Source organism: Nicotiana sylvestris, chromosome 4 (genome assembly GCF_000393655.2).
Source record: "Nicotiana sylvestris chromosome 4, ASM39365v2, whole genome shotgun sequence".
NCBI lineage: Eukaryota > Viridiplantae > Streptophyta > Magnoliopsida > Solanales > Solanaceae > Nicotiana > Nicotiana sylvestris.
The window spans coordinates 26302681-26374769 of NC_091060.1; the positions used below are offsets into that span (position 1 = coordinate 26302681).

A 72089-nucleotide genomic window follows, 5' to 3' on the forward strand; every position below is an offset into this window, starting at 1 on the left:
TTTTTAAAGATTATTTCCACGGCTCGAATCCGTGAACTAACAGGCCTAAAAACACTAAGGTAAAAAAGTGGATGATGACGCTGACGATTCTGACTCATAATTATGTAGAAATCAATGATTCATAGTTTTAAGAACTTCTGCCATATTATTCATCAAACGTTCATGTTGGTGTACACACTATAGATTGAATGAACCTAAAGAAGTATTTTTAGTTATAGTAACCCTAGATGATTCAGCAAGAGAATTCACGATTAGAAGCAGGTATTTTGCTCGCACACAGAAAGAGGGAAGGAAGAGAAATAGAAAGAAGAGAATTTTTACTGAGATTTTGAGAGAGAATCGGGTGTTAACCGATAAAAAGATAGAGACAAAACATAACTAGCGAAGTTCACACCTCAATGGTAGTGTATACCACAAATACCTATTTTGCTCCAAAATATAAAAGGTAGATAAAGAAAATAATATTTTAGAATGGTTTTGGTTTGTAATAAATATAGTATATACCTTTGCTATAGGAGGTAAAATTTACCTAAGAATTCGAGCCTATTTGGGCGTGGATCGCGCTAACTAATGGGCTAATTAATTTGATCACTTTCGATTATCAAAAGGAATTCTTATATAAATAGCCGATTGAATTTACTATTTATTTTTTTAGCTGATATATATAGATTATACACGGTTATACGCGTATTATATACAAGTTGGCTTTGCAAATTTGAAGAATTAATCTGAAAGCCCAATTACTTAAACTTAAAATAGTCAGTGGATATATAATACATGTATAATTCATGTACAATATGTGTATAAACGTATATAATCTATATATACCTGCTAAAAAGTAAATAGTGAATCCAACTGGCTATCTATGTAAGGATCCCTTTTTTATAAAGTGATTTTTCCTTCCTATACAATATTTGAAGATTATTTACCAAAATTGTCCTAGTTTTATATATTACCCACCCTAAATAAGGATTACTTACAAATTATATAAAATCCATTATTAGTGCCTTAAAACTAGGGGATTTAGTTACATCATTTTCCTTTTTTCTCTCGTCTCCTCTTTCCTTACTGCCGCCTCTCTCTTTCTTTCGTCGTCACTCTCTCTCTCTCTCGCCGTCTTTCTCTCTCAATAAGGTAAGCCTAAAAGTTATCTTCTGTCAATCCACCTATTGAAGTAACCTCCAGGTCATATGAATTGAAGATTCGAACACTAATCTATCATAAAGCTTTGAATTCGAATTTGAGTTTTCAAAAACTATTATTTATTTGGATTGGGTGTTGTTGCAAACAATTGGGAATATTGTTTGGAGTTTATATCTCAACTTTGAGGGTGTTTGGTGAAGATTAGACTTGGTTTTAACTGAATTTCAGATTAAAACTCGAAGAAAAAGAAGAAAAAGAACACATGATATACAATATACATACGAAATTGTAGTAAAGTTGTAGTATAATTGCATGTAAATTGTATTCTGTTGTAGTTATATATATTTTTATTTGAATATTGTATGAAATTTGAAAAATCGTTATATAATGTATGAATCGTCGTATAGAATTTGTATTTAAGTTATCAATACTATTTTTTTACATAAAGTTGTTGATATGTATCAAAATTTGTCTAGAGATTTTACAAGGTTAATAACTATCGTGCGGGGCCAGTAAAGTATTATGCTTTACTTGATTGATTAACTTACCCAATGCACTAATCTATCACAAATTAACGAAACCTATTTAAATCAGCACTAAAATGGATACATTGTACTTATAATTAATATTATACAAATTTGATGGTACAACAACATACAAATTTAAAAATAAATTTTGTACAAATTTAATACAAATTGATATATCTACAACAACATACTTACTAAAAATAAATTTCATATAACTAATTATATAGTATACATTTATTTACAACATTCATGCATTATTTTTATCCAGTTAAAATACATCTACAACATCATACAACTTAAATACAATTTTCATACAAATTTTATACAATATGTCTTTTGTATATTTTGTATCTGACTTGTACATATTTTGTATGCGGTGTGTGTTTCTTCCTCTCTAAAATACCAATCAAAACTTTCTCTCTTAATACAATTTTGATACATATCAATAATTTTATGTAAAAAGATAGTATTGATAAATTAAATACAAATTCATACAACGATTCATACATTATACAACCATTTTTAACTTTCATACAACATTCAAATAAAAAATATATATAACTACAACAGAATACAATTTACATACAATTATACTACAACTTTACTATAATTTCGTAAGTATATTGTATGACATGTACAACTTTACTACAATTTCTTCTTCTTCTTCTTCTTCTTCTTCTTCTTCTTCTTCTTCTTCTTCTTCTTCTTCTTCTTCGAGTTTCAATATGAAATTCAGCCAAAATCAAGTTTAATCTTCACCAAATACCCTCAAAATTGAGATATCAACTCCAAATAATATTCCCAATTGTTTGTAACAACATCCAACCTAAACAAATAGTAATAATTTTTGAAAACCCAAATTTGAATTCAAAGCTTCAAAGTTTTTTAATGGATGTTAATGATGGAAAGTCAAACACCTTCAAAATTTATTGATTGACAATTTCTATTTGAACACCAATTGTGCAACATGAAAGAAAATTGCTAAATTAAAACTCTATAGTAAAACGATTGAAACCCATTGATGAATTTCATTAAAAATATATTTACAACATGAAAGGATAAAAAATAGAGAACATTAGAGGAAGAAAAATTGGAGAAAGAACAAAGAATGAGAGACAAAGAGAGCGCTAGAGAGAGAGAGAGAGAGAGAGAGAGAGAGAGAGAGAGAGAGAGAGAGCATGAGGGGGAGAGAATAAGGATGAGAAATAATTATCTCCTTATTCAATTCCTAATACAAAGGGATACTCATTTAATTTCTAAAATGTAGAGAGGATAATAAAGTTTCAAATGATGTATAGGAAGGTAAAATCCCTTTTATAAAATGAGTTTTTACCTAGCTATACTATAATAGAAACCTATTTACCACATTTATTTAGGTTCCTTATTAATTATTTTGTATATCTATATTTACTAGTTATATACAAAATCATAAAAAGAAAAAATTCAAGATCCCTTAAATCTAGCCTATCAATTACATGACACCCAACCCCCATTTCCAATAATTTCCCATACATTTAAGATTCTTTCCTTTTCCAAAAGATTACAAAAACATCTTCTCTCTTTCTTAACAATTATCCAAAATTAATCTTACCCACAGTAAGAAATTCTGTTTACCTATTGTTATCCAAAATCTTGCTTACCCATTTTTATCCTCCCCCCCAAAAAAAATAAAGATTTTTTTGCTCTTCCAAAGCTTTTGAAATTCAATTTCTCTCTTTCTTACTAATCATCCAAAATCTCTATTTTTAATGATGTAATACAGGCGAAATTCAAAAATATTGCTCTAGAATCAAGTTGTGGGTAAGCATTGAATCTTGTTTTCTTTCTTTCTAAAGTCTTTATTATATGTGACTTGTATATAATATATCAATACCCAAATAATACTTGATACAACACTAATACAATTATAATACGATTATATTAAATTTTTAATGTATAGTTGTGATTGAAACTTGAAGAATATAAAGATTATAATTTTTTTAGGAATGTATCGCGATTGTATTATAATTTTATATCTATCATAATTGTTGCAAGAATTGTATTACAAATGTATGATAGTTTTATATTCATTATATATTATTACGAGCAGTTGTGCCTTCGTGACGAATTTTACAGTTTGTAGCACAAGTATAATAATTTTATATTAATTTATTAGTATTGTATCATGTATTATTTTGGGTATTAATATACCAGATACAAGTTAAATACAATTGTGATACATTTATGTTTTAGGCATTGATCAATTCAAATATAATTATGATACAATTATCATACAAATTTCAAAATATTTTTTAATAATATAAATCTATCGATGATGGTGGAAAGAGAGAAGATGGAGATTCTAATATTAGATTAATGAATTTTGATGTAAAAGAAAAGGAGAGAGAAAGAGGAGAGTGGAAAAAAAAAAGTGGAAAGGATATAATTGAATCCCTTAATTGAAAGCACTAATAATGGGGTAGGATTCTTTTAAGAAGCAATGTATATAATTTGTAAGAAAAAACTAGATATTTATTAAAAGAGAAATTTTCATAAAGCACTATCTTTTAGTGGTAATTAGCTATATGTAGATACCATTTGCTATATTACGGATTGTAGATACGTTTTCTATTGTTATAAGATGTATTCGATGTATTTAAGCTACTGTATTCATGAATACAGTAGCATTTCTAGGTGTGAAACAGGAGATTACAGCTAGAGAGATTTTTGTATTCGAGTGTATTCGACTGTATTCATGGCGTGAAACATGGGACTACAGCTGGACAAATTATTGTATTTGACTGTATTCACGGCGTGAAACAGGAGATTACACTGTTTTTATATGGCAAGTGAATCAATTAACATAATCGACTCCTAATATAACTCAACAAACTCAATTACAACACACAAATTTTGTATTTTCAGTTATAAAAAAGATTCTCAACCGAAAAATACCCCAAAAACATAGCAATCTTTAGAGAAATTATATAATACATCTGAATACATAAATTATATTAATTAAAAAAATATATGAATACATTCATGGCATATAGCGAGACAGTGAATACAATGAAATACATAGAATACAGCGGGATACATTAAAATACAATGAAAAAAAAGACAGTGATATAATGAAATACATGGAATACAGCGAGATACATTGATTACAATGAAAAAATAGACAATGAATACAATGAAATACAACGTTATACATTGAAAATACATTAACAGAAAACCAAGTTGCTCAACCCCAAATTGAATTCCTGGACATGCTCGATAACCTTCCCAGTTTTATCATCAACAAATTGAATCCTCGTATATTGCGGCAGCTTTCCTTGAAGATCAAGTTCAACCTTAACCCTAGCAGTGCTAGGTCTAGACCTTTCTTGCCGCCTGTTAAATGAAGACAATTGTTGAAGAAATAGGTTCAATTGTGATCCCTAGGTTCAATTGTGATCCCAAAACCAAATATAAATGCAAAAATCCGATGAAAAGGGCGTAATCTAATATCTTGTAATATCTATAACTTTGTTGAGTACTACCGCTTCGGGGTTCACAATATCTTTCAAAATTGAACAAGAATTTACCACAGAAACTTCCTACCAAATGCCAGGAAATTAGGCTAACAAGCAGAAGAAGGAATACGATGGTATTAACGTGATAAGCCAGAGTTTAGAGTTTGTTTATGTTTGTATAAGCTGAATCCATGAAACCGGGGGAAAAAGAGATGAAAGAGGAAAGAGAAAGGAGGAGAGAGGGAAGAGAGACGGGGAGAGAAAAATAATACATAACGTATTTAATGGCTTAAAGGTAGGAAGTTGTCATAAATAGATATTTTGCTATAAAAATTAAAAGGTAACTATAGGAGATAATTTTTTAAAAGGGTATCTATTTATCTATACTATATTAAAAGCACAAAGACCCTTAGCGAAATGTCGTTCGTCTTTTTTACCCTTTTAAAATATAGTTCACATTGGACAAAATAGTCATTAGATCATTCTCCTAATATTTAGAAATAATTATTTAATTATTTTTCTAATATATAGGAGCATTTACTTAATTAGGAGTATTCATTTAATTATTTTCCTTATATTTAGAATTTACTTTTTTTAATTCTAGAATTCCTGTACTTTTCGATCCAAACTAGGAAAGTTTCATCCACTTTGGAAAGTTTTGTTTTATTAATAAAGTTTTTAAAATTTCAACTCCACTCAGATTAGGAGTACTATATTAAAGAGAAAAAAATATTTTAAAAAAGGATTGAAAGGAAACAGGTGAAAGATCTCATGCATGTCAACAACGGATTTTGTTCTTATTTCCAGCTTTTGTTTCATTCACTTAATTATTGTAGTGTTTGTACAATTCATATAGCTTAATTATTGTAGTGTCTGTGTAATTCGTATAGCATTAGAAAACATCCAATTAAGAATTTAAATAATATTTTAATTTATTGACTTCAAATATTAGACATCAATAATAATAAAATAAGGATTGAAATAACTCTTAAAATAGTATTTGTATATATGACACAAGAATAAATGTTATTTTTACTAAAAGTGATAATAGTAATAATGTATTAATAAATACATATAGAATATATAAATAATGTATTTGGTATTTTGTATTATTTTATAGAATATATAATGTATAATTAGGTGAATGACAGATAAAATAAATAAATTACAAATATTATAATTCTGTGATTCCACAAAGGTGTTTGTTGAACAAGTTTTATTCCAAAAACATCTAATACTATACTATAAATTAAAATAATTATTTAATTTTTAATATTTAAAACTTTAAAATTATCTAAAATTTTATTAAAATTTTCTATTTGAATTAAGTAGGACTCCTAATATTAGAAATTTAAAAATTCAGGACAGATAAATTTAATATTTATATAATTTTTAAGAATTTTATATTCATGGATATGGATACACGCGCAACGCGCGTACCCTATGACTAGTAATAAATAATGTATCAACCTTGCTATAGGAGGTAAAATTTTCTTATTAAAAATTTCAAAACATAGAAAACATATATAAATAAATTTTTAATATAATATAATTAGGTAAAAATTCCTTTATAAAATCGAAGGTGATCAAAGAAATTAGCCCATTAGTTAGCGCGATCCAAGCCCACATAGGAGATCGGACATGAAGAACAATTACAAGCCCGTGATTATGCTCTATCTCTATATATGGCCAAAAAATCTCCCTTTTAAGAGACAAAAATATCTACATAGTTCCAGCTGGATCTACAATTGCATAAATCCATTTTAATTAAATTTACATTTTTCCTTATTTTTCTAATTAATTTTTTCCTTACTTTTTTACAACGTTCGGTAATTCCTTCCTTTCATATTTGCAACTCCAAAAAATATTCTGAAAAGATTTCGAGAATCTCGAAATCCACTTAAATGATTTCGCCTTTGTTATTCATGGCATCACAATTTCAAATTATATAATATGTTTAGTCCTTTTGAAGTCATTATTAGACGTAATACAGTAAATGAATACAATTTTTTTTTTATTGCAATATGATTTTATTTCAACTTGTTTATTTTTGGCTAAGCTAATAGTTTCGAATTTTTATTCATATATTTCATAATAATAGTATGATAAATCATAGTTAAAACTAAAACATACTAATTTATCTTTAATCATTTTGTGATGAAAGTTAAAGATAATATTTGACAAATAGTACTATGTGCGGTTTTTAGGCCAAGTAGAGTCCAATAAACCACAAAATGACCATATGCTACCTAGTTAAGCATGTGTTGTTCCTCAAATAACTTTTAAAAATATAGTGATTATTTCAATATAACAATCAAAAAATTAACTAGTACAATCATAAAACCATTTAGTTACGAATTTTAACTGCAACGCTCCGTATGAGTTTATCCCTACATTGTTAATGAAATGCTTGAGGTTTTACTTTTGGGAATTAACAAACTCTTAAACCTTATTAATAAAACGTGTTTCTACATTCTATTCGATGTAAATTTGAATTAGCCAGATTAGTAGGCTTCGAAAATCGAATAATTATACAAAATCTATAAATTTGATGTACAAAACTTGAGGCATGTACTTATGTGATGTAGTAAGCTATTATAGTAACTAATTTCTTTTTATCTGTCAGAGTCTCGGTAAATAGTATTATTCGATACATAATTAGCCCGAACAACTATAGAAAAGATCATATAAGTACACAAAAGAGCAGTCAGTGCACTAAGCTCTTGTAATGCGCGAGGTTCAGGAAGAGTCAGACCATAAAGGTGTGGTGCACGTAGCATTACCCTGCTTTTCTGTAATTTTTACTGCTCGAATCCGTGACCTAACTGGCCCAAAAAACACTAAGGTAAAAAGTAATTTTTACTGCTCGAACTAATTGGCCCAAAAAAAATTAAGGTAAAAAGTAATTTTTACTGCTCGAACCCGTGACCTAATTGGCCCAAAAAACACTAAGGTAAAAAAAGGAAAAAAAAGACCTTTTAGATTAAGGAGTACTAAATAGATGAGGAGAAAGCAAAGTAGCCATCGTCACGTCTCCTTAATTAATTAAACAAAGGAAACTCAAGAGCAAACTTTTCATTTTTAACGCATTGGACTTGGAGAAGAAGGAAGAAGAAAAACAATCTACAATAGTACACGAAAACTAAACGGAACCCCGCTACGTAATTCTCCCCTTCTTTCTCCACGCAACCCAAACTCTCTTCCACCCTATATCGGCGGCGACCGGCGGCGGCCGTCCTTCTTCTTCTTCTTCTTCTTCATCATCCACCACCGCCTGTTAAGTATCTAATCCTTTTGCCCCACCTTTTTTGAGGTTGTTTCGGAAATTTATACTAGTTTTTATTTCACTTTATTGTAGGAGAAAAACCTAAATAATTTGGGGTTTAAAATCCCCTATAACCCTCAGTGTAAGCCCATATATTTTAGCCTTAGTTACGCGCAAGCTGGTCCATACACTGATATAAAAAAATCACTTTCCCAATTGTGATTTTTTAATTGTTTAGAATCCCTTTATTTGGGAACATAGTGGGCAAGCTGTTTACTTTCTGGAATTGCTTAGAATTGCTTCACCAAGTTGTTTTACTTTATGGTGTATTGAGGATTTCAGCTGGGTATTGGTGGAGACAGTGAATCTAGTTGTAGGTAAATTGCTTTGTTCTCTTGTCTTATCTATCTTGTATAGTGAATTTTTGTTTTGTTAGGATTCAGTGTATGAAGTAACATGGTCAATGAGGATTCATATTGCCAACCCCAACTTGTTTGGAACTGAGGCTTTGTTATTGTAGGATTCAGGACAATGCATGTGTAGTGTCATATAGTTTGCAATTCTATGGCTAAGTTTTCTACTATGAATATGATATGTGACTCATGAAATTGGATTAGTGGGTATTTTGTAGTATGTCATGATTGACAATGTATGCTATATGAATACGAGATAATCCGAGCTTGTAGTTAGAAAGTTGTTGCCTTTGGAATATTGTTAACCATTGAGATATCAATAAATGGACGACGGCCTTAATTGGAAATTAGTTGGGGTTGATTATATGAATCATCAATTTTCTTTTTAGACCAGTTGACTACTACATTGGCTATTTTACTTGATTGGCTACATTATCTATTTTGTAAAACCTTGTTCAACTATGGCAGTAGATGATCATGTTAGTTACACAATAAAATTAACCGAAAAGAAAGGAATAATTGATGCTCCGCATCGCACTCCATTAAAACCGGCTTCCACCCTTGCGTTTCAGTGTATAATTGTTGACAAAATTGTACTCCTCCTTCATGGATTTCCTTCTGCCCCTTAAGTTCGAGACTGTCAATATTCTCCGGTAGAGTTTATCTCCATGAACATTTGCCATTCTGGAGATAAATTTTAGTATTGCCTTTCTCTTCCTTTACCACGTCGTCCTCGAATTTGTCTCCAGCTAACCTTCTGTACAATTAGGATCTCCAACTTGTCCTTTTGATTACTCTCTGTGTAGCTTCTCCTCCTCCAACAATGTCCCTGCTAGCTTGTTTTTCTCCGAGTCATGTAAGCTTTTTTTTTTTCTTTTCTTTTTGATAAGTGACTCCAATTCATGTAAGTTATCAAGCATCTTTGCGGGTTTTTTCCCCACTCTTATGAAACTTCTTAATTCAACTCCTCAAATCCTCCTTTAGTTGCTTTTGTTAGGGTCTCACATCGGTTTCAGATGGGGTCTTTTGTCTCATTATATGAGGTCTTGGGCTATCCTCCCCTCACGAGCTAGCTTTTGGGATTGAGTTAGATCTAAAGTTCATTTTTTTACATGGTATCAGTGCCAGATGCATCTCAGTTCTTGGTTTGCTTGACGTTGAGCCCCCATTTTATATCATCCACGTTCTAGATGTGAGCGGTGGGGGTAGGGTGTGTGGTAGAGTACTGCATCGATTTTAGATGGGGTCTTTGGTCTCCTTATATGGCTTTTGGGGTTGAGTTAGGCACAAAGTTCATTTCTATACCATTTCAATTTGTTTGGCCATTTGTAATTGGTCTTTCAGAGCAGGATAATTGTCCCACTATGCTTTCTTCGTCATGTGTAGTTATGTAATCAAATTTAAAATATATTGACCTCCACATGCTTCCTTGCAATCGAGCATTATCAGCTCATGATCAGATACCTGCCAAAGCATGTTTGTTGTAATATATCAGCCTCAGTTTCTATTCAGCATATATTTGCAAATTGTGAATGTGGGAAGCACACATTCTATTGGTTCATGTAAACGTTGCTCCTGATACTAGTAAATTAATTAGCCAATTAATGAAATTTGAAAAAGTCTGTCCTCCTTACTAGTCATGTTTCTTCAACCCGCCCTCCTGCTCCTTTTCCTAGTATTTGTGTCCTGTCCTGCAGTTTTAATGCTTCCTCCTTGGTTCACTCCCTTTTAATCATCAAAAAATTCAATGCCTCCCCTTCAAACCCCAAACGCACGATTAGCATGTCAAACACCATTGGTTTTCCCCTTGAAATACTAGGAGGAAAGGAACTGTAAGACCTACTCCTGTCCTAATATTGAGTGGAGACATGCAACTCAACATGTAAAGGATCATAGACCCATGAACAGCTCCAATCTGCAGAAAACTTTTTAAAATGTGCCAAAATTACTAAAATGTGCTTGAGTACTGGTAAGTGTAAAACGTCCAGCGGCTTACAACTGGAAGTGTGACAAGCAAGTGAATTTTCTTAACTAACTTTTTGCAGAACTTTGAATCTGCTGATCTTATGAGTTCTGACCTTTGTTTTCATGTCTTCTTTGGTACATGCTTTGAGTTTGTCTGGTAACTGAGTCTTGCAGAACTAAGACCAAAAGACATTCTACTCGAGGCTTAAGTAGTCATTTTGCTTCGGTACTTGACAGCAGAACTGGAGCTCTGCTGGACTCTCACGTATTAACTAATATATAGAAAAGGAAAAACTTTAGATAAAACAATCATTGATGATTTTATGCTTCCGAGATTGATTTTATCATTTATGGGATGCTAAAGCATGATTCTACATGTTCATTATCCTTCAAAACTATTTAACAACCAATGAAGAACCCCATTGAGGTAGGAGCATACTTGTTCATACTTTGAAGACCACCTGAAGAATGACTTTTTCTTTTTTCTTTTTCTTTCCTTTTCAGTGCAATATTTTAATTACTTGGTGCATGGGGAATGGTCAGGCTGTGTTTGCATATAGTCAGCGTACATGAATGATGTTCAGTGGACAAAAAGGCGCTAGTGGCCTTAACATATTCAAATGGAAATGGCATGGCGAATCATCGTTGAGAACAGGGTTGCTTGATGATGTGCCTCCTGAAATCGAACTGTCAGACTATCGCAGAGCACCAAGTCCTGGTAGTGAGAGCCCATCTGGGCTTCTTAATGGTGAGAGCTTGAATGTTGAGCCAATTGCTGATCTGGACCTGTTCTTCGAGAGGCTCTACAACTATTATTGCGAGAAAGGATTATGGTGCATTATTATAAAGTGGATATTTGAGCTTCTAAGCCTAGCTTTCACCATATGCTTTTCTGGGTTTTTTCTGTTGTATGTTGATTGGAATGGACTCCGCAACGCAAAATGTGGAATGGATGCTGTGGAATCTGGAATCAAGCCTTGTGATCTGGCCAACGAAGCTCTTCATCTGCACCCATTGAAGCCTCTTACGCTCTTTAAAGCCATTGTTTTAGGTTACCTGGGGATATTTTCTGTCTACTGGATATTTTGCTTCTTGAGGTTTTTCGCACAGCTAAAAGAAACCCTGGCAATCCGTCAGTTCTATTACAGAAGGTGCGCTGAAACATCTTAAAAGATTTTCTGGAAGTCAAATTTTGTGACATGTCATTCATTTCTTTTTCTTGCTTTAGTTATAATTAATGGAAACTCAAGATGTTGACTGATTGTTTTTTTTTCTTATATTGCATGTTATCATTGATTGCCAATACTTCTTCATCACTATGAGAGTGTTGGAGTCTTTCATTCCTCTAGCTAATCACAATGGTGTTATGTTTTTGTGCAGTCTTCATGTGACAGACAATGAGATACAAACCATTCCATGGGCATCTATTCTTGAAAGGGTTGTTCAGTTACAAGAATTGCAACAACTCTGTGTAGTCAAGAATCTTTCTATTCATGATGTGGTTATGCGATTAATGCGGAAGGAAAATTATTTGATAGGAATGCTTAACAAAGGGCTCCTCGCTTTTCCTATTTCTCACTGGGTACCTGGCGCTGGTCCAACTATCAAATGTGGCCCCAATGGAGTGCGTAGTCGTTTAATACTGACAAAAACCCTTGAATGGACCTTAAATTGGTGCATACTGCAGAGCATGTTTGACAGGTATCTGACAGTATGCCCTACCTTGCGGTCAAATTGCCATGTAGTGCTTTCTAATTTAAGTAAATGAAGTTTGTTTTCTTCCATATGTCTTTACTAATTTGTTCTCCACTCCTACAATCTAACTGGTGTTTTTTTTTTTCTGCAGAAACTTTTGTATAAGGAGGGAATTCATTTCTGATCCTAAAACATTAAAGAAAAGGCTTATGATTGTTGGAGTTTTAATGCTTCTCCTATCTCCGTTCCTCGTCATATTCATGCTGGTATATCTCTTCTTGAGGCATGCTGAACAGTTTTACAACCATCCAAGTACGGCATCGTCTCGGAGATGGTCAAATCTTGCCAAGTGGATGTTTAGGGAATTCAACGAGGTATCATTTCTCTGGTATGAGCTTGATAGGTTGAGAAACATGGAACTTGTCATTTTGGATCTGCCTTTTGATCCCACTTCTTTGGTTATTACTCCATTTTATGTGATGGTGTTTGACCGGGCACAGAGTTTTGAGAAAGAAAGAAAGACTTTTGAAACTTGTGGCCTAAAACAAGTTTCTGTGTGGCTGTAAATTATTTCATTAAGGGTAAACTAGGAAGTTTAAAGTGAAGTTGTTTCTAAATATAGAAAAGGATCATTCTTTTTGGGACAATGTAAAAAGGAAAATGTGCAACATAAATGGGATAGAGGAGTATTTGGAGGTGAGGGGTGGGAATGGGGACTTGGGAAGGGCAAATGATGGGACAAAGTAAAAAGGAAAATTTACCACATATACAGAGGAGTATTATTTCTTTTTGGAGGTGAGGGGTGGGAATGGGGACTTGGGAAGGGCAAATGATGGGACAAAGTAAAAAGGAAAATTTACCACATATACAGAGGAGTATTATTTCTTTTTGGAGGTGAGGGGTGGGAATGGGGACTTGGGAAGGGCAAAGGTGTTTAGCATACTGCGTTTTCTCGCCTGCTTTCAGGTTACTTGTATGGGTATAGGGTAATGTCACTATAACTCGTCAAGCTTATCGCCTTTTAGCTGTATATTGCTTCTATATTTTCCGTAGTCCCTCTATTGCACGATAGACTTTCTGTAACATATTTATGTAACAGATAGACTGTGAGCCAAATAAAATGGGTTAAGTGGAATGACTACAACAGATTCATGCATCCAACCCCAACTAGTTTGGGTTTGAGGTGGAATTGGTTGGTTTTGTGCATGTGTATATATTGTGAGCTAAAATTCTAGTGAGAATGTGAGCTGTGGTTTTATTAGCTCTTTTGCTCCACAAATTATTTGGTACTTTCCATCCACATACTTGAATTCTGTTATGGCTTTTACTTTTATATTTATGCGCGTCTTTTTTGTTTTCAGGTTGACCATTTGTTTAAGCATCGCATCACCAGCAGTGTGATACATGCTTCTGATTATCTAAAGCAATTCCCATCGCCTATTATATCTATCGTCGCAAAGTTCATTTCTTTTGTTTCCGGTGGATTTGCCGCTGTTCTTATTATCATTGCATTTCTAGAAGAATCTCTGCTGGAAGGCCATGTAAAAACTTAAACTTCCACAACCAACAAATATTTATTTGCAGAGTTGCTCATTTATGCTATTCGCACTATCTGATACTGCATTTTCTTTTGCTTCAAATGTTGCAGATATTTGGTCGCAACTTATTCTGGTATGCTGCTGTATTTGGAACTATAACAGCTATAAGCAGGGCTGCAATAACAGATGAGCTTCTTGTCCTTGACCCACAGGGAGCGATGTCACTTGTTGTCCAACATACACACTATATGCCAAAGAGATGGCGAGGGAAAGAAAATACTGAGGCTGTACGAACTGAGTTTGAAACTTTATTTCAGGTGCTTTTTGCCCTACGGATACTTATAAGCAGATAAATGTGAGAAGGGGCACTTCATTGTAGTAACTCAATGTCTAGATTTAATGATTTCATTAAGAGCATATTATTAGTTTTCTCAAGAAAATCATTTATTTTTTATGAAATAAAGCAAATTCGTTACCACAATAAGGTGTTGACTCATTAAACAATCCATTTTAGAGTTAATAACTAAATATTGCTTCAATAGAGCTTAATCATACACTGTAAATTCAGACTAGACAGATCATTATCATGATCTTTCTTAATTTCACTTTTTGGCGATTTAACCCTTCTACTTCTTTTCAGTTCCAGGCTTGAGGGTTGGTTGGTTTATATATATTAGATTCGAAGTTTGACTCTTCTGTGTAGCCTTCCATATTTACCTTTTTAAATTATTGTAATTTATCAACAAAATAAATAAATTAAGTAGCTCCAGTGGTAGGCTTTTGATCCCTTTATTTGGAGTCATATTCTTCTCCAGAGAATTTCATTGATGTATAACCAGGGGCAAGAGTTTGACTGTCGACAGATAGATCGTGTAGTACTTTTTACTGTGTGAGATTGTTATTGACTTCTTATTAACTCACTGCGCAGTATACTGGAATGATGTTACTTGAGGAGATGGCCTCAATTTTTCTTACACCATGTCTATTGCTATTTGTTGTGCCAAAGGTGATCTTGTTTTTAAGGATAATTTCCTTACCTTACCTATCTTGAGAATCCTTGAGATGATGGTCCGTAATAGTTGAATATTTTTTGTCACAGAGGGTAGATGCCATTTTGCATTTCATTGTGGACTTCACTGTTCATGTCGAGGGTGTTGGTCATGTGTGCAGGTTAGTAATTATACCAGCTTACTTGCTTATGCGTTCATATTTTGGTGGCTCCCACTGTTGGAGCATGCACATTTCAATCATTAAGCACTGATATAGTGTCTTTTTCTTCGCAGCTTCAGCGTGTTTGATTTTCAGAATCATGGCAATAGCAAATATGGAGCGCCATATAATTCCGCCCGCTTGCAGAGAAGTTCTCAAGGGAAAATGGAGAAATCATTTCTGAGGTTGGTCTAATGACTACTTGCAGCCTGTTTTAGGATTATTTTTGGATTTAAGACGCTTTTGAATAACATTACATGTCAAACAATTGCAGCTTTCTAAATAGCTACCCTTCCTGGGAACCTGATGATCAAGGAAGACAGTTCCTATCAACGCTCAAAACGTTCAGAGAGCAAAAGCTGCAGGTGCAAGATATAGGACCTGCATATCGACCTTCAGAGTTACAGCACTGGAATCCCAACTTTAGAGGTTCAAGTGACAGAAATAACTTGTTCTCCAGGGAAGTGCCTCTCAACAACTTGGGAGCTGGATTTGGCTCAATGTGGTTGATAGATGGTGGACAGAGGTACATTATTGATTGGTATTATACCTCGCATCCTCACAATACGAGTAGTGATTCAAGAGGCATTGAATCCAGGCCACCTCATAATGATAATGAACGCCTTAAAGATCCTTGGATGCCATCTCATTTTGTGCAAATCAAGGATACAGTTGATGACAACTGGGGGCACCTATTTGAGGACCGAGCTCAAAGTCATCTCGAAGCTACCGCATCCGCTCCTGTTTTAAGGGAGAGCATCCTACATCACGATGATTCAAGTAGCATGGCGCAATCTATCAGGAGCCAGTGGTGGGATAGAACTCGACTACAAGTTGCAGATCCCCAGACAAGTTTTCTTGAACCTCCAAATTTCAATAGCAATCCTCATGATTATTATGATAATTTCTCTGACAGAAGTCAAGATGAGCACGAGCACCTTGACTTTAAGAATTCTAATAGGTTGGCCAATACCTTCTTCATGGACGATTCGGTTGGAGACTTCAACCTTCCTTTTGATGGTATTTATAGAAGGCCCTCAGAAAACCCCACAAGAAAGTTAGATCCTTCAGATCTTGTTTAATTTCATCTCTAAAGACACTAGGAATGTTATGAATTTCTGGGTCTCAAAAGTTGTCTTTTTTAAAGAAAGTTGTTCATATTTACATTCTTTATTGTGCATAGTTGATTGTGAGGTTAGATTTCTGGAAAGGGCCTCAGGTTCGTTTGGAAAGTGATTGGATGTGAATGTCATCGTTGCTCCTCCTAAAAATGTGAAGACATTCTCTGTACATAATTCAATTTAGCAAGTATTTCTTTTCATGTTCCTTTTACCCTTTGGTTATTACTATTAGCAGTTGTTATTCCTTAAATCACTGAAATTATTGTCACCTCATAATTCTAAAGTTCAGACTCCTCACACATGGTGTTTGTGTTATATATAATATACCAAACAAATGAATGCATGAAATTTGTGTTTTATATACATTTTTTTCACTTAACTATATTTATTCGATATTTGTACGCATTGTACATGAATAGAGCTCTTTCATCTTGATCTTTGTGAAGACGGAACTAGTGACCGGTGGCCAAAAAAAAAAAGAGAGGGGAGAGACAGGCTCGTAATAATCCAACTAGTTAACTAATTACACAAACAGGCAAAAAAAATAATATAAAGGAAAACAAAATGTGCATTACCTTTTTACATGAATAGTTTTAACAATAACCAAAAAGGTGGCCAAGGAAAATCTGTTAATTAATATTAAAAATATGTTAAGAAACTAAGCTCAAATTAACAATATAAAACAAGAAGATAAGTAATAGAATAAGAGAAGAAGATATAACTTTCTTATCTCATCAAGTGTTCAAGTATGTCCCATATCACAATTCATGCCTATTTATACTATTACATAGAAGGTTACAAAAGGATGGTCTTAAACATGACATAAACAATAGATATCATGGGGGAAGATCACGGGGAGAGATTATGGAGATGTGGGAGTTACAATCATAAGAGTGAGGAGTAGTTGGAGGTTATTTACATCATGGATAAAAGTAGTGGGAATATTGGACATCCACATCTACTAATAGTATTACAACACTTCCCCTTAGATGTCCAAAGATAGATAATATGTCTCGTTAAAGCCTTACTAAGAAATCTTAGTGAAGGAAAAAGAGTACACATATATGTAATACGCTTTAGTTGATGCCTCGTTAAAAACCTTATCAGGAAAATTCAGTGGGACAAAACCTAGGCTAAGGGAAAAAGAATACATCGCATATCTTACTCCTCCACATGAATACATCACTTTATTTCTCGAAGTCGGTGCATTCCAATCTTCTATCTCAACTTCTCAAATATTGAGGTTGATAATGCCTTAGTGAATATATCATCCAAATTTTCTCATGAACGAATATGTTGAACGTTAATTTTACCATTTTGTTGAAAATTATGTATGAAAAAAAACTTTGGTGAAATGTGCTTTGTTCTGTCTCCGACTCTCATTTAATGTATCCTCCTTTCAATTGAGCAATGCAAGTAGCATTGTCTTCGTATAATGTATTTGGATTATCCCTTTTCATAGGAAAACCACACATTTTTTGAATATGTTGAGTCATTGATCTCAACCAAATACATTCCCGACTAGCTTCATGAATGGCTATTATCTCAGCATGATTGAAGATATGGCAACTATTATTTGTTTCATTGAACGCCATGATATAGTTGTACCTCCATATATAAATAAATAGCATGTCTGAGATCGGGCTTATGTGGATCAGACAAATAACTTGCATCTGCATAGCCGATCATTTCTGACTTGAATTCATTAGAATAAAACAACCCCATATCTATAGTTCGCTGACGATATCAAAATGTATGCTTTATACCATTCCAATGTCTTCTTGTTGGGGAGGAGCTGAATTTTTCTATTAAGCTTACTGCAAAAGCAATATCTTGTCGGGTATTGTTGGTCAGATACATCATTGCCCAAATTGCACTAAGATATGGAGTTTCATCACCAACGAGCTCTTTATCATTTTCTTGAGGTCGAAATGGATCTTTATTTAGGTCAAGTGATCTCACAACCATCGGGTACTCAATGGATGTGCATTATCCATATAAAATTGCTTTAAAATCTTTTCAGTATTTGTTGATTGATGGACAAAATTTCCATTTGTTACATGCTCAATTTGTAGACCAAGATAAAATTTTGTCTTACCAAGATCTTTCATTTCAAATTCTTTATTCAAACACTCTACAGCCTTTGGAAGCTCTTTAGAAGTGCCAATGATATTCAAATCATCAACATACACAACTATGATGGCAAATTCAAATCCAGGCCTCTTAATAAAGATATAAGGACAAATAGGGTCATTTTTTGAACTGTTCCTTTAGCAAATACTCGCTAAGGCGATTGTACCACATCCGCCTTAATTGTGTGTAAGGATTTCTGAAGCTTTATTGAACAAGTTTTCCTTGAACTTTTATGTGCTTCAGGAATTTTAAATCCTTCAGGAATTTTCATAAAAATTTCATTGTCCAATTAGCCATATAAGTAGGTCGTCACAACATCCATCAACCGCATGTCAAGCTTCATGAACTGCCAGATTTTGTTAAATACCTGAAGGTAAATGTATCTACCACAGGAGAATATGTCTCCATTAATCAATGCCAGGCCTTTGCAAAAACCTTTGTGCCACAAATCGTGTTTTATATCTTACGACTTCACTTTTCTAATTTCGTTTTCGCAAAAACACTCATTTGTATCCCACTAACTTGACACCTTCAAGCGTTCGCACTATTGGTCCAAAATTTTTATGTTTTCCAAGTGAAGCCAATTCTGCTTGAATCACATTTTTTTATTTTGGCCAATCATTTCTCTATGTACATTCTTCGACAAATTTTGGCTCAAGATCCTCATCTTATTGCATTACTTCAACTGCAACATTATATGCAAAACTATTGTCAATAACAACATTATTTCGGTTCCACCTTTTTCCCGTAGCGACATAACTTATTGACATATCTTCATTTTCATTATTTTCATGTACATGAACCTCACATGAGGTCTTATCAATTGTTATGTTTTTATGCTCTTTTTGAGCATTTGCCTCCACGTTATGATCAATTTGATCATTTGCTCCTTTCTTTTTTAGAGGATTTTTATCCTTGAAATCGATTGGTCTACCACGTTTAAGGCATGGCCTAAACTCATTTATATTATCATACTATCCAACTGAGACATGAACTCAGATTGGAGCATTTGCAGCTGGAATATGTGATTTAGTAACCCGTGGAAGGTTAGTAAATGCATCCGGTAGTTGATTTGCAACATCTTGCATATAAATGATTTTTTGAAATTCTTATTCACATTGATTTGTACGAGGATCTAAATGAGATAGAGATAATACATTTCAATCTATCTCTTTTTTCAGTTGTTTATTTTCTCCCGCTAATGTTGGGAATACTGGTTCATCAAAATGACAATCAGCAAATTTGGCTGTAAACAAATCTCCTGTTATAAGCTCTAGATATTTAATAATAGAAGAAAATTCATAACCAACTTATACTCCCAACCTTTATTGGGGAACTATTTTTGTGTGTTGTGGTGGAGCAATTGGAACATATACCACACATTCAAAAATTCTTAGATGGGAAATATTTGGCTCCTGACCAAAAGTTAACTGTAATGGAGAGACTTCATGATAACTGGTTGGCCTTATACACACAAGTGTTACTGCATGCAAAATAACATGTTCCTACACTAAAAGGAAAAGTTTTGTCCTCATTAGCAATGATCTAGCTATTAATTGGAGGAGTTTAATCAATGATTCTGCTAGACCATTTTGAGTATGAACATGAGCAACCGGATGCTCAACTTTTATTCCAATGGCCATACAATAATCAGTAAAATACTTGAACGGTCCACATGGAGGGTGTATAAGCCCATATATATCATCACGTATATGTTCCAGAAATGCAGGGGATTCAATCCAAACTTTAGCTACTGATGGTTTAATAATCAATTTTTCTTGAGAACAAGTAGCACACGTGAATTCCTTAAATTGAAGAATATTCTTGTTCTTCAATATGTGCCCATTTAAATTCTTTATTATTCTGCGCATCATGTTAGAAGCGGGATAGCCCAACCGGTCATGTCAAATAATAAAATCGTTAGAAGCAATAAATCTTTTGTTTACTAAAGCATGTGATTCAACCACACCAATATTTGTGTGGTACAACCCAGAAGAAAATGCGGGTAATTTTTCATGCACTCATTTTTTTCCCGCTTTTATTGTAGTAATATAAAGGTATTCAACCTTTCCTTCGTTAGATGTCTCAACATGATATCCATTTTGGCGAATAGTTTTGACACTCAACAAGTTTTCTTGAGACTTACTATAATACAATGCATTATTAATAGTCAATATCATTCCTCCACGTAGTAATAAGGACGCTCTTTCAGAGCCCTCAATTAATTTTGTACTACCAGATATTGTATTAACATAAGCCTTTTTCATAACCAAATAAGATTTTTTCTTCTTCTTAATATCGTGTGAGTTGTAGCACTATCCAAAAAGCGTAAGTCTTCATTAAACTCATTTTGGATTCAATTGAAGACTGAGAAATTTTATTTTTTCATAAAAAAATACACCATAAGAAATACAGAAATACTAACAACACTACCAACAACATAAGACAACTTAAGTACCACTTGAAAATAAAAAATAACTTTAGAACGAGAAAAAAACACAAAAAATAAAAACAACAACATCATTGCATTCCCCAGTAAAATCATCAAACTTTAGTTTTTTTTTAATTCCCAAAGAAGTCTTCAACTTCCAAATGAGTAAGATCATCGAGACCTTCAAAATCATCATCCTTCAAAGCAAGATTTGCCTCGACATTATCATCATATTTGTTTGAAGGTCTGTCTCAAAATTATTTTTGAAGGTCAAGTGAGTCTCCACTGGGCATTAACAGAAGATGCTCCAACATTATTTGCTTTTTTATGGAGTTTTAATAAAGCCTGACAAAATGCTTAGGTGCACGACATTCAATTTTTTACTGACCTTTCATGCCACAGCGGTGGAGGTTATAGCTGTTGCCTCTTGAAGGATTGTTTTGAGAACCCATATTGTTCTCTCGTTTGCCATGACTATCACAATAACGATTATTATATTGTCTCTTGCCATTGCCATGACCACATACATTCATATGACCATGATAATTATTTTGTCTTTTTCCAGACTTATCACGTCTCGTTACCATATTCGCCTCAAGAAATGGAGTTGATCTCGTGGGACGGGCTTCATAAGTTTTCATCAAAAAGGTATTATATATGTTGCTCAGCCACCAGAAGGCATTGGACCAATTCATAATACTTTTTAAAATCCTTTTACAGTATTACTGCTGTTATACCATATTTCAGACATGAAAAATCGTAAGTCTTTTCCAACAAATCCTTATCATTCATAACATCCCCACATAATTTTAATAGGGAAGTTATTCTAAATACATCAAAGTTATACTCACTTATAGTCTTAAAATCTTGCAACCGTAAGTGCATCCACTCATATCGAGTCTTTGGCAATACCGTAGCCTTAAGGTGATCATACATTTCCTTCAGGCCAGTCCACAATTCAAGTGGATCTTTCACTGTCAAATATTCAACCTTCAAACCTTCATCCAGGTGATGACGAAGGAAATTCATGGTCTTCGCTTTGTCCTGGCTCGATGTCTCATTACCCTAAGTAATGGTGTCACCACAACATTTAGCGTCTAAGTGAATTTCAGCATCAAGAACACATGATAGGTAATTCTTTTCAGAAACGTCAAGTATCATAAATTCAAGCTTTGACAAATTCTATATAGTAAAGGGTATTAAAGAAGAAAAATAACTTAGAAATCAATAGGATAATAGCGTAACGACACAATTGACTTAATTTCAAATTTGTGATCTACATACGCTAAACTCATAATTCCATTGAGACAAGTACTATTTTTTCCTTCAAATTATTATTATATCTTTTTAACAGAACAAAAATATCGTCTAAACTAATGTATAATCATTATACTAGGCATACTAAAATCGCATCATAATATAAAATCAATAACATAGATAATAAAGTATAATTTCTGTAGATTATTCATTCTGTTGTATGCCACCTATTATTTTGTTCATGAAAGTTTAACAGTACTATATTCATGAATAAAATTGATGTTCAAGTTTATACTACGATGAAACATCACAAGAAAACAAAAACAAAGGAACCAATCATTCATTCGGTGGAATATACTCATATATATATCAAAATCTAAAAGAATTATTAGGCTTGATAATTTTGACGGTAGATCATAAAGATATATCTAGCAAGAAGTGGAGTTCAACCTTGAGGTTAGAGACTTCGTGCTGATAATGTAACTAAGCTCAAAGTAACAATATAAAACAAGAAGATAAGTAATAGAATAAGAAAAGAAAGATAACTTTCTTATTTCATCAAGTGTTCAAGTGTGTCACATATCACAATTCATGCCTTTATTTATACTATTACATAGAAGGTTACAAAAGGATTGTCTTAAATATGACATTAATAATAGAGATCATGAGGAGAGTTTATGGAGGTGTGAGAAATAGTGGGAGGTTATTTACATCATGAATAAAAGTAGCGGAAGTATTGGACATCCACATTTACTAATGTTTTACAACAAAATACAAGTTTTATTGCATGGCGTCGGGATTGTTTTAAACCTTTTCCAAAACAGGAAAATATATTAGCTTAAGATGAATATTTAATTTTGAAACAAGATAATAAGTTCATCGGGACTCAGTTAAGATTAAGGAAGTAGACTTCTACAAAACATTACATATTTGCTTCAGATAATTATATAAACAGTTTATAGAATGATTTATTAAGTGGAAATGGTACTAGTTAACTTTTTTGGATATATATAATTCAAGTTAAAAGTAAAGGTAAAAAAGAAAATTGTATCTGATAGAAATTACTTTACGTTTGAGTTTTCGACTATAGAGCAAAAAAGTATGAATTTAGGGGCCGTTACGAGGGATAAAGATAAGAATTAGGGATAGAATTTGAAATTGTATTTATTTTATATTTAGTTATAGGTATTAGTTAATTACTAGATAAGTTTATATTAAACTGGTAAAATTAGTTATCACATATAGCATACAAAATAGCTAATTCCATTGGATATCCTTATTTATCCCACTATTATACCAACCAACCCGATAAGTAATCGCTATTTGAAAGTGGCAGATTTCGCTCTTAGCTAAGCAAGAATTCTTAATCATTAATATTCCAACTCATTTTTTTATATTTAGTTTACAGATATAAATTTTTAAAATTTTATACCTTAATTGACATTTATTTATAAATGTTAGGACACCAAATAATACTTATTTTTTAATGTCAAAAAAGTATTTTTGAATAGGCCGTTAGCACAAACAGGATCCAACTTATAAATGGCTGGTCAACGACCTAACTTGTGGGCTGGAGGTGGGCGAGCCGTGTAAGAAAGTCCAGAGCGTGTCGGTTCCGACCCACGTGAACCTTATTTGATTTTTATAATTTCCTCATTTTTAATTATACGAAAATCGTATAATTTAGATACGTTCTAGTGTTGTTTTATACAACTACATATTTTTTCACCAAACCACAACTTTATTCATTATCCTAATATTTCTATCACTGTCAACTAATATAACTTTCTCTATTCAATCAGCTTTCGAAATATTTTGACCAACATTACATTTAAGGAAAAAGAAAGAAAAAACTTTTAACTCATATTAGAGGCCCGAGTTCGAACCTGGCGTGGAATCGCCTTTATAGAGCGCCTTTTACTGAGAAAAAAAATAAAAAATAGTCAGATTTACAACTGATAATTGAAAAATACTCGCAGTTTCAAAAGTAATCGAAATTTAGCTTTTTTTTCATGTAAAGATAAAATCTGAACAAAAGCACTCTTAAAAATTCGAAAATATTCCAGCATAATATGCTAGAGTTTGATTTATTTATTTTTACATATGAGCTTCCAATATAATATGTTGGAGTTCCAACATAATATGCAGAAAGTTTATATACAAGGGCTCCATAATCCTGCATATTATGCTGGAACTTTCTGTGTGTTAGAGTTCCAACATAATATGCTGGAAGTTTATACGTAGGAGCTCCATAATCCCGCATATTATGCTGAAACTTTTTGTGTTTCAGCAAAATAATAGTTATTTTTCAATGAGTTTATAAATACTGACTATTTTTTAATTACCAGTCCAAAAATTAGCTAGCCCATATTATTTTCACCATTTTACTCCTAAATAAAACTTTTTAATACAAATTCAGATTATTCATGCCCAACACCGAACACCAAATAAAAATTTAATTTTTTTCTTTACCCAAACTAATTATGGAAGTATCAAAAGTACCTTCAAGGTAAAATAGTACAATTTTTGTTTTTTTCCCTTAGTGGAGCATATAATATGCCAAATATCTAGTAGAAAACGTGTTTAGTCTTTTTGAACCGATAAAAAAAAAATGATGACCAAACAAAAAGATAGGAAGAGACTAAACATATGTTAAAATTAATATTCTTTGAACTAAATGAATAAATGTTAAACGTGCAACCTCAGTTTCAATCAATATCTTGCAAGAGGTTCGGAATTTGATTAATACTAAAAAGACAGCTCGATACATTAAACTCTTATTATGTGGGAGTCCAGAAAAAGGCATGACCACAAAGGTCTATTACACGCAAGCCCAAAATTCAAATAATACTAAAATTGATAAATTACTATACTCTCTCATTTTAATTCCATGTAAAATTTATTTGACTGAATATATATTTTAAGAGAGATTTTTTTTATAACTTATAATTGTAAATAAATCATGATATTTTTGGTCATAAAATTATGACATTAAAGATAAATTAAAAGTATAAAATTAAGTTGTTTTTAAATTTAATTTTTTTGGAAACAGATTAAAAAATAAAAATATCATATGAGATGCAACTACATGTCCTTCTCTTTCCGATTTCTTATGCAATCATTGCGTACTTGACTATTAAATATTAAATTTTTTGCTTTCAATATGATAATTCGGTATTTACTAAATTATGCAGAGTCCTACAAACGCGCTTAATAATGCGTGCAAAAAAAAACGTAAAGACCAAATACATATACAACTCATTCAACTTGACCCCATTTTTTTATTTTGGCACTCTATCTCAACATTGTTCCATTTTGGCCCTCCAACTCTATTTTATATGTTTTATTTTGGCCCTCCAATTGTATTTCTTATGTTCCACTTTAACACAAAAGCTGAAACCAATGCAAAATCTGAGATGTAATAAATATCCAATTAAATGTTGCCACATGATTTTTTCATCCATGTTAATCGGGTCAATACTAAAATACCCGAATCCGACCGTATTTTTTCATCCAATATTGCCCCATCTTCATTCTTGAAGTTCTAAAGCTTTCATCTGCCGATTTCATACCTGGCCATGCAGAAAATTTCAAACTTTTACAATTTTATTGTTCGTTTATTTACTCTGATTTTTTTGTGGGTTTATTTCATCTAAGCTTGAAGTTTGAAGTGAATCCATGTATTAAAGAAAATTATTTTTTCATAATGGAATGAATATTTGTTCTTGTGGATTTCAAGTTGATTTGAAAGTATCATGGACGCCAAGAAATTCAGGTCGATGCTTTTATGAGTGTAAATTTGGCAAAGTAAGTGAACCATTTTCGGATTTCATTTTCACTGTTGTCATTTTCTAGTGCAAATAAGAAGTGGACTTAATTTTACCCAAATACGGTCGGGTTTAGGTATTTTAGTATTGACCCATTTGACATGTATGAAAAAAACAGGTGGCAACATTTAATTGGATATTTATTATACCTCAGATTTGTGTATGCACATGCGCTATATTTTTTGCACTGGTTTCAACTTTTGTGTTAAACAACAACAACAACAACAACAACAATAACCCAGTAAAATCCCACAAATGGGGTCTAGGGAGGTAGTATGTATGCAAACCTTATCCCTACCCCGAAGGAGTAGAAATGTTATTTCCGGAAAACCCCTGGCTCAACTTTTGTGTTAAAGTGGAACATAAAAAATAGAGTTGGAAAGCCAAAATGAAACATATAAAATAGAGTTGGAGGGCCAAAATGGAACAAGATTGAGATAGAGTGCCAAAATGAAAAAATGGTGCCAAGTTGAGATATAGTCATCATGAAAATTCACTGTTAAATTATTGTGGGTGGGGGGGTGTTGGTGATGATACAAAATTTAGCAAAGAAGAAGGTTTATCAATGGAGTTTAACAGAGAAGGTTTACAGATGGAGTTTTGACAGAGATTCTCGACACTTCCTATGTTTATGTCTGAAAGAGAATATTAGGTTTAATGCCAATGGACAGATGAGATTAAATCAATCAGTTGGCACAGTGTTTTGGACTTAATGGATCATCAGATTTGGGCCTGAACAACTTTTACTCGGTTGGATTTTCTTAACAGCTTGGGCCCAAAATCAAAACAACTCTCTTTGGGCCTATTAAAAGGAAGCAGCAAACAGAAAATCATTTATCAATTTCTGTACATACAAATTAGTTTATTCTTTGATTTTATCCTTTAGTTTGTTACAAGACAGCTAATAGAAATTGTACAGCTAGCTAGGTAGTTAGAGAATAGATTCCTTTTCAGTATATTTATACAATTGGCTGTACAGACATTTGAATCATCAGAAAATATACAGAAAATTCTCCTAAATTCTTCTTCAATTCTGTCATGGTATCAGAGCGGGCTTGAAGCCCTTGCAATCCAATCTTTTCTTTCAGATCTCTTTTCTCCTTCTTTCTGAGAAATGGCTACTGAATCCCAGAGCAGCCCTTCAGTTGTCTCTTCCACTCCTGTTGGAGCTGGATCACTTCCAGTAGGCTCCATGGCTAGTGGTGTTGTTGATTCAACATACCCTTATTATCTTCACCCTTCAGATTACCCAGGGATGAACCTAGTTTCTTCAGCATTTGATGGCAGGAGCTATGGTGGCTGGAGAAGAGTTGTAGTCATAGCTTTATCAGCAAAGAACAAGCTAGGGTTCATTGATGGATCCCTAGCTGTACCAGCCGCAAACTCAGGTCTTCAACAGGCCTGGGCAAGATCAAATGACATGGTGCTTTCATGGCTCCTTAACTCTCTTTCAAAGGAAATAGCAGAGAGTGTGCTATATTCCCAGAGTGCCAAAGATCTTTGGAGTGACCTGGAAGACAGGTTTGGTCAAACAAATGGAGCTAAGCTTTTTCAACTACAGAAGAACTAAGTGTTGTGGTGCAGGGGAGTTCAAGTGTGTCTACTTATTTCACTAAAATAAAGAGCTTATGGGATGAGCTAGATGCTCTCAACACATTCTCTGCCTATGTGTGTGAATGTGATTGTAGAGCAAAAGCAAAGAACCAAAAGGCTCACCAGGATGAAAGATTATTGCAATTTCTCATGGGATTGAATGAGACCTTCATAGGAGTTAGGAGCAATATACTGTTGTCCTCTCCACTCCCTTCTATTGGACAGGCATATGCATTGGTAATGTAAGATGAGAAACAAAGGGAAATTCAAGCTAGTCCAGCTTACCCATGAGATTCTACCTCCTTCATTGCTTTCAATCAAGTAGGGGGTAAGAAGTATAATGAACAGAGAGGCAACAAAAGAGTTTTTGATGGAAAGAGAAACTCAGTGATATGTGCTTATTGTAAAAAACCAGGACACAACATTGAAAATGTTATAGGATTCATGGTTTTCTAGCTGATTTTAAGTTTACAAAACAAAGGAAATTTCAAGGAAATGTGCTGGCAAATGTTGCATTCAATCCAGGAGGAGAAGCAGATCAGGGAACACAAAATGCAGGGATTCAGACACTTACACAGGAGAATATAACACAACTTCTACAAATTCTCCATCAGGCCACTATGGGACAACAAGCAGCCTCCACTTCTGATGTACCGACTAACCTTAGCTGTGTTGGTATAGCCAATTTTTTTAATTCACATGCCTGTTTCATTCAAATTGATAATGAGTCTTGGATATTAGATAGTGGAACAACTGAGCATATGACTTTCAACAAACATATTTTCACAGAATTTAAAGTTTTACCTAAACCCCTCATGGTTAAACTCCCTAATTCATATAGAGTTAGAGGTACACATGCAGGTTCAGTGTTAATTTTACCTAATGTGGTACTACATATGTCACGCCCCAAAATCCGAGGAGCGCGACCGGCGCTCAACCGAGTAAACCCAACTGAGCAAGCCTGCTAGATTTCATTCTACCCAAATTCATCCTTGAATAAAGAGGAGATATACTCAATTATTTCAAACTCTGAAAATAATTAATTAACAACTTCGTTCACAATATTGAAGCTATTACAAGTTTTATACATCAAAATTTCCAATTTAAATCCAATACCCGACACTACCCACAACCTGTCTACGGAGCCTCTAAATACAACTGAATAATAATACAGAAATACCGGCAACAAGGCTCCGGCTATACCTTACACAAATACCAAAATAAGACTCCGGGAAGAAAAGCGGCATGAGCCACGTGGGGCATCGAGAGGAAAGGGGCTCACCAATACAGCTGACAGAAAGTGGAGGAGGTGCTACTACCGGTGGATTGGAGTACCTACTTTAGAACCACCTACAATCATAACACGAATGTAGAGCCCCCGACAAAAGGGACGTCAGTACATTTGAATTGTACTGGTATGTATGTACAAACTTTACCCCAAGTAAAATCAAACAATACACAAGTAACAAACAGTAATAGAATCAACAACCAAATGCACAAGAAAGGAACAACCAAAGCCAAACAAGTTTCACAATCTCTCATTTTCTCTTTTCAACATTATTTCATCACATCAACGATTTCACAACTTTCATATATTTTCATTTCAATAGTGATTTCGATCACTTTTCCACCCTTATTACCTCGGCCACTCTTATCACCACAACCCACACCTTATAACTTCGTGTTGCGGCACGCAACCCGATCCCACCGGACAATTACATTTCACACAACAACAGTAGTTCACAGTTCAATCACATGGCTTCAGGCCATCCAGAATATCATTTCATAACAACAACAATTCACAAGAATTTTCATAAACATCAATACCAATTCCATCATATACAATAACCCGTATACAATTCAAGTCACAATGATAATTGCCCACAACAAGTCACAGATGATATTACCACCGTTGTTTCAATTACATCAATTACGATTTCTTTTCTATCATTTGTTACACAACTCTTACCACATAACCATATTCACACACACACACTTGGTTTGTTGCCATTTATTTACGCCACTATACACATTCCCACGTTTGGACACATTAAGATTCTTTCATCCGTTAACACATACTTCCATGTCGACATCCTCAAGCATTTACAAACTTTGCACATAATAAGATAGGCACATCAAATCACTTCTCACAATCACATATAACTTGGTGGTATGGAAATCAACTAAGTCAATCAATTCACATATTTTCATAAAAGGTACACATACCGTATGCTCGTCATAACAAGGGGATTCTACAAGAGTTAAAGTTAGCCATACATACCTCAAAGAGCTTTTCCTTAAGTTACTACAACGTTCCGGAAATTATAGCCATGCCCATCTACTTCGAGACATAACAAAATTGAACACAAATTAGGAAGATATTCATAATTCAAGCCCATTTGAGCATTTTATCAAATACTAGTTGAGCATCTTGATTTCTAATCTCCTTTACAAGATTTCCTTCACTCCCTAACCCAATCTTTACTTATTTATGTTCAATAATCTTCCCATAAACCTAAGTTGTACATGCATGTATACATAATACTAATACACCCAAGAATCATACCTCAATAACCCATCTTATACTCCAAACTCGAAATTAAAGTCTAGGGTATAGAACCTTACCTCTTAGATGAAGAACTTATGATTGGGTTCTTTGATTCTTGAGGATTGATGCAAGATTTGGATGATTTAAATGTTGGGTTCCTCCTTCTCTCTCTAAAATGCTCTCACCTCTCTCTAAAATCAATAGAAAATGACCCCAAATGAAGACCTAAAGGCTATATTGTCACACCTCCTTTTTCCGCCCCCGCGAGGGGTAAAGGAGTTTTTCCAATTAAAGGACAATCGAAACAGGATTTGTTTACTTATTTCAGAGTCGCCACTTGGGAGATTTAGGGTGTCCCAAGTCACCAATTTAATCCCGAATCGAGGAAAAGAATGACTCTGTATTACAGTCCGCAAACCAGAAATCCGGATAAGGAATTCTGTTAACCCGGGAGAAAGTGTTAGGCATTCCCGAGCTCCGTGGTTCTAGCACGGTCGCTCAACTATCATATTCGGCTTGTTTATCTAATTTTATACAATTATGCGCTCATGTGCAAGTTTTAACTCTTTATCGCTTTTATTATTATATTTTTAAAAGAATGTGAACATTGTTTAAAAACATGTCTTTGGATTGCGTCACATGAAATGCACCCGCAATCCGGAACACATTTTTATTCAATGTTTTGGGATTTGGATTTGGGTTGCATGAAATGCACACCCGAATTTGAGAAGGTGGGATTATTAAACACGTGCCTAAAGAGCCTATCGCGTCCTTATTTCTGGGGACAGACGTGAAGTTTTCTAAACGGCTCCTCCCGAAGTCTAAGTAATTAAATGTACATTTATTGAGGGCCCCGCAGTATGTACCTTTTATTTGGCGAGGCTCGTCTCATTTATTATTATTATTATTTATTTATTTTAAAAAAAGGATAATCCTAAAGCGGCTACGTTTTCTATTTCGTTTGTCTCTAGAATAAAAGAAGAAAATACCTAATTTATTTACATGCTTGAGAGTTATTATTAAAAGAAATTTTGAACCTAAATAGTTAACATCGAAGATAGATGGGAACATGGGGGCTAGCACAGTTTTGGGGCCCAGGTCCAGCATACCGGGCGCAGAACTGGACCTGGCCATTTCTATTTTTTACGTTCGACTTGCGGCTTACTTTTTCATTTTTGGTATTCACTATAAGGTGGAAATGGAATCGACAACTACAAAACTCCTTTTATGACTCTAAATAAACAAACCTGTTAATTAAAACAGTTTAAACTACTGATTAATTAGCCTAAAGCCTTTATACGTATTTGAAACATGCTTTGCACATAAATGAATTGAAATAACAGAATGCTACCATTACATTATTGGTTCTTGTAGAATAACATGCAAGATGTTCTATATACTATTACTGCTCGATACTCAATTGTACATAGCAAAGCTACTACATGCTTCTAACAAATGAAACTAATTATCCTTTTACACAACTTAAAATTTCAGAATATATGAAACCAAACGTTAAAATTTCAGTTCTTCATCTCATATTCATGCTTCAAATTTTCAGACCTACAACAACCATGATAAAGTTTGGTACCTGGTAGAAGAACAAAGATATAGTAGAAAAGAAGTCAGCAGTGCAGCAGCAACACAAGCAGCACTCAGCAACCAAACAAACCCAGCAGGCAGATTCAAGAACCAAAAACAAACCCTAGCAAGAAAATCCAATGATAACCAAACAAGGAAACCAGCGACAGGTTTGAACCAAAAAACAGAAAACCAGGAGTAGCCTAATGGAACAGTGCTCAGCGAGCAGAAAACTGGAGACTACCAAGCTAAAAATCCAACAATACCAGCAGAAAACAGGCAGGGGCGAACAACAGTGATTTCTGATTTTTGTTAAACACTCAAAGGCAAAGACAAGTTGAAGCTCTTTTCTGTAAAGCTTAACCTAGATTGAGGATCAAACAGCCTTAACACTCTTGTTCCTTTCTTTTTAAAATTCTGAAGTCTTAGTCTTCCGCCCTTAATTTTCTGATTTCCTAACCTCTTAACCTCTCATCTCTAACCCTTTACTCTACCTCAAATGAGCCTATTTATAGGCAAAATACAAGCAAACCCCCAGGCTGCCTTGTTTCCCCTAGCCCTCAACTCTGCCCATACCCCTTTATTTCCCATTAACATGTGTTTTGTGCCCCAATGGTATGGGCAACTAACAATCTTTTAATTAACCCCATGTTATCAAGTTTTGTTCCCCACTATTGTATTAGTTTAATCCTATTTCAGTACCCTATTATCAGCTCACTTAAACTAATCATTTCTTCTCTTTTCACACCCCCAAACTACCCCTGTCAACCATTGATTATTACTGTATTACCCTACTTCAGCAGCATGAACTTTTGAACTTCTGAAAGTTCTAATTCAAGCTGCCCTAAACTAAACTCTAGCTATTACATTGCAGCTACAAACCATTCACAGATAATGTCAAACAATCAGCTAAACGACAATGATTCGATCAGTCATAAGAAGCCATACGAATTAGAATATTTGCACATTCAGTCCTATGAAACTATTCGACGACATTTATCTAATCGACTATACTAATCATAACATAGAACAATCAGTCGATTAAATGAACCACATGAAGAGGGCATCAACTGCCTTCAACAACTTTGCACGACACGGGGAAACTATATGAATTATCGAATTGACGATATTAATCAAATTGAAATATGTATATCATTATACGTATTCAACCATAAATAGAATAACAATCGACCAAATAAAAGGTCTTACGAAGATGGAGAACAATTGAAAGAAAAATATCAGAAATAACAAACAAACTAACTAAACACGTTATCAAATTCAAACAACACTCAAACAAAAATAGAAAAAGAAAAAGGAAAACTCACTGGAAGCTCAACAACAAATGACCCAAGCCTGAACTGGATTTGCTCATTTGAAGTCGAACAGACTTTAATCGAGGTGTTCTCAACCAAGAACACTTCGATTAAGGTCTATCAGACCCCAACCCTCCGTTTAAACTAGCCGGATTCCAAAATTTCTTATGTTCTAGGGTTCGAACAGTTCGATTTGGGGCTTGAGGATTTGTGGGTAGATTCGGACCAAACCAAGCTTGGTTTGGTCACGAGTGAGGGCAGGGTAATGGTTGGTATGAATCCGGGGTGGGTTGGTGTAGATCGGGGTTTTGCTCGAACCTTCAAACGAAGATTCGAGATGATGGGGACTGATTCGAACCCAACGGTTTGCAGATCCGTGTTTAGGGTGGTTGGGTGCATCAAGGGTGTTACTTAGGTGGCCACCGGCATCGTTGCCGCTGGGATCATGGTGAGAGTGTATGGGGGCAGCTAGGGTTTGGAACGGGGGTTTGGGTTTGTGTTTGGGACGATGGAAGGGGGGGTGTTCGGATAGGGGAGTGGGGTAAAGGTTTAAGCTTATATACGTAGTGGGCGGTTAGATCCTGGCCGTTGGATGAAGTGAGATCGAGTGTCAGGATCTTTTGCTTAATGGGAAACAACACCGTTTGGCATGGGGGGGGGGGGGGGGGTCGGTTTGAATCGGTTACTGGATCGGGTTTGGAAATGGGTTGCTGAAAGGGATCTTGGACCGTTGGATTGGACTGGATGGAGGGCTCAGATCAAATGCCCTATGCGGCGTCATTTGGGTAAGTGAATGGCCTGATCTGGACCGTTCATTTGAATCAATCAATGGCTCAGGATGGGGATGCTGATACAGCGTCGTTTGGGGGCGTGCCTGGGAAGCCTGGGTTTGGACTGGGTTGTGGTAATTGGTTTGGGCCTGATTTTTCATTTAAATTTTGGCCCAAATCCGGTATTTTCCTTCTTTATAATTAGACAAAAATTCCTGAAAACCAAAATTAAACACACAAATATTAATTAATACCTAACAACAATTATCACATGAATTAAAACATCTAATAAAGTTACCATGACAACAAATAGAATAACAATGCATATTTTGTGATTTTCGCTTTCAAAACCAAATTATGGTTAATTAATTCGTAAATGTACCATTTTCCCTAAATGCATACAACATGTATTTTTTGTATTTTTTAACTATAGCAAGGCGAGCATTTAAAACAATTATAAAAAAATGTTACACAAACCCTCAAAATTGTACCCGAAGGTAACCTGTTTTATTTCTTTTCCGATTTCTTTTGGAGTAGTTTCCGTGAAGCAAAAATTACGTTCTCACAGCTGCCCCTCTTTGGCCGAAAACACAAAGAGTTTTCGTGCAAAGATAAAGTGAGCGGATACGAGCGATTTTTGCCCATTGGAATACTCCGTGTAAAGCATTTTTCGGAAAAAGATTTAACCGAACCTTTGCTTCAAAGGTTTCCTACATATCCCTGGCTAAAGGGGAATTAGGTTAATGTAGTTTGGGAAGTTTTGGTAGCTGGTCCTACCATGAGACTGCAATGTTACTGCTGTTGAATGCTGTTATCACTGCTTACCAACCTCCTTGTTACACCGTGCTTAAATGAAAACAAGAAGCTAGGCTAGACTACGGATCATAAGATCTCATCTATCTTCAACTTGTTCTTGTTGCCTTGCTTTCTTATCGGCTTGTGTTTCTTCCGGTGCTTTTCTTCCGTGAATTTGGGGATGACACTGGCCTTTTGCTTTTCTGAATACCAGTTTTCATCATTTTGTTCGGTCCGCTAGGGATATGGCTTCCTTCATTAAGCTTTTCGGCGGTTCCTCTGGGGATACGACTTTCTTCATCAAATTTGTTATGCTGGGCATAATTTAATGTTCACAGGCCGCTTCTTTCAAGACGCGTCTTTTCTTCCTTTTGACTCATGCGCTTGAACTTGTGCTGGGACCTCTTAATGCAACCTTCTGCTTTCCGGTGCTGGGGATTTTTATTGTTTCCTGCTGGGAATTCCTGTTGTAACCTTCTACCTTCCGGTAGGTTGCTGATTTCAAGATCTGCAGTATAAGACTGAAAAGGTATTCCTCTCGTTATACAGGTGGGCGCCTAAATGCAAAAAATATGGAATATATTCCCTCGTTATACTGGTGGGCGACCTAGGACATGAAATGAAAAACAGAAATGTATACCCTCATTATACTGGTGGGCGACCTAGGACATAAAATGAAAAACAGAAATGCATACCCTCATTATACTGGTGGGCGACCTAGGTCATGAAATGAAAAACAGAAATGCATACCCTCATTATACTGGTGGGCAACCTAGGACATAAAATGAAAAACAGAAATGCATACCTTCATTATACTGGTGGGCGACCTAGGACATGAAATGAAAAACAGAAATGCATACCCTCATTATACTGGTGGGCGACCTAGGACATGAAATGAAAAACAGAAATGCATACCCTTATTATACTGGTGGACGACCTAGGATATGAAATGAAAAACAGAAATGCATACCCTCATTATACTGGTGGGCGACCTAGGACATGAAATGAAAAACAGAAATGCATACCCTCATTATACTGGTGGGCGACCTAGGACATGAAATGAAAAACAGAAATGCATACCCTCATTATACTGGTGGGCGACCTAGGACATGAAATGAAAAACAGAAATGCATACCCTCATTATACTGGTGGGCGACCTAGGACATGAAATGAAAAACAGAAATGCATACCCTCATTATACTGGTGGGCGACCTAGGACATGAAATGCAAAGACTGAAAAAAAGTATTTGGATTTGTTTTCTCGTTCCCCCGAGAAAATTTTTGACAACGGCAGAAAATTTTCTGCCCCGGTTTTGGTGACCTTCTTTGTGGCGTGTCTTTATGCCATCATCAACCTTTATTTTCCTGTAGAAATCAAAGAAAATTTTGTTAGTTTTAACATGGTGAGTGATCGTGTCATTCCTGCTGGCGGATGATTTTTCCTTTCCCTTTCCCTTGCTCTTTGCTTCCACAACTGGTTGGGGATAAGGTTGCTTGCTGGGGATGACATGTCTGCTGGGGATGGTATTTTTGCTGGGGATGGTTTTCCATTTATCCCCTTCCCCGCTCTTTTGTTTCACAACATGCTGTGGGAGTCCTCTTCAACTTCAAAACTACTCCCTTAAACGTTTATTTTCTCCCAACCCTGCAGGGCGTAACATGTTATCACATGGGGATAACGTTATTGAGGATAGGACTGTTAGGGTTATCTCGCTGCGGATCAATTCTCTCTTTCTCCTTCCCCTTTTCCGTGGTGTCTGACCACCTTGGACCTTGGTCCGTGATTTATCAAAATTTTTGTTGGGGGATCTTCTTGGAACTTGGTCCACAAGTCCTTCAACCGTCGTTTTCTGCTTTTCCTTATGTTCCTATTTTCTTCCTAGGCCAGTTTGTCATTTGGTTTTGCAAAAAACATCTTTTGTCCTATTGCCTTGGCTTTGGCCTGTGCCCTTCGCATTTTGCTTTGCACCATTTTGGCCCTTGGTAGTAAACTCTGAAAAGTCTTTTTCAAAACAAATTTCTGGAAAAGTCTTTTTAGACAACGAAATGAAAAAGGTAGAAACGAGAAAAATCTTTCTGAACAAATGCTGGGGGAAAAGAAAAGGAAAGAACTTATCTGGATAGTATGACTGGTCCCTACGATCATGTCGTGCATTACGGATTACCCGACCCAGTCTATTTGTATCAATCAATCTTCCCGATGGCCTTATTTTCTGGGGATAAATAAGTGCCCACCTCTTCGCAAATGCGGATCCTTTTGCCAATCTATCTTGTCGCCTTATAGTGCCTTTCGAGGGATTTTCACTAATAAGACTCTCTCTTTTCTCTCAGCTCCCGTTGCCTTACGGTGCCTGTGAAGGTTTTCACCAATAAGACTCTCTCATTTTATCTATCAACGGGGGATTGGAGTGCTGCCGATATGACTCTCTTTCGGAGATTCTTTTCGGCTATCAATTCATTTCCAGTTTAAGCTCCCCTTCCTTGCTGGGGTTCAGCGTATTATTCTCGACTTTCATTTGCCTGACTTGGCACCCCTAGGATATTGATCAGGAGGTCTTTTGGACATCGATGTTGGTTTTGTGTGGGTTTAAAGAAAGGCTATCAAGAAATTCAAAAATAACTTTGACGGGTGAAACATTACAACTCTTGGAATCAACCCATTTTTGAAACTTCAAAAACATAACTCCTGCCCCAGTTTTTTTTGCTTGGGGATTTTTATATTTACGCTGTGTGGAGCTATGCACATTACGTATACTATGCATACTATGGTGCACTATGACCGAGCCGTGAGGCGCCTACGTATCCTCTTTGAGGAATCAGGTCAAACGTAGTTCCTACGGTTCCTCTATTTTCTTATGACCTTTATCTTGTTTTCATTTTTCTTTTAATTTCTTTTCTCTTTTTTTTTCATAGATTTTTTTCCATTAGTGATTCCAAAAGAGGGGTATGAAAGAATAAATAAGGCTCAAAAGGGGGGAAGCAAAGGTTAAAAGTGTTCGGATAGAAGAAAGAATTTCCTCCGTCATTTCATTATCCAATAAGTACCAAGTACAAACAAACGAACCAATAACTATCATAATCAAAGAAATTACGCATAATATCTTTTGATTGCATCAGAATTGATAGCCATGTCGACGCATCTTCCTTCGATATCTGTTAGACATAAAGCGCCGTTGGACAACACTTTGGTCACGACATAAGGCCCTTGCCAATTTGGGGCGAATTTGCCTTTTGCTTCGATCTAATGTGGGAGGATCCGTTTCAATACTTGCTGCCCTACTACAAATTTTCTGGGGCACACCTTCTTATTGTATGCTCTTGCCATTCTCTTCTGATACAACTGGCCATGACACACTGCTGCCAATCTTTTTTCATCTATTAAGCTCAGCTGCTCCAGTCGAGCTTTGACCCATTCATCGTCGTCAATCCGGCTTCAGCGACAATTTGGAGGGATGGAATTTCGACCTCTGTTGGTATTACTGCTTCAGTTCCGTATACCAACAAATAAGGAGTTGCACCTATGGAAGTCCGGACTGTAGTGCGATAACCCAACAAGGCAAAGGGTAATTTCTTATGCCATTGTCTAGATCCTTCTACCATCTTCCTCAGTATCTTCTTGATGTTTCTTATTGGCTGCTTCGACTGCTCCATTCGCCTTGGGACGATATGGGGTGGAATTGCGGTGTGTAATCTTAAACTGTTGGCATACCTCTCTCATCAAATTGCTGTTAAGAATTGCACCATTATCCGTGATGATCACTTTTGGGACCCCAAATCTGCAGATGATATGAGAGTGAACAAAATCCACCACTGCCTTCTTGGTTACCGACTTGAAAGTTTTAGCTTCAACCCACTTGGTGAAGTAGTCGATGGTCACCAGAATGATCCTATGGCCGTTGGCTGCTGCCGGCTCGATAGGCCCAATGACATCCATGCCCCATGCGACAAATGGCCAGGGCGCTGACATTGTATGCAATTCTGTCGGCAGAGAATGAATCAGATCTTCGTGTATCTGACATTAATGGCATTTCCTCACGAAATTGATGCAATCACGCTCCATAGTGAGCCAATAGTACCCTGCTCGAAGAATCTTCTTTGCCAATACATATCCACTCATATGTGGCCCACAAAATCCAGCATGCACCTCTGCCATAACTGTCGTGGCTTGGCCGGCGTCTATACATCTTAGCAATCCCAAGTCTGGGGTTCTTCTGTACAACATTCCTCCACTGAGGAAGAAACCATTTGACAAACGCTGAAGGGCTCTTTTTTGGTCTCCAGTGGCTTGCTCCGGATATATCCCCATCTTGAGGTACTCCTTTATGTCATCAAACCATGGCTCTCCATCCACTTCCTCTTCTACCATGCTGCAATAAGCGTGCTGATCACGAACCTGAATGTGCAACGGGTCAACATACATTTTGTCGGGGTGAGGTAACATTGATGCTAAGGTGGCCAATGCATCGAAAACCTCATTATGAACTCTCGGGATATGTCTGAATTCCACCGATTGAAATCGCTTGCTCAGATCGTGCAAGCATTGTCAATATGGTATGAGTTTCAAATCCCGTGTTTCCCACTCACCCTGAATCTGATGCACCAGGAGGTCCGAGTCTCCCAAGACCAAAACGTCCTGGACATCCATGTCTGCAGCTAGTCGCAGACCCAAAATGCATGCTTCATACTCGGCCATGTTGTTGGTACAATAGAAGCGTAGCTGAGCTGTGACAGGATAGTGACATCCTGTTTCAGAAATGAGTACTGCTCCTACTCCAACCCCTTTCGCGTTTGCGGCTCCATCAAAGAAAAGCTTCTAACCTGGTTCCTCGGGTAATTCCAGCTCACCTGTATGCATTACTTCCTCGTCGGGAAAATACGTCCTCAAAGGCTCGTATTCTTCATCAACGGGATTCTCAGCCAAGTGGTCGGCCAGCGCTTGGGCTTTCATGGACGTCCTCGTCACATAGACGATATCAAACTTTGTGAGCAAAATTTGCCATTTTGCTAACCTCCCTGTAGGCATAGGTTTCTGGAAAATGTACTTTAATGGATCCAAACGGGATATGAGATAAGTAGTATATGAGGACAAATAGTGCTTCAATTTCTGAGCCACCCAAGTCAGGGCACAACATGTCCTCTCGAGTTGAGTGTACTTGACCTCGTATACTGTAAACTTCTTGCTAAGATAATAAATGGCCTGCTCCTTCCTTCCTATAATGTCGTGTTGCCCCAACACGTAGCCAAACGAATTCTCCAGGACCGTCAGATAAAGAATTAATGGCCTCCCCGGCTCAGGTGGAACCAACACAGGTGGATTGGATAGATACCCTTTGATCTGGTCGAAAGCCTCTTGATACTCCTTCGTCCAGTCTACCGCAACATCTTTCTTCAGCAGCCGAAATATGGGTTCACAAGTCATCGTGAGTTGAGCGATGAACCTGCTGATATAATTTAGTCTTCCCAATAGATTCATTACCTCCGTTTTGCTTTTTGGCGGTGGCAAATCTTGAATGGATTTGACCTTGGATGGGTCCAACTCAATACCCCGTCGACTGACGATGAATCCTAACAGCTTTCTTGATGGAACCCCAAAGGCACATTAGGTCGGGTTGAGCTTAATATCATACCTTCGTAGTCTTTGAAAGAACTTCCTTAAGTCTGCTACATGGTCTTCCTGATGCCAAGACTTTATGATCACATCATCTACGTACACTTCAATTTCTTTGTGTATCATGTCATGAAACACAGTAGTCATTGCTCGCATGTACGTTGCCCCAACATTCTTCAATCCGAATGGCATTACCCGGTAGCAGTAAGTTCCCCATGGCGTAATGAAAGCCGTCTTTTCTGCATCTTCTTCGTCCATTAAGATCTGATGATACCCCGCATACCAGTCCACAAAGGATCCGATCTCGCGTCCAGCACAATTATCAATCAGGATATGGATGTTTGGCAATGGAAAATTATCCTTCGGACTTGCCTTGTTGAGATTGTGGTAGTCGACACATACCCTAATTTTCCCATCCTTCTTCGGCACTGGTACCATATTGGCCAACCAATCGGGATATCGAGTGACCCGAATAACTTTTGCCTGCAGCTGCTTGGTCACTTCTTCTTTGATCTTCACACTCATATCCGTCTTAAACTTCCTCAGTTTTTGCTTGACCGGAGTGTATGCCGGGTCAGTGGGCAATTTGTGAACCACTAGATCGGTGCTTAATCCCGGCATATCATCATATGACCATGCAAAAACATCTTTGAACTCAATGAGGGTTTTGATTAATTCCTCCCTGACGTTTGGCTCAATGTGGATGCTGATTTTGGTTTCTATGACATTATCTGCATCCCCTAGATTTACAGCCTCGGTGTCATTCAGATTACGCTTGGGTTTCTCTTCAAATTGGCACAGTTCTCTGTTTATTTCTTCGAAGGCTTCATCCTCTTCATATTCAGACTCATCGTCATAACAGATCTCTTGTGTAATTAAGTCGGAGTCAGATTGATTTATTAGACTAGGTCGAAGATCCGTTGTGCATGCCATGTCATTAGAACCAGTAAAAAGAGAACTGTTCAGAAAGAGGAAAGAACAAAACAAAATTAAAATGAGACAAGAAAAGAGAATTTTATTAAAAATGCGGGATAACAGGGTTCACACTTGTACAAAATAAAATGAGATTTGGATTACACCCTGGAATAATCCGAAAAAAAAGAAAGAAAAATGAAAGCCTACTACCAAGACTCCCCCCGGATAGGAAGAGGAGTAACCGTCCAATTGTTGGTTTTGGCCTCAGGCCCCATAAACTGTATGTCTGCTACACTGGAACCCTCTCCAACTTCTACCATATTGAAATAAACTAATAGTCTTTCGAAGCTCTGATTCAAATCCCCGTCCATCCCAATCAATGGCCCGAGAATTTTCGGGACCGGTGACCCCTTGGCACTTGCTCTAATAAAGGATCTTGAGAGACGTGGAACGGGTTTGGGAAGGAACCAAACTCTCTTATTCATTTTCCGCACTCACTTTACATCTGCCGTGGTCAGTTTGAACCCCAATCCAAAGGTCTCCAAATTCTTGGGCAAGGAGACAGGTTGGACAATCCCCTGAAGCTCAGCCCCCAGGCCTTTTCCTGGCACAAACCCATTACCCAGCATCTCTGAAACCATTATGACAGTTGTGGAAGCTACCCTGGGGTGTGAAATGCTTTCACCCTCGAGAATCTTGTCTACTGACACTGCGTCGAAAATCTGATAAACCTAGGGACCTTTGTCACCGTTGGTTTCTATGAAGGGCACAATGGCACCTCCCATGGTGCATGCTGTGTCTTCGCCGTGCAGCACGACATCTTGTCTGTCCCATTCGAACTTGACCATTTGATGCAAGGTGGATGGCACCGCTTTAGCCGTATGGATCCATGGTCATCCCAATAGAAGGTTATAAAATACCACGACATCTAATACCTGGAACTCTATGGTAAACCGAACCGGACCGATGGTCAACTCAAGTATAATATCCCCCACGGTGGCTGTTCCACCTCCGTCAAATCCTCGGACGCAAATGTTGTTCTTGTGGATTCTACCATGGTCGATCTTCAACTGGTTCAGGGTGGATAATGGAAAAATATTGGCACTCGAACCGTTATCCACCAACGCCCGAGTGACTGCCAATTCTTCATATTTGACAGTCAAGTAGAGAGTTTTATTGTGTTCCGTGCCTTCCACTGGCAGATCGTCATCCGAGAACGTTACCCTGTTTACCTCGAAAATTTTGTCGGCAATTGTTTCAAGGTGGTTTACTGAAATTTCGTTGGGCACATGAGCTTCATTCAGTATCTTCATCAGGGCCCGGCGATGCTCATCCGAATGGATCAATAGTGACAACAACGAGATCTGGGCCGGTGTTTTCTTCAACTGTTCAACAACAGAATAATCCTGCACTTTCATCTTTTTCAAGAATTCCTCCACCTCTTCTTCCGACACAGGTTTCTTTGCTACTGCTGGGTTGGACCTTCGCAACTCCACTGGAGCAAAACACCGTCCCGATCGAGTCAGTCTCTGCGCCTCACAACTATCCTCCTCCACTTGCTTTCCTTTGTACATCACCACAGCCTTTTCGTATTTCCAAGGCACAACCTTGCTATCAATCACTAGTAATTGAACTACTGGCTTTATGGTGACCAGTTCCCTGTAGACCCCTTTCAATACAACTACGGGTGTGGATAATGTCCCTGATCCTACCAATTTGGCTGGCTCTGGTTTCTTTGTTGCGGTGGACGGATTCTTCCCTAGTATCACCACTGGCTTGACATCTTCCCTCTTCAACTGCACCCCTGCTTCCCCACCGGTTGATTTTTCTTTCGGAGCGGCCTGGATCATCATCACTGTCTGTGAGGGTTTCCTCGGCTCTCCTCCCTCATACACCAACTCGATCATGTGAGCTTCGTGGTGTGCTGGCAATGGGTTCTGGTTGATGTTGGGTGCCTCCGACGCCTGGACCTCAATCTTGTTGGTATCAATAAGATCTTGTATGGCCTGCCTCAACCTCCAACATTTTTCAGTATCATGCCCTAGCATTCCTGAGCAGTTACTCGCAGCTTATTGATCGGTCCAAATTTTGGGGTGGGGGGTTTGGCTCTCTAAGCTCGACAGGACTCACCAAACCTAGCCGCCTCAATTTGTGGAACACGGCGGTATAGGTCTCTCCCAACTCAGTAAAAGCTCTCTATCTCTGTAGCCTGTCATTCCTAGCAGCATGATTTCCTCGAAAGCCCGCCCCTGGAGGGTTCTTGTATGCTCTTGGTGGAGGATAGGTGTTTTGTGGTGGAGGGTATGTGTTTTGTGGTGGTGCATATGTGTTTTGGGGAGCCGGCACGCGCCATTGCGGGCGAACCAGAGGCTGAGTGTATGTTTGGGCTTGGTGTACGGAGAAGTGTGGTTCCTGAGGTGGATAGTAGTGTTGTGGCGGGCTGTATGGATAATTTGGCCTGTGGGGTCTGGGTTGGTTGTAATATGGTTTGCCGGACCTGGACCAACTGCCTGCCTCAACCGTGGCGACTTCTTCTTTCTTCTTCCTTCCCAGCGCACCTCCCGTGCTGCTCTGAATAGCCTGGGTCGTTGCCTTGAGCGCCGAGTAATTCAAGATTTTATCAGACCTCAGTCCCTCCTCTATCATGACCTCTATCTTTACTACTTCATTGAAGGATTTTCCAACCATCGTCACCAAGTGACCAAAGTAAGTTGGATCCAGCGTTTGCAGGAAGTAGTCCACCATTTCTCCCTCTCTCATGGGAGGATCAACCCTAGCTGCCTGTTCCCTCCAGCGGAAACCAAACTCTCGAAAGCTTTCCCCAGGCTTCTTTCCGGTCCTCAGTAATGTGAGACGGTCAGGGACTATCTCGAGATTGTATTGAAAGTGACCCGCGAAAGCCTGCGCTAGATCATCCCAAGTGTACCATCTGCTGGGATCTGGCCTAGTATACCATTCCAATGCCGATCCACTCAAGCTTTGACCAAAATAAGCTATCAGTAGCTCATCTTTGCCGCCTGCGCCTCTCATTTTGCTGTAAAAACTCCGTAAATGTGCCATAGGATCACCATGCCCTTCATATAAGTCAAACTTAGGTATCTTGAACCCAGCCGGGAGTTGGACGTCCGAAAAAGGGCATAGATCCTTGTAGGCCACGCTGACCTGGTTACCCAATCCATGCATGCTCCTGAAGGATTGCTCCAGGCTTTTGAACTTCCTCATTACCTCATCTTGCTCTGGACCTTAACCGGCTTTTCAATCTCCTCCGGTACCTCCAAGTGTGGATTATAGGTATGGGGTTCTGGTGCATTGAATGTGGGTTCAGGGGGATAGTACTGTGCATCGTGAGCCTGAAACAACGGCTCACTAGTGGATCTTTGCAGTGTGGCTGGTGTGGGTCCCATAAAGGTGGGAACATTTGGTGGTGGGAAAGGTTGCTGGGGTGGTGGAGCTTGGGAATCATAGGGGCTTCTCTCCTGATAATAGCGGTGATTCGAGAGGCTTGTTGAAGGGCCAGAGTGAGGGTATTCCGCCATATGCCCTGGTGTAAGAGCAACGGGTGGTCCAGGGCTCTTTTGTACTTTAGCCAAGGCTAACTACATCGCATTCATCTCCAATCCCATTCTTTCTATCTTCTCCATCGCTTCTTTCAACAACTGGCTTACCGGCCTTTCTTCCTCAGCACTATTTTCTGAAGTAGTCATGCTTGTCGGTACCGGTCCTTTGGATCTGGTTTGATAAGGATGTGTTGCCAGAACATTTTAACAACTAACTGTCTGGTATTTGTGGAAAACAACAAACTTGTTAGCGTTAGAGTTTAACAGATCTTGATAATAGCACATTGGGTTTGCAATGCTCCTAGGCAGTTAACCATTTCTAACATGTTTTGCTTCAAACGCATGCGTCATCCCGGTTTGCTTTATTTGTGCCTTTAAAGTGTTTTGGGAACCCCCGTTTTTCTCTCTATTATTCTTTCTTTCTTCCTTCTCTTTTTCCTTTTTTTCTTTTCTTCTTTTTTTTTCTTTTCTTTTAGTGGCGGTCGAATCTTATGTGGATTGCCTATGTATCACGTCCCCGCGTGAATCAGACCGGGCGTAGTTCTGCCACAAAGTAAAGACACAAAATTCTTTTGGAATCATTCAATTCATCACCAAAATTTGCTATTACAAACTACTTATTTCAAACAAAGAACAGCAATAGTACAGATTCCAAAATTCTTAACCTGACTCGATGAAAAGAAAAAAACAACATATGGGAAGACAATGGACCCATAAAGCCAACAAACAAGACTTAGGGATACATTAAAGATTCCAACTTAGGGGCTCATGAGGCATCGTTCGGCCTTTCCGCGGACTTTGGTGTAAGACCTCTCTGCAAGCTCTTCAACTCATTCATGATCCGGTGGACGTAGCCCATGATGGAAGCAAGAAGGGTATCACGAGGTATTTGCTCACATGCTAGGCATCTCATGTAGATGTAGTGCCTAATCTCATCAATCCTTCCTCGGATGTTGTCCCTTTCAACGAACAATTGCTCTATTCGCCGGTTCTTTAGTCCCAGTGCTTGAGCATTGTCAGCGAGTCGATCCTGGAACCTTTCCATTTGTCTTTCCATTCTGGTCATCACATCATAACATCACCTTCTATCATCTTGGGCATCTTGGGCTTGTTTGAAGATCCGCTCCTGAAGAGTGGAGTTCGTTTCCTTAATATCCCGATGCTCATTTCAGAATCCCTTATGACTTGTTGCAGATGCTTCCTCCAGGCCATTGTACCTTTTGCCCATCTGACCCTCGTTCTTGCTATGCAGGCTTCAGATCTCTCCAAGTCCTCTCGGCTTTTGCTGACCTGACTCTTCAGCTCTGCTATCAACCTTTCATCGGAGCGACGTTTCTGTCGGTCGCTGTTACTCTTACTGACTTGGCGAATTCGGGCTTTCAGTGCCTGGTTTTCTTTGGCTAATTTGTTCTTTTCACCCTGTTCCGAGGAGACTTGCACGTTGTTCTCAAATATAAGCCTTTCAACTTGTCGCTTTAGTTTCCCGATTTCCACTCGGTAGCCTTCCTCCCTCATTAACCAGCCCCACTGTTCCTGCAAATCATCCGTAAATTGTTGGATGTGAGCTCTTTTAGCAGGTCTCCGACAAATCTGGAACCTTCTCTCGAACCAAACATCATACTTTGGGTCTACCTCGCCCTTAGCCAGTTCTCGAACCATAGTCTTGGGCTCCAAGAATCTACATTCGTGCCACAGCTTTCTAATTTTTTCCTTCGGGAAATACGACTCCTGGCTCAGCTCAATGGCGTGCTTGCTTAGATCCTCATCAGTGGGAATTACTTGAAATCTTCCTAGCTGGCGCAAAACCCGATGAGGAGCATATGGTTGGATGTTGCGAAGTCCCATAAAAAGAATATGACATTCCTCGGATGCCATGTATATTACCTCAGTATCAGTCAACCACCCAAATGCCCATTCAATTTGGTCGGCTTTTGTTGACCTCAATCGTGTAAGCCATGCTTCGACACCTTCGGGGAATACGACGCCTGTCATTCGTTTCTCAAAACTGTTGATACAGTTTTTCTCGGTTAACCCGTGGTTCATGTATCCTGCTTGGTGACAGAGGTGTTCTTGCATCCACATCTGGAGTAACAGATTGCATCCCTGGAAGAACTTGCCTCCTTCTCGACATATAGTTAAATCTCGGTAGATTTCGGACAAAATAAAAGGAACCACAGTACTGTCAGTTCTTTTGATTGCAACATCGGCCATCCCTACAAGGCCTATCTCAACTTTCTTATCTTTGCGGGGACAGACCATGATTCCCAGGAATGCTGTTATGAATGCCAAAGTACGTCTCGCTTCCCACTTGTTTCTGTTCCTAGCATGAATTAGTCCGAGGTTTGGTTCTTCAAAACCCTGAGGAGTACTATACCGTTGATATAAGAATTGGAGAGCACAACATCCTCTCGACAAATCATCATTTTGCACCTTCCGACTAATGCTTAGCAAATCCAAAAACGCGTGTGAAGTTACTGGTCTTGGTGAAAGTAAATACTGTCCTCTTAATTTTCCATTCAATCCCGCATATCCGACGACTTCCTCTAGTGTAGGTGAAAGTTCAAAGTAAACAAAACGGAATACATTGCGGGTTGGGTCCCAAAACGGTATTAGAGCTTCGAGGATATCTGTCCTTGGCTTGATATTCAGCAGATTGACAAAACCTCCCAACACTCTTCCCACTATCTCTTTACTATCGGCTTCCAGATCATTCCACCACATGTGGATTTGTGCTCATCCTGCACATTTATTAAGGTAATTAAAGAAAGAAAACTTTTATTAGACTCAAAACAGAACTATCTATATTCGATTTTTTTTTCTGAATTTTGAAAATGAAGGACTCGGTTTGCAGATACGGCCTTTCAGCACTTCAGGGACAAAGACTTTAAGGCTGTGTGGGTATACCGGTCAAAAATTACAAAAATGGTCGCTTGTGCCAATTCAGCCTTCCGGCGTCCCTTTCGGGAGTACTTGGTTATTTATGGCAAAACAGCCTGACTTGATTTATTTTCTGATGAGATTAGCATTTGACATATTTTGGTTATTTTAGCAAAAGGGGAAGTTGGACCCGATTAGGGCTGCCTACGTATCTCGCATCCGGTGAGAATCAAACCGGCGTAGTTCGCCCAATTAAACAAACTATTTTGAAATACTTCAAGCAAAGTAAAATGAAAATAAACAAACTATTTTTTTTAAAAACAACCTATTTTCGCTTCTGTTGGCAAATAAACTAAAACAAAAATCAAGACTCTTTTCCCATAACAGAACAAATTATTTTTTCATTTTCCATTTCTGCAGACCAGACAAACTAAAAATGATAGACTCTTTTTTTGAATAAAACAACTATATTAGAAATAAATTATTTTTCTCAAAATTTCGTCAGAGTTTCGACACTATTTGGACATTTGTTATTTTTTCAAAACAGAAGATTAACCCTATACACTGCTATTTTCTTTTTTTTTCAATATTCAAAACCGGTCATCATGCAAGTCCAAAGCAAATAAATGCACATCTTTGAGTAAGATGCCTCAAGATGGTCTTTTCTGTTTCAGGTTGCTATTCCTAGACGGACCCAACCCCTGTGTTGAGTCCCCTAAGTCAAAAATGCACATGATGCAGATAAGTGTTCCTACTAGGGATCTGGCATGAAGTTGAGTTATTCTAGGTTCAGAACCTGGGTGTTTGTTCTAGACCTGGCTTACCCGAGCGGACAGCTCGAACCGAGGGGGGCAGCGTACCGGGAATACAGAAGCTTCACCGGCTTAGCAACTTGTCCGAACCTCATTCTAAATTGAGATTTGACACTATACAGAAAAGAAGTCGTACGAAGTACACCCTTCTTCATGATTCAGAAGACTCAGAGAGGAGATGGGTTTCGACACAGTTTAAATACATTTCACGTAATATCAAAGCGGTAAAAGGCAACCAATTAGCACATTGAGCCAACACATGTAACAAAAACAGATAAAACCAAATATAACAATTTATATAAGCTCGAATTTCTAACCCTGAACCAGTGGTTCTGGGTCAAAAAGTCCCCAGCAGAGTCGCCAGAGCTGTCACACTTCCTTTTTCCGCCCCTGCGAGCGGTAAAGGAGTTTTTCCAATTAAAGGACAATCGAAACGGGATTTTTTTACTTATTTCAGAGTCGCCACTTGGGAGATTTAGGGTGTCCCAAGTCACCAATTTAATCCCGAATGGAGGAAAACAATGACTCTGTATTACAGTCCACGAACCAGAAATCCGGATAAGGAATTCTGTTAACCCGGGAGAAGGTGTTAGTCATTCCCGAGCTCCGTGGTTCTAGCACGGTCGCTCAACTGTCATATTCGGCTTGTTTATCTGATTTTATACAATTATGCGCTCATGTGCAAGTTTTAACTCTTTACCGCTTTTATTATTATATTTTTAAAAGAATGTGAACATCGTTTAAAAATATGTCTTTGGATTGCGTCATGATAACAACTAGGTCGGGAATCCAAATTAGAGTAAGAATTTGAGAAGTAAATGCGGAAGCAATAACAACAAGGAATTGAACAACTAGAATTAAAGAGATGAAAATAAAGGATATGGGAAGAATTCAAGGAAAGAATTCCAAGAACTTCCAAGAACGTAAGTTGACAAGATCAAAGTAACAATGTCTTGATTTATGGAAGAAATCAAACGCCTTTACTTAAAAAGCAAATCAAAACAATAGATTCGGATCTTGACCACTTTACGAGTAACTTGAGACAACAATTAATAACTAGTATTAATCACCTTCTAAGAATACCACAAAGGAATCAAAGATATCATAAAAGAGAAGTAATCTTACTACCTTGAACTAAGAACTAGTAAAGGTTGAAAGATAAATCTCAAAGCACAAGTAACAAAGGTTCAAAAGAACTCTCAAAGTATGATATACTTAATCAATAAATGTTGTGTCTTATGAATGAGAAGAACTCCTTATTTATAGGAGTTAAAAGCACTTAAAATAATGTAGGGGGTTGCTAAAAAGTCATCTAAATTAGGTAGGGGGCTGCTAGGGGTCACAATAGCCATCAAACTTAGGTAGGTGGCTCCTAAGGGGTAACAAAAGCCATCAAAATTAAGTGGGGGGCGGCCAAATCCTTTTGGGGCAGATTTGGGCCTTAAAACTATTAGTTTGGGCCATTGGTTTGGACTCCAATTGGGCTCCTTTTGAAACACCCCCTTTTGGACCTCTTTTAAGGTCATTTTGAGCCCTATTGGTGGACTTCAAGGGCTGATTTGGTAACCCAATCTTCCTCCTCTTGGACTTCAATTTGGACTACCAAATAATTGTAAAACTTGGACAATTCATCTCCTTTGGGCTTGAGCTCTTCCTCTACAATTAAAAGCTTCTTTATTTGCCATTGAAGTCTAGCAACCTTAGCTTGCAACTCTTTAGCTTGAGATCTTGTAAATGGCCTTGGAGCTTCCAAAACTCTATCATCTCTATCATTGTCCTTAACTATATCCTTGTTCTTGATGCTATCATTCCCCCCTTCTTGAAAAGAATTCGTCCTCGAATTCGATCCTACATCAAACAAAGATAAGTCAGCAACATTAAATGTGGCACTTACTTGGAACTCACCAGGAAGGTCCAACTTGTAAGCATTGTCTCCAATCCTTTCAAGGACTTGAAATGGGCCATCTCCTCTAGGATGCAACTTTGACTTCCTTTTGGAAGGAAATCTCTCCTTTCTAAAGTGAACCCAAACTAAATCTCCAGGTTTAAAAATAACTTGCTTTCGTCCCTTATTCTTTCTCAAGGCAGTTTGCTCATTTTTCTTCTCAATTGCAAGCCTTGTTTGTTCATGAATTTTTTTCATCATCTCAGCCTTTGTCCTACCATCAAGATTAGCAATATCATTAGTTTGTAATGGTAATAAATCAAGGGGAGTGAAGGGATTAAAACCATAAACAACCTCAAAAGGAGACATACCTGTAGAAGAATGGATTGTTCTATTGTAAGCAAATTCAATCATAGGTAAGTGATCTTCCCATGAAGTTAATTTACCTTTCAAAACAGCCCTCAACATGTTTCCTAAGGTTCTATTAACTACTTCAGTTTGTCCATCAGTTTGTGGGTGACAAGAAGTAGAAAACAACAATTTAGTACCTAACTTCCCCCAAAACACACGCCAAAAGTGGCTCAAAAACTTAGCATCCCTATCACTAACAATAGTTCTAGGTATACCATGAAATTTGACAACCTCTTTTACAAAAAGATCAGCAACATGTGAGGCATCATTAGTCTTTAAACAAGGAATAAAATGAGCCATTTTGGAGAACCTATCTACCACAACAAATATACTATCCTTACCATATCTTGTTCTAGGCAAACCTAACACAAAATCCATGGAAATATCAATCCAAGGCGAAGTAGGAACAGGTAATGGCGTGTAAAGACCATGTGGTAACACTTTAGATTTAGCTTGTTTACATTCCAAACACTGTGCGCACATTCTTTCAACATCTTTTCTCATTCCAGGCCAAAAGAAATTTTCAGCCAGTATGTCTAGTGTCTTTGGGACTCCAAAGTGTCCCATAAGCCCTCCACAATGTGCTTCCTTTACAAATACTTCACGTAAAGAGCAATTAGGAATATACAACTTATTTTCCTTAAAGAGAAAGCCATCTTGGAGGTTAAACCTCTCAAAAGGACTCAACTTACAATCTGCAAAATTTTTGCCAAAATCAACATCATTAGCATAAAGTCCCTTGATTTGATCAAAACCCATTAATTTAGAAGTCAGGGTAGAAACTAAGACATACCTCCTTGAAAGTGCATCAGCAACAACATTTTCTTTCCCTTGTTTGTAAGAAATTACATAAGGAAACGTTTCAATGAATTCAACCCACTTAGCATGCCTTCTACTAAGCTTACCTTGACTCTTCAAGTATTTCAAGGATTCATGATCAGTTTTAATGACAAACTCTCTTGGCCACAAGTAATGTTGCCATGTGGCTAAAGCCCTTACCAAAGCATATAGCTCTTTGTCATAAGTGGAATAGTTCAATGTGGCTCCACTTAACTTTTCACTAAAGTAGGCAATAGGTTTAGAATCTTGCATCAAAACAGCACCTATTCCTTTGCCCGAAGCATCACATTCAATTTCAAAAGATTTAGAAAAATCAGGCAATTGTAACAATGGAGCAGAACATAACTTTTCTTTCAACAAGTTAAAAGCATCATCTTGTTCTTTTCCCCATTTAAAAATCTTATCCTTTTTAATAACTTCAGTTAAAGGAGAAGCAATGGTACTAAAGTCTCTCACAAACCTCCTATAAAAACTAGCAAGTCCATGAAAACTCCTAACTTCAGTTACACTCTTAGGTTTAGGCCATTCTTTTATTGCTTTGATTTTCTCTTCATCAACCTCAACTCCTTTAGAACTAACTACAAAACCCAAGAAAATCACACGATCCACATAAAAAGTACACTTTTTAAGATTAGCAAATAAAAATTGCTTTCTAAGAACTTCAAAAACTTGTTTTAGGTGTTCTACATGCTCTTCTAAAGTGTTAGAAAAGACCAAGATATCATCGAAGTACACCACAACAAATTTTCCATGAAAATCCTTAAAAACATGATTCATTAATCTCATGAAAGTGCTAGGTGCATTAGTCAAGCCGAAAGGCATAACTAACCACTCATAAAGCCCATATTTGGTCTTAAAAGCAGTTTTCCATTCATCTCCAGGATTCATTCGAATCTGATGGTAACCACTTTTTAGATCAATTTTAGAAAAGATTTTGGATCCATGTAATTGATCCAACATGTCATCAAGACGAGGAATAGGGTGGCGATACTTTACCGTAATCTTGTTGATTGCTCTACAATCCACGCACATCCTCCAAGTTCCATCCTTTTTTGGTACCAATAGGACGGGAACCGAGCAAGGGCTCATGCTCTCTCTCACAAAACCTTTCTCAAGCAACTCCTCAACTTGCCTTTGAAGTTCTTTTGTCTCTTCTGGATTACTCCTATAGGCTGGCCTATTTGGGATTTGTGATCCAGGTACAAAATCAATTTGATGCTCAATGCCACGTAAAGGTGGCAATCCATTAGGAATATCTTCTGGAAAGACATCTTCAAAATCCTGCAAAAGAGAAGAAATACTACTTGGCAAAGAAGAAGTTAGCAACTCAGAATTAATCAAAGTCTCTTTGTAAGTAAGTAGTATTATGGGCAGCCCCTCTTTTCTTGCATTTAAACACTCTTTGGTTTTTATATAAAAACTCTTTTTTTTTCTTTCCTTAACCTCTTTCCTCTCACCAAGACTATCTATTTTTTATTCAAACCCTTTTTTATCTCTTCTCTCAAATTGCTGCCCTCTCTCTCTTTCTCTCGGCCATCTCTCTTTTTTTCTAATTATTGGCCTTCTTTCTTTTCTTTTTTGTCAAGCTCACTTTTTATCTCTCCCCTTGGTTTTCCCATTGTTTCTCTTAATCTCTTTTGATCTTCAAACACTTGAGAAGGAGATAAAGGTGCAAGAGTAAATTTCCTGCCATTTAGTTCAAGAGAATATCTATTCTTTCTTCCATCATGAAAAACATTCCTGTCATACTGCCAAGGACGACCCAGTAAGATATGACAAGCTTGCATAGGTATTATGTCACAAAGAATATCATCCTCATATCTACCAACATTAAATGAAATCATGCACTGTTTGTTTACCTTTAGTTCACCACTATCATTTAACCATTGGAGTCTATATGGAGTAGGGTGTTTCATGCATGCAAGTCCCAATTTTTCCACAAAGTATGAACTCACCACATTAGCACAACTACCACTATCAATGATCATAGAGCAAGTTTTTCCCTTTATCCCACACCTAGTATGGAATATATTCTCCCTTTGTTCTTCACTATTGCTTGCCAAATTGATAGTCATAATCCTTCTAACTACCCCAATCATGCCCTCATTAGGTAGTTCTACATCATCTTCATCACTCACATCTCCCTCTTCTTCTCCCTCACCTTTTTCACTCTCATATCCTCCATCTTCTCTAAGAATGATGTTTCTTCTACTTGGACATTCATGCATCATATGTCCCCTTCCTTTACATTTATGACATTGAATAGAACTAGAAGGTGTAAAAGGTTTAGGGTTAAAGGTTTTACCTCCCTCTTTGTTCTCAAATTTACCTTTACCCTTGTCTTCTTGAGGTCTAGAAGAACTCTTCATCTCATGATATGGCCATGGCTTCTTGGAGATGGTGCTTGTCCGACCTTTCCACGAGCTAGTCTGCTTTCTTTTATTTTGATTTTCTATCTTTACAGACAAATCAACTAACTCATCTATTGTTACATATTGTTGTAATTCTACTACATCAGCTATTTCCTTATTTAAACCATTTAAAAACCTAGCCATTGTAGCCTCTTCTTCCTCTGTACAATTAGCTTGGATCATAGCCATATCCATAGCCTTAAAGTACTCATCCACAGACATGGACCCTTGCTTCAATGTTTGAAGACGTTGTTGTAGCTCTCTTTGAAAGTGTGATGGCACGAATCTCTTCCTCATCACCCTCTTCATCTCAGCCCAAGTAGCAACTGGTGCTTGTCCTTCTTGCAATCTGTCCCTAGCAAGCTTTTTCCACCAAATAGCAGCATAGTCAGAAAACTCAACAACAGCAAGTTTAACTTTCTTACCCTCAGAGTAGTTGTGACAATCAAAGATGGCTTCAACCTTTCTCTCCCAATCAAGGTACAAGTCTGGGTCCCTTGCTCCCTTGAATGATGGCATCTTCATCTTTATACTACTTATATTGTCATCTTCTACTCTACCTCTTTGTCCCCTCCTATCTCTTCCCACCCTATCAAAATCAATATCATTAAAATCATCTATAGGGTTTTCTTGATTTACAATGGGAGCATGGGGTACATTTCTCCTAGCTTGGGGTCTAACATTATTTTCCCTCCTAAGTTCAGCTATTGTATCATTTTGATCAGCAATGGTATCCCTCATCTCTTGGAGTTGCAAATTCAACCTTTCAAATTGTTGATGCATAGCTTGCAAGGTAAAATCATTTCTTGCTTTGATTTCAGCTTCTTGGAGAACCCTTCGTTCATCATCACTACCTGTACGCGACATCTTTAAAAAAAAAGTGTAAACTGTATCACAAAAATTAGCATTTTTTTTCTCGGAATAACCTTTGAACAAAATACTTTGTAGATTTATAATTAAACCCAACTCGTATGAAATTCTTAGTAGTAAAATTCAGATTTTTGGGGAACTAATGAAAGAAAAACCAAATCCTAGAACTATTAGGCTCGGTTGAAACATGACGCGAACAAAAAGGAAAGGATTATATGTTTAGATTAGAAAGAGTAAGAAAATCTAGGATCCCCTCTTCTTGTTTCCTTTGTTAATTTTTGGTAACAAATTAGATACAAAAGAAATATCCCGGAGAGCACGCAATTCTATTTTTTGTTCTAAAAACTGATTTTTTTCTTTTTTTTCTTTTCTTTTCTCTTAGTATTCAAGAAATCCCAAGACTTACCAAGAACGAAATCTTGATAAAAACCGCTCTGATACCACTTGATAACAACTAGGTCGGTAATCCAAATTAGTGTAAGAATTTGAGAAGTAAATGCGGAAGCAATAACAACAAGGAATTGAACAACTAGAATTAAAGAGATGAAAATAAAGGATATGGGAAGAACTCAAGAAAAGAATTTCAAGAACTTCCAAGAACGCAAGTTCTATAGCCTTGACAAGATCAAAGTAACAACGTCTTGATTTATGGAAGAAATCAAACGCCTTTACTTAAAAAGCAAATCAAAACAATAGATTCGGATCTTGACCACTTTACGAGTAACTTGAGACAACAATTAATAACTAGTATTAATCGCCTTCTAAGAATACCACAAAGGAATCAAAGATATCATAAAAGAGAAGTAATCTTACTACCTTGAACTAAGAACTAGTAAAGGTTGAAAGATAAATCTCAAAGCACAAGTAACAAAGGTTCAAAAGAACTCTCAAAGTATGATATACTTAATCAATAAATGTTGTGTCTTATGAATGAGAAGAACTCCTTATTTATAGGAGTTAAAAGCACTTAAAATAATGTAGGGGGTTGCTAAAAAGTCATCTAAATTAGGTAGGGGGCTGCTAGGGGTCACAATAGCCATCAAACTTAGGTAGGTGGCTCCTAAGGGGTAACAAAAGCCATCAAAATTAAGTGGGGGCGGCCAAATCCTTTTGGGGCAGATTTGGGCCTTAAAACTATTAGTTTGGGCCATTGGTTTGGACTCCAATTGGGCTCCTTTTGAAACACCCCCTTTTGGACCTCTTTTAAGGTCATTTTGAGCCCTATTGGTGGACTTCAAGGGCTGATTTGGTAACCCAATCTTCCTCCTCTTGGACTTCAATTTGGACTACCAAATAATTGTAAAACTTGGACAATTCATCTCCTTTGGGCTTGAGCTCTTCCTCTACAATTAAAAGCTTCTTTATTTGCCATTGAAGTCTAGCAACCTTAGCTTGCAACTCTTTAGCTTGAGATCTTGTAAATGGCCTTGGAGCTTCCAAAACTCTATCATCTCTATCATTGTCCTTAACTATATCCTTGTTCTTGATGCTATCATTCCCCCCTTCTTGAAAAGAATTCGTCCTCGAATTCGATCCTACATCAAACAAAGATAAGTCAGCAACATTAAATGTGGCACTTACTTGGAACTCACCAGGAAGGTCCAACTTGTAAGCATTGTCTCCAATCCTTTCAAGGACTTGAAATGGGCCATCTCCTCTAGGATGCAACTTTGACTTCCTTTTGGAAGGAAATCTCTCCTTTCTAAAGTGAACCCAAACTAAATCTCCAGGTTTAAAAATAACTTGCTTTCTTCCCTTATTCTTTAAAAAAGGATAATCCTAAAGCGGCTACGTTTTCTATTTCGTTTGTCTCTAGAATAAAAGAAGAAAATACCTAATTTATTTACATGCTTGAGTGTTATTATTAAAAGAAATTTCGAACCTAAATAGTTAACATCGAAGATAGACGGGAATATGGGGGCTAGCACAGTTTTGGGCCCCAGGTCCAGCATACCGGGCGCAGAACTGGACCTGGGCCATTTCTATTTTTTACGTTCGACCTGCGGCTTACTTTTACATTTTTGGTATTCACAATAAGGCGGAAATGGAATCGACAACTACAAAACTCCTTTTATGACTCTAAATAAATAAACCTGTTAATTAAAACAGTTTAAACTACTGATAAATTAGCCTAAAGCCTTTATACGTATTTGAAACATGCTTTGCACATAAATGAACTGAAATAACAGAATGCTACCATTACATTATTGGTTCTTGTAGAATAACATGCAAGGCGTTCTATATACTATTACTGCTCGATACTCAATTGTACATAGCAAAGCTACTACATGCTTCTAACAAATGAAACTAATTATCCTTTTACACAACTTAAAATTTTAGAATATATGAAACCAAACGTTAAAATTTCAGTTCTTCATCTCATATTCATGCTTCAAATTTTCAGACCTACAACAGCCATGATAAAGTTATGTACCTGGTAGAAGAACAACGATACAGTAGAAAAGAAGTCAGCACTGATAGCAGCAATGCAACAGCAACACAAGCAGCACTCAACAACCACACAAACCCAGCAGGCAGATTCAAGAACCAAAAACAAACCCCAGCAAGAAAATCCAATGATAACCAAACAAGGAAACCAGCGATAGGTTTGAACCAAAAAATAGAAAACCAGGAGTATCCTAATGGAATAGTGCTCAGCGAGCAGAAAACTGGAGACTACCAAGCTAAAAATCCAACAATACCAGCAGAAAACAGGCAGGGGCGAACAACAGTGATTTCTGATTTTTGTTAAACACTCAAAGGCAAAGACAAGTTGAAGCTCTTTTCTGTAAAGCTTAACCTAGACTGAGGATCAAATAGCCTTAACACTCTTGTTCCTTTCTTTTTAAAATTCTGAAGTCTTAGTCTTCCACCCTTAATTTTCTGATTTCCTAACCTCTTAACCTCTAATCTCTAACCCTTTACTCTACCTCAAATGAGCCTATTTATAGGCAAAATACAAGCAAACCCCCAGGCTGCCTTGTTTCCCCCAGCCCTCAACTCTGCCCATACCCCATTATTTCCCATTAACATGTGTCTTGTGCCCCAATGGTATGGGCAGCTGACAGTCTTTTAATTAACCCCATGCTATCAAGTTTTGTTCCCCACTATTGTATTAGTTTAATCCTATTTCAGTACCCTATTGTCAGCTCACTTAAACTAATCATTTCTGCTCTTTTCACACCCCCAAACTACCCCTGTCAACCCTTGATTATTACTGTATTACCCTACTTCAGCAGCAGGAACTTTTGAACTTCTGAAAGTTCTAATTCAAGTTGCCCTAAACTAAACTCTAGCTATTATATTGCAGCTACAAACCATTCACAGATAATGTCAAACAATCAGCTAAACGACAATGATTCGATCAGTCATAAGAAGCCATACGAATCAGAATATTTGCACATTCAGTCCTATGAAACTAATCGACGACATTTATCTAATCGACTATACTAATCATAACATAAAACAATCAGTCGATTAAATGAACCACATGAACAGGGCATCAACTGCCTTCAACAACTTTACACGACATAGGGAAACTATATGAATTATCGAATCGACGATATTAATCAAATTGAAATATGTATATCACTATATGTATTCAACCATAAACAGAATAACAATCGACCAAATAAAAGGTCCTACGAAGATGGAGAACAATTGAAGAAAAATATCAGAAATAACAAACAAACTGACTAAACATGTTATCAAATTCAAACAACACTCAAACAAAAATAGAAAAAGAAAAAGGAAAACTCATTGGAAGCTTAACAACAAATGACCCAAGCCTAAACTAGATTTGCTCATTTGAAGTCGAACAGACTTTAATCGAGGTGTTCTCAACCGAGAACACTTTGATTAAGGTCTATTAGACCCCAACCCTCCGTTTAAACTAGCCGGATTCCAAAAGTTCTTGTGTTCTAGGGTTCGAACAGTTCGATTTGGGGCTTGAGGATTTGTGGGTAGATTCATACCAAACCAAGCTTGGTTTGGTCACGAGTGAGGGCAGGGTAATGGTTATTATGAATCCGGGGTGGGTTGGTGTAGATTGGGGTTTTGCTCGAACCTTTAAACGAAGATTCGAGATGATGGGGACTGATTCGAACCCAACGGTTTGCAGATCCGTGTTCAGGGTGGTTGGGTGCATCAAGGGTGTTACTTTGGTAGCCACCGACATCGTTGCCACCGGGCTCACGGTGAGAGTGTATGAGGGCGGCTAGGGTTTGGAACGGGGGTTTGGGTTTGTGTTTGGGACGATGGAAGGGGGGGTGTTCGGATAGGGGCGTGGGGTAAAGGTTTAAGCTTATATACGTAGTGGGCGGTTAGATCCTGGCCGTTGGATGAAGTGAGATCGATGGCCAGGATCTTTCGCTTAATGGGGAACGGCACCGTTTGGCATTGGTTGGGGGGTCGGTTTGAATCGGTTACTGGGTCGGGTTTGGAAACGGGTTGCTGAAAGGGATCTTGGACCGTTGGATTGGACTGGATGGAGGGCTCAGATCAAATGCCCTATGCGGCGTCATTTGGGTAAGTGAATGGCCTGATCTGGACCGTTCATTTGAATCAATCAATGGCTCAGGATGGGGATGCTGATACGGCATCGTTTGGGGGCGTGCCTGGGAAGCCTGGGTTTGGACTGGGTTGTGGTAATTGGTTTGGGCCTGCTTTTTCATTTAAATTTTGGCCCAAATCCGGTATTTTCCTTCTTTATAATTAGACAAAAATTCCTAAAAACCAAAATTAAACACACAAATATTAATTAATACCTAACAACAATTATCACATGAATTAAAACATCTAATAAAGTTACCATGACAACAAATAGAATAACAATGCATATTTTGTGATTTTCGCTTTCAAAACCAAATTATGGTTAATTAATTCGTAAATGTACCATTTTCCCTAAATGCATGCAACATGTATTTTTTTGTATTTTTTAACTATAGCAAGGCGAGCATTTAAAACAATTATCAAAAAATGTTACACAAACCCTCAAAATTGTACCCGAAGGTAACCTGTTTTATTTCTTTTTCGATTTCTTTTGGAGTAGTTTCCATAGGGCAAAAATCACGTGCTTACAGCTGCCCCTCTTTGCCCGAAGACACGAAGGGTTTTCGTGCAAAGATAAAGTGAGCGATTTTTGCCCATCCGAGTACTCCGTGTGAAGCATTTTTTGAAAAAGATTTAACCGAACCTTTGCTTCAAAGGTTTCCTACATATCCCTGGCTAAAGGGGAATCAGGTTAATGTAGTTCGGGAAGTTTTGGTAGCTGGGACTACCATGGGACTGCAATGTTACTATTGTTGCATGCTGTTATCACTGCTTACCGACCTCCTTGTTACACCGTGCTTAAAAGAAAATAAGAAGCTAGGCTAGACAACGGATCATAAGATCTCATCTATCTTCAACTTGTTCTTGTTGCCTTGCTTTCTTGTCAGCTTGTGTTTCTTCCGGTGCTTTTCTTCCGTGAATTTGGGGAAGACACCAGCCTTTTGCTTTTCTGAATACCAGTTTTCATCATTTTGTTCGGTCCGCTGGGGATATGGCTTCCTTCATTAAGCTTTTCGGCGGTTCCTCTGGGGATACAACTTTCTTCATCAGATTTGTTATACTGGGCATAATTTAATGTTCACAGACCGCTTCTTTCAAGACGCGTCTTTTCTTCCTTTTGACTCATGCGCTTGAACTTGTGCTGGGACCTCTTGTTGCAACCTTCTGTTTTCCTGTGCTGGGGATTTTTATTGTTTCCTGCTGGGGATTCCTGTTGTAACCTTCTACCTTCCGGTGGGTTGCTGATTTCAAGATCTGCAGTATAAGACTGAAAAAGTATTCCTCTCGTTATACAGGTGGGCGCCTGAATGCAAAAAATATGGAATGTATTCCCTCATTATACTAGTGGGCGACCTAGGACATGAAATGAAAAACAGAAATGTATACTCTCATTATACTGGTGGGCGACCTAGGACATAAAATGAAAAACAGAAATGCATACCCTCATTATACTGGTGGGCGACCTAGGACATGAAATGAAAAATAGAAATGCATACCTTCATTATACTGGTAGGCGACCTAGGACATAAAGTGAAAACAGAAATGCATACCCTCATTATACTGGTGGGCGACCTAGGACATAAAATGAAATATAGAAATGTATACCCTCATTATACTGTTGGCGACCTAGGATATGAAATGAAAAACAAAAATGTATACCCTCATTATACTGGTGGGCGACCTAGGACATGAAATGCAAAGACTGAAAAAAAGTATTTGGATTTGTTTTCTCGTTCCCCCGAGAAAATTTTTGACAACGACAGAAAATTTTCTGCTCCGGTTTTGGTGACCTTCTTTGTGGCGTGTCTTTCTGCCATCATCAACCTTTATTTTCCTATAGAAATCGAAGAAAATTTTGTTAGTTTTAACATGGCGAGTGATCGTGTCATTCCTGCTGGCGGATGATTTTTCCTTTCCCTTTCCCTTGCTCTTTGCTTCCACAACTGGTTGGGGATAAGGTTGCTTGCTGGGGATGACATGTCTGTTGGGGATGGTATTTTTGCTGGGGATGGTTTTCCATTTATCCCCTTCCCCGCTATTTTGTTTCACAACATGCTGTGGGAGTCCTCTTCAACTTCAAAACTACTCCCTTAAACGTTTATTTTCTCCCAACCCTGCAGGGCGTAACATGTTATCACCTGGGGATAACGTTATTGAGGATAGGACTGTTAGGGTTATCTCGCTGCGGATCAATTCTCTCTTTCTCCTTCCCCTTTTCCGTGGTGTCTGACCACCTTGGACCTTGGTCAGTGATTTATCAAAGTTTTTGCTGGGGGATCTTCTTGGAACTTGGTCCACAAGTCCTTTAACCGTCGTTTTCCGTTTTTCCTCATGTTCCTCTTATCTTCCTAGGCCAGTTTGTCATTTGATTTTGCAACAAACGCCTTTTGTCCTATTGCCTTGGCTTTGGCCTGTGCCCTTCGCATTTTGCTTTGCACCATTTTGGCCCTTGGTAGTAAACTCTGAAAAGTCCTTCTCAAAATAAATTTCTGGAAAAGTCTTTTTAGACAAAGAAATGAAAAAGGTAGAAACGAGAAAAAATTTTCTGAACAAATGCTGGGGGAGAAGAAAAGGAAAGAACTTATCTGGATAGTATGACTGGTCCCTACGATCATGTCGTGCATTACGTATTACCCGACCCAGTCTATTTGTATCAATCAATATTCCTGATGGCATTATTTGCTGGGGATAAATAAGTGTCCACCTCTTCGCAAATGCGGATCCTTTTGCCAATCTATCTTGTCGCCTTATAGTGCCCTTCGAGGGGTTTTCACTAATAAGACTCTCTTTTTTCTTTCAGATCCTGTCGCCTTACGGTGCCTGTGAAGGTTTTCACCGATAAGACTCTCTCATTTTATCTATCAACGGGGGATTGGAGTGCTGCCGATATGACTCTCTCTTTCGGAGATTCTTTTCGGCTATCAATTCATTTCCAGTTTAAGCTCCCCTTCCTTACTGGGGTTCATCGTATTATTCTCGACTTTCATTTGCCTGAGTTGGCACCTCTCGGATATTGATCAGGAGGTCTTTTTGGACATCGATGTTGGTTTTGTGTGGGTTTAAAGAAAGGCTATCAAGAAATTCAAAAATAACTTTGACGGGTGAAACATTACAACTCTTGGAATCAACCCATTTTTGAAACTTCAAAAACATAACTCCTGCCCCAGTTTTATTTGCTTGGGGATTTTTATATTTACGCTGTGTGGAGCTATGCACATTACGCATACTATGCATACTATGGTGCACTATGACCGAGCCGTGAGGCGCCTACATATCCTCTTTGAGGAATCAGGTCAAACATAGTTCCTACGATACCTCTATTTTCATATGACCTTTATCTTGATTTCATTTTTCTTTTAATTTCTTTTCTCTTTTTTTTCATAGATTTTTTTCCATTAGTGATTCCAAAAGAGGGGTATGAAAGAATAAATAAGGCTCAAAAGGGGGGAAGCAAAGGTTAAAAGTGTTCGGATAGAAGAAAGAATTGCCTCCGTCATTTCATTATCCAATAAGTACCAAGTACAAACAAACGAACCAATAACTATCATAATCAAAGAAATTATGCATAATATCTTTTGACTGCATCAGAATTGATAGCCATGTCGACGCATCTTCCTTCGATATCTGTTAGACATAAAGTGCCGTTGGACAACACTCTGGTCACGACATAAGGCCCTTGCCAATTTGGGGCGAATTTGCCTTTTGCTTCGATCTAATGTGGGAGGATCCGTTTCAATACTTGCTGCCCTACTTCAAATTTTCTGGGGCACACCTTCTTATTGTATGCTCTTGCCATTCTCTTCTGATACAACTGGCCATGACACACTGCTGCCAATCTTTTTTCATCTATTAAGCTCAGTTGCTCCAGTCGAGCTTTGACCCATTCATCGTCGTCAATCCCGGCTTCAGCGACAATTCGGAGGGATAGAATTTCGACCTCTGCTGGTATTACTGCTTCAGTTCCGTATACCAACAAATAAGGAGTTGCACCTATGGAAGTCCGGACTGTAGTGCGATAACCCAACAAGGCAAAGGGTAATTTCTCATGCCATTGTCTAGATCCTTCTACCATCTTCCTCACTATCTTCTTGATGTTCTTATTGGCTGCTTCGACTGCTCCATTCACCTTGGGACGATATGGGGTGGAATTGCAGTGTGTAATCTTAAATTATTGGCATACCTCTCTCATCAAATTGCTGTTAAGATTTGCACCATTATCCGTGATGATCACTTTTGGGACCCCAAATCTGTAGATGATATGGGAGTGAACAAAATCCACCACTGCCTTCTTGGTTACCGACTTGAAAGTTTTAGCTTCAACCCACTTGGTGAAGTAGTCGATGGTCACCAGAATGAACCTATGGCCGTTGGCTGCTGCCGGCTCGATAGGCCCAATGACATCCATGCCCCATGCGACAAATGGCCAGGGCGCTGACATTGTATGCAATTCTGTCGGCGGAGAATGAATCAGATCTCCGTGTATCTGACATTGATGGCATTTTCTCACAAAATTGATGCAATCACGCTCCATAGTGAGCCAATAGTACCCTGCTCGAAGAATCTTCTTTTCCAATACATATCCACTCATATGTGGCCCACAAACTCCAGCATGCACCTCTGCCATAACTGTCGTGGCTTGGCCGGCGTCTATACATCTAAGCAATCCCAAGTCTGGGGTTCTTCTGTACAACATTCCTCCAGTGAGGAAGAAACCATTTGACAAACACTGAAGGGCTCTTTTTTGGTCTCCAGTGGCCTGCTCCGGATATATCCCCATCTTGAGGTACTCCTTTATGTCATAAAATCATGGCTCGCCATCCACTTCCTCTTCTACCATGTTGCAATAAGCATGCTGATCACGAACCTGAATGTGCAACGGGTCAACATACATTTTGTCGGGGTGATGTAACATTGATGCTAAGGTGGCCAATGCATCGGCAACCTCATTATGAACTCTCGGGATATGTCTGAATTCCACCGATCGAAATCGCTTGCTCAGATCGTGCAAGCATTGTCGATATGGTATGAGTTTCAAATCCCGTGTTTCCCACTCACCCTGAATCTGATGCACCAGGAGGTCTGAGTCTCCCAAGACCAAAACGTCCTGGACATCCATGTCTGCAGCTAGTCGCAGACCCAAAATGCATGCTTCATACTCGGCCATGTTGTTGGTACAATAGAAGCTTAGCAGAGCTGTGACAGGATAGTGACGTCCTGTTTTAGAAATGAGTACTGCTCCTACTCCAACCCCTTTCGCGTTTGCGGCTCCATCAAAGAAAAGCTTCCAACCTGGTTCCTCGGGTAATTCTAGCTCACCTGTATGCATTACTTCCTCGTCGGGAAAATACGTCCTCAAAGGCTCGTATTCTTCATCAACGGGATTCTCAGCCAAGTGGTCGGCCAGCGCTTGGGCTTTCATGGCCGTCCTCGTCACATAGACGATATCAAACTCTGTGAGCAAAATTTTCCATTTTGCTAACCTCCCTGTAGGCATAGGTTTCTGGAAAATGTACTTTAATGGATCCAAACGGGATATGAGATAAGTAGTATATGAGGACAAATAGTGCTTCAATTTCTGATCCACCCAAGTCAGGGCGCAACATGTCCTCTCGAGTAGAGTGTACTTGACCTCGTATACTGTAAACTTCTTGCTAAGATAATAAATGGCATGCTCCTTCCTTCCTGTAATGTCGTATTGCCCCAACACGCAGCCAAACAAATTCTCCAGGACCGTCAGATAAAGAATTAATGGCCTCCCCAGCTCAGGTGGAACCAACACAGGTGGATTGGACAGATACCCTTTGATCTGGTCGAAAGCCTCTTGACACTCCGTCGTCCAGTCTACCGCAACATCTTTCTTCAGCAGCCGAAATATGGGTTCACAAGTCGCTGTGAGTTGAGCGATGAACCTGCTGATATAATTTAGTCTTCCCAATAGACTCATTACCTCCGTTTTTCTTTTTGGCGGTGGCAAATCTTGAATGGATTTGACCTTGGATGGGTACAACTCAATACCCCGTCGACTGACGATGAATCCTAACAGCTTTCCTGATGGAACCCCAAAGGCGCATTTGGCCGGGTTGAGCTTAATATCATACCTTCGTAGTCTTTGAAAGAACTTCCTTAAGTCTGCTACATGGTCTTCCTGACGCCAAGACTTTATGATCACATCATCTACGTACACTTCAATTTCTTTGTGTATCATGTCGTGAAACACAGTAGTCATTGCTCGCATGTACGTTGCCCCAGCATTCTTCAATCCGAATGGCATTACCCGGTAGCAGTAAGTTCCCCATGGCGTAATGAAAGCTACTTTTCTTCATCTTCTTCGTCCATTAAGATCTGATGATACCCCGCATAGCAGTCCACAAAGGATTTGATCTCGCGTCCAGCACAATTATCGATCAGTATATGGATGTTTGGCAATGGAAAATTATCCTTCGGACTTGCCTTGTTGAGATTGCGGTAGTCGACACATACCCTGATTTTCCCATCCTTCTTCAGCATTGGTACCACATTGGCCAACCAATCGGGATATCGAGTGACCCGAATAACTTTTGCCTGCAGCTGCTTGGTCACTTCTTCTTTGATCTTCACACTCATATCCGTCTTAAACTTCCTCAGTTTTTTCTTGACCGGAGGGTATGCCGGGTCAGTGGGCAATTTGTGAACCACTAGATCGGTGCTTAATCCCGGCATATCATCATATGACCATGCAACAACATCTTTGAACTCAATGAGGGTTTTGATTAATTCCTCCCTAGCGTTTGGCTCAATGTGGATGCTGATTTTGGTTTCTTTGACATTATATGCATCCCCTAGATTTACAGCCTCGGTGTCATTCAGATTAGGCTTGAGCTTCTCTTCAAATTGGCACAGTTCTCTGTTTATTTCTTCGAAGGCTTCATCCTCGTCATATTCAGACTCATCGTCATAACAGATCTCTTGTGTAATTAAGTCGGAGTCAGATTGATTTATTAAACTAGATCGAAGATCCGTTGTGCATGCCATGTCATTAGAACCAGTAAAAAGAGAACTGTTCAGAAAGAGGAAAGAACAAAACAAAATTAAAATGAGACAAGAAAAGAGAATTTTATTAAAAAGACGGGATAACAGGGTTCACACTTGTACAAAATAAAATGAGATTTGGATTACACCCTGGAATAATCCGAAAAACTAGAAAGAAAAATCAAAGCCTACTACCAGGACTCCCCCCGGATAGGAAGAAGAGTAACCGTCCAATTGTTGGTTTTGGCCTCAGGCCCCACAAACTGTATGTCTGCTACGCTGGAACCCTCACCAACTTCTACCATATTGACATCACCGAACAGTCTTTCGAAGCTCTGATTCAAATCCCCGTCCATCCCAATCAATGGCCCGAGAATTTTCGGGACCGGTGACCCCTTGGCACTTACTCTAATAAAGGATCTTGAGAGACGCGGAATGGGTTTGGGAAGAAACCAAACTCTCTTCTTCATTTTCCGTGCTCGCTTTACATCTGCCGCTGTCGGTTTGAACCCCAATCCAAAGGTCTCCAAATTCTTGGGCAAGGAGACAGGTTGGACAATCCCCTAAAGCTCAGCCCCCAGGCCTTTTCCTGGCACAAACCCATTACCCAACATCTCTGAAACCATCATGACAGTTGTGGAAGCTACCTTGGGGTGTGAAATGCTTTCACCCTCGAGAATCTTGTCTACTGACACTGCGTCGAAAATCTGATAAACCCAGGGACCTTGTCACCGTTGGTTTCTATGAAGGGCACAATGGCACCTCCCATGGTGCATGCTGTGTCTTCGCCGTGCAGCACGACATCTTGTCTATCCCATTCGAACTTGACCATTTGATGCAAGGTGGATAGCACCGCTTTAGCCGCGTGGATCCATGGTCGTCCCAACAGAAGGTTATAAGATACTGCGGCATCTAATACCTGGAACTCCATGGTAAACCGGACTGGACCGATGGTCAACTCAAGTATAATATCCCTCACAGTGGCTGTTCCACTTCCGTCAAATCCTCAGACACAAATGTTGTTCTTGTGGATTCTACCATGGTCGATCTTCAACTGGTTCAGGGTGGATAATGGACAATTATTGGAACTCTAACCATTATCCACCAACGCCCGAGTGACTGCCGATTCTTCACATTTGATAGTCAAGTAGAGAGCTTTATTGTGTTTCGTGCCTTCCACTGGCAGATCGTCATCCGAGAACGTTACCCTGTTTACCTCGAAAATTTTGTTGGCAATTTTTTCAAGGTGGTTTACTGAAATTTCGTTGGGCACATGAGCTTCATTCAGTATCTTCATCAGGGCCCGGCGATGCTCATCTGAATGGATCAATAGTGATAACAACGATATCTGGGCCGGTGTTTTTTTCAACTGTTCAACAACAGAATAATCCTGCACTTTCATCTTTTTCAAGAATTCCTCCGCCTCTTCTTTCGACACGGGTTTCTTTGCTACTGCTGAGTTGGACCTTCTCAACTCCACTGGAGCAAAACACCGTCCCGATAGAGTCAGCCCCTGCGCCTCACAACTATCCTCCTCCACTTGCTTTTCTTTGTATATCACCACAGCCTTTTCATATTTCCAAGGCACGACCTTGCTATCAATCACTGATAATTGGACTACTGGCTTTATGGTGACCAGTTCCCTGCAGACCCCTTTCAATACAACTACGGGTGTGGATGATGTCCCTGATCCTACCAATTTGGCTGGCTCTGGTTTCTTTGTTGCGGTGGACGGATTATTCCCTAGTATCACCACTGGCTTGACATCTTCCCTCTTCAACTGCACCCCTGCTTCCCCACCGGTTGATTCTTTTTTCGGAGCGGCCTGGATCATCATCACTGTCTGTGAGGGTTTCCTCGGCTCTCCTCCCTCATACACCAACTCGATCATATGAGCTTCGTGGTGTGCTGGCAATGGGTTCTGGTTGATGTTGGGTGCCTCCGGTGCCTGGACCTCGATCTTGTTGGTATCAATAAGATCTTGTATGGCCTGCCTCAACCTCCAACATTTTTCAGTATCATGCCCTAGCATTCCTGAGCAGTACTCGCACCTTATTGATCGGTCCAAATTTTGGGGTGGGGGGTTTGGCTCTCTAGGCTCGACAGGACTCACCAAACCTAGCCGCCTCAATTTGTGGAACACGGCGGTATAGGTCTCTCCCAACTCAGTAAAAGCTCTCTGTCTCTGTAGCCTGTCATTCCTAGTAGCGTGATTTCCTCGAAAGCCCGCCCCTGGAGGGTTCCTGTATGCTCTTGGTGGAGGATAGGCGTTTTTTGGTGGAGGGTATGTGTTTTGTGGTGGTGCATATGTGTTTTGGGGAGCCGGGGTGTGCCATTGCGGGCGAACCGGAGGCTGAGTGTATGTTTGGGCTTGGTGTACGGAGAAGTGTGGTTCCTGAGGTGGATAGTAGTGTTGTGGCGGGCTGTATGGATAATTTGGCTTGTGGGGTCTGGGTTGGTTGTAGTATGGTTTGCCGGACCTAGACCAACTGCCTGCCTCAACCGTGGCGACTTCTTCTTTCTTCTTCCTTCCCAGCGCACCTCCCGTTCCGCTCTGAATAGCTTGGGTCGTTGCCTTGAGCGTCGGGTAATTCAGGATTTTATCAGACCTCAGTCCCTCCTCTATCATGACCCCTATCTTTACTACTTCATTGAAGGATTTTCCAACCGTCGTCACCAAGTGACCAAAGTAAGTTGGATCTAGCGTTTGCAGGAAGTAGTCCACCATTTCTCCCTCTCTCATGGGAGGATCAACCCTGACTGCATGTTCCCTCCAGCGGAAACCAAACTCTCGAAAGCTTTCCCCAGGCTTCTTTCCGGTCCTTGTCACACCTCCTTTTTCCGCCCCCGCGAGGGGCGAAGGAGTTTTTTCCAATTAAAGGACAATCAAAATGGGATTTATTTATTTATATCAGAGTCGCCACTTGGGAGATTTAGGGTGTCCCAAGTCACCAATTTTAATCACGAATCGAGGAAAAGAATGACTCTGTATTACAGTCTGCGAACCAGAAATCCGGATAAGGAATTCTGTTAACCCGGGAGAAGGTATTAGGAATTCCCGAGTTCCGTGGTTCTAGCACGGTCGCTCAACTATTATATTTGGCTTATTTATCTGATTTTTTAAATAATTAAGAACTTATATGCAAATTTAGCTTTTAAAACCGCTTTTATCATTATTCCTCTTATTATTTTATACAAGAATTGCAACGTCGTGAAAACGCATCTCGAACCACGTCACAACCAGTGTACACGTGATTTGTTGATGCATTTTGACTCTGCCGAGATTGGGATTTAGGTTACATAAATGCACACCCATGTTTAAGAAAATACCCTTATTAAATATGCGCCAAAATACTACGTGTTATTATACTATTAGGTAGGACTGTGAATTTTACTAAATGGCCCATCCCATAATCTAAATATTTTTAAGAAAAATAAATAAGATTGGAGGACCCTGCAAATTTTGTATTGTTTATATTTATTTATTTTTAGCGAAATCCTCCCTTATTTTATGAATATCTTAAAATGACTACATTTCTTTTTATTAAACTTGTCTATAAATACAAAAATCAATTTTTACATACTTAAAATAACGTATTAAATACTAGTTTAAGACAAATATTTAACGAAATGAAATATCACTAAAAATGTAATTATAAAAACTATATGGAATTGTCAAATAATATTTTAAAAGAAACTAATTATCCCATCTAGATTAAATTCACATTGTTAGATGACTTGAGCTATTGAAATTAATTATTTACAATTACGGAGAATTAGAAACAGTCTTGACTACTAATGCGTATTTCTAAAAATTAAATAATTTAACCTTAACTAACCTTGTTTTAATTCAAATCATGTCCTAATGCTTGATTCACAAAATTAATTCATGTTTTAACTGAATTTAGCTACATGATTCTGATTAACTTAACGTTGGTGATACTAAAACCCTTATGAATAAGGAACTTAATCAATTTTGTCAAACTGATTTAATAAAGGCATTTTTACGTTATTTTCTTCTATTTTAATTATTTGACAATTTAATCAGTAATGAACATGCTTAAATATATACTACCTAATAATCAGGTTAAAGCAAAGTATTATTTAATACATCGCTACAATATGCCTAATTATGAAAAACGAGGGCGATTTATAGAATAATAATACATGAAATAACCTAAATGCTATTAATAAAAAAAACTAAATTAAAAATTTAAAATTCCATTCTTCATTTCAGCTTACAAAAGGCCAAAATTACAGTTGTGTACCTGGTATTGTCAATATAAGAAGAAGAAAGTCAGCCACGTAGTACGTAACACAACAACAACAATAATAACCAGCAATCCAGTCAACAGAAATCCCAGTGACAGATTTGAAAATCAAAATAAAATCCAGAAACACCGACAACAAACAACGGACAGAAACCAAGGGAATTTTCAGATTTGAAAGGCTAATTAATGTTTAACCCTTAATTTCTAAACCCGTATATCAGAATATTTATCAGGTGTGTACTACTCTCTCTTCTAATTTCCAGCTCCCTTTTTATTTGTATTTTTTCTTTTCTTTTTTTTCTTGAAAGTTTTAATATTTTTCGGAATTTTTCTTTCTCTCTTAAATATTCAGCTCTTTTTTTTCTCTCTCTCTCTCTCTATCTGTCTGTTCTCCTCTCCTTTCTTTAAATTTGATCAAGCCTCCCATTTTATATCCCATCCCAAACCCTTTAATCAATTAATAACAACCACTTTGTCCTACCAAACCCACTATCTTCCCACTCACCCCCCACTACATTAAACAAATATATCAATCCAACCCATAATATTTTGTCCCCCATGCCTAACATAAACAATTACCATATTCCCATCCACTACATTATGTCTTGTCCCCCATTTATATTAAACAATTATATCACCCACACCCCATTACATTTTGTCCCTCATGCTTATCATAAAGAATTATTCAAAATGTTCAATTCTCAAACTACCCTTCTGACTTTATTGCAATTACCATTTTACCCCTGAACGTACTGCAAATTACCAAACTACCCCCATCAGCTATAACCAATTCACCTAATCAATCTTAACCAAAATATAGCCAATATGATTAATTTCTAACAATGTTCAACAACAAAATTCAAACTAAATGATGAACAACAAAGAAACAACTAAAATTATCTTGATTGAACAACATCTTTAACAACAAACAAACCTACTTTCAGATTCAACAACAACAACAACAAACAAATATATTCAGATTTCTAAATTCAATAATCATTTGAACTTAAAATCTAACAACTTTACAACCAACAATTCCTATATTAAAACTAAACAAAATCATGAAGCAAACTGAAGAAATAATCAAAAATGATAATCAACAAACAAGAAGATCAAACTATACTAATTTCGGATTCAAGATCAATCAAACAAAGTATGAACATAAATGAAAAGATTCAACAACAATAACAAACAAGCTTTATTCAAACTTCGAATTAAACTTAAACAAAACAAATAAACATATTCAAATCACTAATCTTCAAATAATCAATTAATCTTTTTAAATTAAATCCAACAAAATTATAACAAAGATACATGATCCAAAAATTAAAACCAAAACATAACTTCACATTAAATCACTGAATTAAAAACGAACTTCAAAAAAAATGAATACGAATTAAATCTATATTAACAACAAACAACGGATTCAAACGATTTAAGCTAACACTTTTCTATATT

The 72089-nt window shown here is 37.7% G+C and overlaps 2 protein-coding genes across 3 annotated transcripts; one reads left to right on the top strand and one right to left on the bottom strand.

Annotated features, from left to right (window-relative positions):
• Nucleotides 1–8224: 8224 nt before the first annotated feature.
• Nucleotides 8225–16570, top strand: LOC104215173 (autophagy-related protein 9). Of its 2 annotated transcripts, none has more exons than XM_009764921.2 (10): nucleotides 8225–8440; nucleotides 11312–11958; nucleotides 12188–12508; nucleotides 12654–12876; nucleotides 13864–14043; nucleotides 14151–14357; nucleotides 14969–15046; nucleotides 15140–15210; nucleotides 15324–15434; nucleotides 15524–16570. In XM_009764921.2, exons 2-10 carry the CDS (start codon nucleotides 11381–11383, stop codon nucleotides 16329–16331), a joined length of 2577 nt encoding a protein of 858 aa, XP_009763223.1. In that variant the 5' UTR covers nucleotides 8225–8440; nucleotides 11312–11380; the 3' UTR covers nucleotides 16332–16570. The 2 variants fall into 2 exon arrangements, with proteins under 2 accessions (XP_009763223.1, XP_009763222.1); XM_009764920.2 differs by having other exon boundaries at nucleotides 8226–8806.
• A 25461-nt stretch (nucleotides 16571–42031) lies between these two features.
• LOC138889352 (uncharacterized) lies at nucleotides 42032–43186 on the bottom strand. Its single transcript, XM_070172648.1, has one exon. It carries the CDS (start codon nucleotides 43184–43186, stop codon nucleotides 42032–42034), a length of 1155 nt encoding a protein of 384 aa, XP_070028749.1.
• Between the last annotated feature and the right edge of the window lie 28903 nt (nucleotides 43187–72089).

What these genes read in the sequence shown, in the direction of transcription:
- LOC104215173 (XM_009764921.2), top strand. Translation starts at nt 11,381, where the DNA reads ATGATGTTCAGTGGACAAAAAGGCGCTAGTGGCCTTAACATATTCAAA. An exon ending in TGTTTAGGGAATTCAACGAG is followed by an intron (nt 12,877 to 13,863) that starts GTATCATTTCTC and finishes TTTTGTTTTCAG; the next exon opens with GTTGACCATTTGTTTAAGCA. An exon ending in GGTGTTGGTCATGTGTGCAG is followed by an intron (nt 15,211 to 15,323) that starts GTTAGTAATTAT and finishes TTTTCTTCGCAG; the next exon opens with CTTCAGCGTGTTTGATTTTC.
- LOC138889352 (XM_070172648.1), bottom strand. Translation starts at nt 43,186, where the DNA reads ATGCTAGGGCATGATACTGAAAAATGTTGGAGGTTGAGGCAGGCCATA.